Raw genomic sequence first — 67,131 nt, 5'->3', positions numbered from 1 at the left:
CCCGTCCCGCCGTGGCGCGGGTGGGCGACACGTCCGGGAGGCGTCCTCAGCCTGGAACTACAACTCCCAGAAGGCGCCGTCGGACGGCCGAGGCTGGACGGCCCCAGCCGGGTCCCACCCCTCACCGCACCACCCCCACCCCCCGCGCACCCGAGGTTGACCAGAGGCCCCGGCGCGCCCCGGGGCGGTGGGAAAGGGGTCGTGCATGGGTCTGGGGGCCTGGTCGGTGCTCCAGAGGCCCGCGGGGGCCTGCGGCTCAGCCCCGCTCCTGGGCGCCGGGATTTTTTTGGCCCGAAATCGTCGGTTTTTGCCACCAGAATATTGGTGGTTCCTGTCTCCGGGCGGGCCCCGCGCGTTGTTTACTGTTTGTGCTCCGGAGGTTTCTGTGTGCCCCGTCAGCGCGCGAGCAAGTTTGCTGTCTTATCGGTTTCATGCGGGCGCTTTTTCGCTGCCTTACAGGATGAGGTTGTGTTTGCCCACGCAAAGTCGCGCCACAGGAAAAGTAAGAAATGAGAGCGCTCCCTGCGAACGGCGGCTTTAAAAACTAACCAAAATGAGCTTCTTGAGTCTCAGCTCATTCGGCGCACGGCCCTGCGGGCCGCAAAAGTCTTCTTGAGGCCTCCCAGAACGCAGTTGACTCCACGGTGCGCTTGTGCCGTCCGCGCTACCAGACACGTCGATTATGATGTTTTCACACCCAGATGTCAGAAAAAGGGGCTGGTTGTCCCCTACCGAAAGGTGTTTTGGCCGCGTTTGGGCTCTGGGTTTATCAACTCTACTGCTGACTGGCGCGTCGCCCGCTCACCGCGCTGGGCGGGGACCGACTGTGGACTGAGCCTATGTCTCACGGCAAACCCCAAAAGCGCCATCGGGTGCGGGTCCATGTTTCCCGCATGGGTGCAGCAACTGTGGGGAAGCTGGCTTCCTGCAGCCGACGGGGTGCTCTGCGCGAAGCTGTGCTCCCTTAGCCCCAAACCTGGGGTGGGGTCACGAGAAAGCAGGTGTGCCCGGGGATCCTATATCCCGTCCCCCATGTCGTTGGTGCTGTGATGCTCGATTTTTTTCTGAGACCGCCTTTTACGTGCTCTGGGGAGCTGTGCCCTTGTTCGCAAAATCCCGTGTGCTTTGTGGTGGTGCTCCCGGTGCGTTCCTGCGCGCCACTGCTCCTGGAATTGACCCAGCAATAATGTGCGGGCGTAGGTAGGGCTGTTTTCTGGGGGTTGCTCGCACCCCCTTGAGTGTGGTGGCTACGGAAGCGCTGAGGTTTTGGGTGTTGTCTTAACCTTGCGCATGGAACAGTGCAAACTTCAGGGGATCATCTCCCCAAGTACAGCGTGCCTGGCTGCTTCCCTGCCTTTTCTGACCCTGCAGCTAGCCCTGACGGTCCGTTTCTTTCCAGTACCTGCTTCTTGACTTAACATGTTGGTCTCCTGGGATACAGAGCCGGTAGTGCCCCTTGAGTGTGTCCCAAATATACTTGTCTGGAGCAGAGGTTGGACAGTAGGTGGTCACTTGACTTGCTGCTTGCCAAAGAAGTGAAGAACTTGTGTGGCTCTTTATGGTCCTACCACCTAGTGGTGGCCTGCTTTCCCCTTGGTGTGGGGCCCATAGGTGAGTTGGGCTTGTGCCCACTACCTGCTACCCCTGGGGCATTGGATACCCCTGGTTGTAGTTTGGGGGAGCCCAGAGTTGGGTCTTTGGGAACATTCCTTGAATGCTGTGTGAGTCACTTTGAATTGGAACTGGTGCCCCCCAGCACATGGGGCTGGCTCTCTAGCTTTTGGAACAAAAGTGCCACCTTTGGAGACCTCTATGTCTATGTGGTGGTGTGAGGGCAACACAAGAGATGGGTGCTCTATTGTAGGCCCTGTGGGGGCATGAAGCACTAGCAGGCCCTTGGGGGAGTGTCTTGTCACTGAGCTGTGCTCTGGCTACCCCCTGGACCTATGGTGGTACAGTATGGTGCTTGGCAGAGGTGGTTAAACCACAGGCCTGTGGTGGGGAGCCTGTGGTGTTGTCCTCTGGTCATCAAGGTGATGTGGGCTGAATTTAGTTGCTGGCAGTGTTGTCCCCATGATTGGGATTGTAGCTGGTGCTTTTGCAACTCTCTGGGGCTGGTTCTGGAGTGCTGCCCCCTGGGCTGGAACCTACAAATGGGTGGAGCTTTGTGGGATAAAGCAGGTCAGTCCCTCTGACTTATCCCTGGTGGGTACCTGGCTCATGTTGGCTGAGTGGGCCTTGCCACATTATGGAGGTGTGTAGCACTTGAGTGTTGGAAGGGCAGTGGTGGTGCTAGAGTTGGCCAAGGAAGTTTTGTCTGGGTGCAGCTGCCTCACCTTGCTGCAGGGGTCATTGGTTACTCCCCTCCTTAAGCAGTTGGGTCCCAGGTTGGGGTCTCCCACATAGCAGCCTGGGGGAGTACTGGTCAATGGTTGGCAGGGATGGGGCCCCTATAGCTTGGTCTCAACCCTGGGTGCTGTGGTTTTCTGGCCTGAAATGGGTCCTGTTTTTGTCATGGTTGTGGGTGCTGCTTCCTTAGTGGAGGTGTGGAGTACTCTGTAACCTTGTCTGCCCTCAGATGCTTCTGTGTGAGGGGCCTCTGCTCTCCAGGCTATGGAGCCCAGTTTCTGGAGCTGTGCGCCTTGGGCTGCTTGAGGCGGTGGTTGGGCTTCAGCTCAGCTATAATGTTGGGAGGGGGTGCCTGGTTGAAGCCCTCAGATGCTTCTGTGTGAGGGGCCTCTGCTCTCCAGGCTATGGAGCCCAGTTTCTGGAGCTGTGTGCCTTGGGCTGCTTGAGGCGGTGGTTGGGCTTCAGCTCAGCTATAATGTTGGGAGGGGGTGCCTGGTTGAAGGGGGCTCTCATAGTGCTGTGTCCTGTGTCTGGGGAAGTGTGTTCTTTCACCCTATGTGCCTTCTTGCCTCATTCATGAATGGTTTGTTCACCCCCTTGGGAGGCTCTCAAGCCAGGGGTTGTAACTCTGCTCAGTGCAAAAGACTTGAAGCTTGTTTTAGGGGTCAGATGCAGCTCCTGACAGAGCCCACCCCCGGTGCGGTGGTTGCTCGCTGTAAGTGCATCACCACAGCTCCATGGACCCCCTGGTGTAAGGGTGGCTTCCTCCTGCTGTAAGTCTTGGGGGTGTTGCAACCTCTGGGCTTTGGTACTGGGGTGTCGTGTGCACGGCCCTGCTATGGAGTGCAGGTTGCTCGGTCTGGGCTCCAGAATGGGTCGTGGGTCCCTCCTCTTCCTTCCCCCGCTGGAACCCAGCTGGGGGGGGGAGGAAGGGCCTCTTGCTGCTACGCCCTGCTGAGGTCGACCAGTTGGCCGGCCCAGCCCTACAGCCGGGTCGACCAGAGGGCCTGTTTTCGCCTGCCACCAGATGGCGCTGTGAAATGGCTGTGGACGGGGTCTGGGACGGGACAGGACTGGATACGGGAAGGAACGGGATACAGTATGGGATGGAGAGAGGGCGTGGGTCGGAGGGTGATGGAAACACAGCGCCCCCATTCAGATTTGTGTCCTTTCCCTGTAGATGCCTCTTCTTATTGGGGTGCACTCCCCAGAAGCGCCACGGGGAGAGAACCCCCCCATTTCAGACTTGCATGTTCATTTATCTGGCAAACCAGGAAAAGGCCTTGGAATCCTGGTCAAGCGACATGAAGGGACTCCGTTTCACCATTTATTTGGGGTTTTCTGGTGTGATCAGAAAAATACTCATTCTCGCAGGTTTTCCCATAACCTTCGTGGGGTCCCAGGACAGGGGTGGGCCAAAATAAGGGGCACACAGTGTAATAAGCTGAATTTGGAATTCTAGAAACAGAAAATCGGTCTAAAATGTCCACGAGACACACACACACACTGGTCGTGATGCAGGCAGGCCGCAGCCATGACTTCTGGAAAGCAGCTGAGAGGCCACAGTCCCTTCACAGAGCTGGGAATCAAGAAAATGACTTTTAGACTAGTCATTGCAAATTAGAAAGAGGACAGTGTGACATAAAAAACACTGGGCATCCAACTTCGACTACTGGATAATTTGTAGTAAGAGAACACAAAGGATTCAACCTAAATATTGACACGAGGAGTAGAAATTTTTTTCAAACCCAAGACCTAATAATGGGAAACAAATCCCAAAGTTGGAGGGAAATGGATATAAATCAATCCTGATGCTGTTTCTTTGGAAAAAGCAAGAATAAACAGGTCAAAAACGCTTACAAATGAACCAAAAGGGAAAGGGTAATGGTAAAATTAAGGCAATAATGGGAACAGCTGAGTGGGAGGATTTTCTAGCAACAAAATCCATCATCAGGATGAATAAAAAACTGCAATGGATACATGGGAGCCAACAGTTAGCCCTCCCTCTCTCCAGGATATGATCCCTCAACAGTGGCCTCTTTGCAATGTCAAGGTACAGATGCTTTACAAGCAGATAAAAGGGTGAGTTAGTCCTCAGCAGTGACACCAAACTTAACAGACATGAGACTCCTCCAGAAACTATCAAGACAGGGGCTCAGTATCTGGAGATGTATCCAACACTCCAAAAACACAGGTCAGGAAGCTACTAGCACTGTCCACCCACTGAGCTACCTCGGTCCACCTTCTGCGAGGTCAGGCTGCACCTTCAGTGGGGGGCACCCGCGAATCCCTGGCCCCCTCCCAGTGGGATCAGAAACGTTTGCATCGACGATGACTTCATTCAGGGCCACAGGTGCAAGGCCTCACCAAAAGGTTAAATGCAACAAATATCCCGATGGATGTTGGGAGGGCACTCGGTCAGCCTCAGTGGCCTCTCCTGCTGCTAGCCCAGTCACTTCCTGGCAGACATGCAGAACCCTCGGCGGCAGCAGCACGGTGGTCAGAGGAAAAGCATGGGCGGGCCTCCCCGGTGGTGCAGCGGTTGAGCACTGGGTTGCGAAGCTGCCCGCAGCCTCTGCAGCGCCAGTTTGATCCCCGGCTGCCGGGTGAGGGTCCCACATGGCCGCAGACCTCTCCTGCCGCCCACTGCTCCCCTCAGCAGTGTACTTCGGTCCTTCTGCCTGTTCTGCTCCCCGCTCTGGCTCTGGTGAATTCTCTCACCCTCCCGCGCTTCTGACTGTACCCAGTGCTTGTATAAATAAACAAACAAATAAATAAATAAATCTTTAAAAAAAAAAAAAAAAAAAAAAAGAAAAGCATGGGCATCCTGGTCAACACCAGGAACAGGAAGATGACCACCAGGATGATGGTGGTCTGCTGGTACACTCTGGGCCACTCCAGGAAACCTTGAGACAAAAGGGGGTGTGACAATGGCTGGGGGGGCACTTGCAGGAGGAGGGCTTTAGGCCCCGGGGATAGCTCGGCCTGGCACATGCTGAGCTGTTGTGATTTCAGCTGTAAGAGGACGCGACTGGGTGACAGGTAAAGTGACATCAGGCTCCGAGATTCTCTTTCCAGCTGCCTGAACCCGCGAAGAACCCACCCCCCCCCCGACAGCCACAAATCCCCCCCCATTTCTTGGAAGGGGGCTACCCACAGGGGGTGGCTGTACCATGGGCAGGTGGATGGAGCTGGTGACCAAACCTCACTGGGGGCCAGCACTGACTCTGCCGCACCCTCCTGTGCGGGGTGGGGTGTGCTGGGGCTGCTCATCCCTCAGAGCTCAGAGGTAATGGCTCTGGCCCTCTCCCTCCACCTCGTCCAGCCCTCGCTCCTCTCTCCTTGCTCCTTGCAGAGCCACCTCGGTCCCCATCTCCCCTGTGTCCTTCCCCCCACGTGCACAGGAAGCATTGGGGCCATGCAAGCAGCAGCCAGGACAACCCTCCTCACCTGGACCCCTGCGGCCCTCCTGCAGCAAAGGCCATCGTTTCAGCGCAAAGGAGACCCACACCCATCAGCCCCCCCACCCCCTCCTTCCTCCAGCCCATGGCACCCACACTTCCGCTTGCACTCCCCCACCCCGCCCCCCACCTGCTCTGGCCTCTCCGGGAGGCCCCAGAACAAGCCTATGGCCCGGAGCTGCCCCCCGGAGTCATCTCCTTCCGCACCCCCGGGGCCGGCCTTTCCTGCCCCCAAGTCTCTTTCTGACTTGAACCATCAGAGTCGGGTCGAGCAAGAGGCGGGGACACCTGCACTCGGTGAGCAGCCGCGGCCTCCAGGGCAGGGGGTGGACACGCGCCTGAGGGCAGCCCGTCCCCGCCTCACGCCCAGGGCTTGTGGCCCCAAGACAGTCTTGAGGATGTGCTTGGCGGCGCCTCACCGCAGTGAGCAAGGGTGCCCGGGTGAGTGGGTGAGCGGGCAGTGGGCGGGCTGAGAGCCCTTGAGTGGTGAAGGACAAACTGGATCCACACTTGGGGGGGGCACGCGGGAGCACGAGGTTGGGGCAAGGGGGCCGGGGGAGTGGACGGCCGGGTGGCGGTGATGGGCGAGGGACGGCCGGGTGCAGAGATGAGGGGCTACGGGGCGGGGGGCCGCTACTATGCCGTGGCCTCCTGGGCCAGCCCTGGGCAGACGGGGTGGGGTTCCCAGGGCGGGCGTCCGCGGAGAGGGGGGAGTCCCCTTACCTGGGAGTCCTCGGGACCGGGCCTGGCGCCTTCCTCCACGGAGCTCCGGGCCTGGGGGAACGCGGCGTCCAGAGCAGGCAGGTCTGGGGGCACAGAGAGAGGCCGTGAGTGACCAGGCGGCTGGCGGTGCTCGGCCCCGCCCTCCCTGATGCCCCCCTGCAAGTTTCAGGCTGGGAGGAGCGCGGGGGGCCTGGGTGTCCTCATGACTGCCCCTCACCTCCGGGACAGCCCCTCCCGGCGGCAGAAGGAGGCCTCCCGGCTCCCGGAGACGCCCCACAGCCAGAGCCTGTGACCCGGCAGGCCTGCGCAGGACGGGGTCGGGCCACCGGGACACCCCACACTCACGCCCCGCCTGATGGACCCCGCCGCCCCCACGGCTGATGGGCCCGGCGCGGCGCAAATGGCACTGGCCTCGTGGGGGGGCGGCGCCCCGCGAGCGTCTTGGCCAGCAGGTCCGTTAGGAGTTGGGTGGGGGGGGCCCTGCCTCTCGGGTCCACTTACCTGCCTCCTTCCGGAGCCGCCGAGCCGCGGCCAGTGAGGACGCCCGCGCTCCACCGCCCGCGTCCCACAGAGACAAGGACATCCCGCCTGCAAAAACAAACCCAAAAATCTCCCTAGAAGTCGCCCCAGTTCCGGGGTTCCCAGAGCGCAAATCACGACCTCGGGCGCCGCAGACCCCGTCCCTCCGCGCCCCACTCCCCGCCATTTCCCGGGGACCCCGCGGCGTCGGTGGCGGCCTGCACCTCGCTGCCAGCGGACACCCCACGGCCGGGCTCCCGCCCCGCCTCAGGGTTCGAGCGCACCTCGGCCCCGCCGGCCCGCCGCCCCGCCGGCCCTGCCCGCGAGGCAGCAGCGTCCGCGCAGCCCCGTGGGCCCAGTCAGGCCCGGCTGCGTTGAGGACGCGGGGCAGGGGCGCGCGGGCTTGGCGAGGGGGGCCGCTCCTGGCTGGAGCAGCCGGTGAGGTCGGCTCGGACCTGCCAGGGGTGCCGGGAACCCCGCCGTGCGCCCCGCGGCACGAGGGCCCGGGACCCATCCCACCATGGCCGGCAGACGCAGGAGCAGGGCGCTGCTTGAAGCCACTGGGTTTGGGGAGACTCCCTCCACAGCGAGGCCACCCGACACGGCCCCCACAATGTTCGCGCACTGGACCGTGGGGGGACGCCGCCATCTTCACTCCCCGCGGCCTCCTCACCTTTCTCAGCGCCTTCGTCGCCAGGACCGCTCCACGGCCCCCCAGTCCCGGGCGGGGCGTCCGATGGGCTGTGGCGTCTGGGCGCGCTCCGGCTCCAGCAGCGGGCGCGTCGGGCGCGTCGGGCGGGCCCGAGGCTCTGCAAGGCGGGCGGGCGCCCGGGCCGCCTCCCTGGCCCCAGGGCCGGTTCAGAACCTGAGGACGGAGCAACATTTACTCATTCGGCAAAGGCTCGCCGCGCCCCCGCGGCCGGCACCTCCCGATGCCAGAGACGCGGCCCCCTGCTCTTCTGGGGTCCCCTCCAGGGGCGGCCACAGACACCTAGGGGTGTCACGCGCTTGAGGCTCATCAGGCAGAGAGGGGAGGGAGGGGGCTCTGGGGTATTGCGGGCGGAGCACGAGCAGGGGCCACACGGGGGCTGTGCCCATCGAGGGACGCGGGTCACGTTGGCGGAGGGGGACACGGCCTCGTGGATCCGCGAGAAACAGCCGCTTTTGCTTGAAACGGCTTTTCTGGGCACATCGGTTGCGTCGACGAAATGGCCGAGAGCAGCTTGGAACAGTCTGCAGGGACCCCCCACCCGCACCCCCCAGCAGACAGCTTGTTCTCAGGCTGGGGGAAGCAGGGGTGATGCGGGGTGACAGAGAGGTATATGTGGGGTGGCAGGGAGATGTAATTGTCAGGCCCTGGCCTTTATGTTATGAGGTGGAGTAACAAGAAGGATATTACAGAAATGCATACAAATAGAGAATGGCTGTGTTATACACGAATTGGAATTATAAACACTTGAAAAAGTGAGCTGTGGGTGACATTTTTTTAAATGACAAGAAGCCATGCTTTTAAATATAATCTGCTGTGTACATCGTAAGCGATTTGCTGTTTTCAGTATCACTTTAGATAAGCCAGACACTTTTTATGCCCCTGGCATAAAACCCACCCGCTCTCGGGTTGTTGAATGAATGAGCAAGTTTGTTCTTCTCAAAGATCTGGTCACAACTGTCCCCATCGCTCAAGACACTTTCATAAAGAGCCCACTATGTGCTGGATATTGCAGGAGGCAGCCAGGATGGCTGAGCCTTCTCCAAGAGGATGATTTTCACATCCCACAGGGGAAGGACACTCTGAGGCTATGATTTGAGCTGCTGTGATCTGGCTCTTCCCTGGTTTTCTATGTTCTCATGGAGCTGTGGCCACTGGGCTTTGACATTCCGGCTCCTCAAGAGAAGCTTTTAGAATTTACACCCCATGGCAGGAAAGACCCTGTGTATCCAACTCGACCACGGGCTAGAACACATCTCAGCACATACCAGACATTTATGAATCCATTGTTGTTTTGAAGGGTTGAGTGGATGAAAGTGGTGTTTAATACAATCAACTATTCCATTGTCTTTTTTCTTAAAGATTTATTTATTTATACATACAAGAGCTGCGGTACAGGCCAGAGATGCGGGGGGTGAGAGGACCCACCAGAGACAGAGTAAGGAACAGAACAGGCAGGTTGACTGAAATGCACCACTGAAGGGAGCAGCAGGCAAGTCAGGAGAGGTCTGCAGCGCCTGTGGGTAGCTCCCTGGCCGGCCAGGGGATCGAACTTGGGCTGCGGAGGCTGCAGATTGCTTCATAGTGTGGTGCTTAACCTCTTGCACCACAGAGAGGCCCATCCATTGTCTTAATATTGACAGTCACATGGACATATCAGAAGCAGCACAAGTGACTGGACCATGCAGGATGCAGCCCCGACACGGAGTCTGCTGAGCAGGGCTCTGCCATGAGCCGCTCCCTGGGCCACAGCCTGCGGCCCCCAGCTCTGCTTCCCCTCCCCCCAGCTGTGGCCCAAAGGGCAGGGTTCTGTGACACAACCCGGGAATCCTGTCATTGAGGAGCATCCCACAAAGGAAGACTCGGTCCTTCCTGGGGGCACAGGGGTTAGTCTCTGCACTATGAAGCTGTCTGAGGCCACCGTGGCCTGCGTGCAATCCCCCACCAGGAAGCATCACTCCATCAAAAAAGACAAATGGTTAGAAAAGATGAATCCAGTAAGGTGACAGAACACAAATTCAGTATATACACAAAATTCAGTTGCGTGCCTACACCCTCATTATGACCCATCAGAAAGCATCAATTGGAAAGTTTTACAATTGCATCAAAAAGAATGAAATACCTGGGGAAATATTTAATGAAGAAGAAAAACCTGTACACTGAAAAACTAGAAAATGCCAGTAAAATAAATTAAAAGCAGAAATAAATGGAAAGATATTCTGTGCTTGGCGATGGGAATAGTTAATGGTATTGCAATGTGCAGACTTCCCAAAGCAAACCACAGGTTCAGCGCAGTCCTGATCACAATCCCCACAGCAGCTTCCACAGAAACTAACCCTCCTGAAGTGCGGGGGGCGAGGGCACAGGGGACCAGAAGCACCGACTCTCCAAAGGTGAAGCTGGAGGCGTCTTGCTCCCTGACTCAAACTGTGAACTAAACACAAAGTCTCAACTGGAGGTAATTTCGTAGATAATGAAAGTGAGAACTTGAGCCCAGGGAGCGGTCAGGGTTATTCTGGGCAAACGATGCCAAATCAACAAATCTGAATTCAGCGTCTCCGGAGAGAGAGTCGCTGACATTAAGGATGTGCTTGTCCTGGGGCAGGGGCTTCCATTCCAACCGGCCCAACCTAAGCAGACGCTGATGCAGGAGGATTTCATCTTCTTTCTGAAGGACGCCTGGAGAGATGCAAAGGCTGAGCCCCCCTCCTCACATCCTCTCTACCCGCCTCCAGAGCCACAGAGCAGGGAGAAGACGGGGGGGGGGGGGGGGGGGGGGGGGGGGGAGCTGCTCAGACCTGGCCTCTGGGCTGGCTTTGCCTCCTGCCGGCTAAATCCAGGCGGAAGGGGGGCGTCAGCCCCAGAAAACACTACATGCTCCCCAAACTCCATGATAAACCCGCTGTGATAGACACACCCAGGCCAGCGGCACAGAAGAGCCCGGGAGCCCCAGGTGCCATCGATGCAGCAGAGGCGCCCGGAGCAGGGGCGCAGGACACCGCTCTTCAGGCCCTGGGAGCGGACACGGAGGGTCACGCTCAGGAACGAGCCCGGACCCCTCTATTCCTCCACGCCCAGTACGAACCCCAAATACCCCCCAGTTCTCCACATCCAGCCCTCCCGCCCTGGGACCTCCCACTGCCCTCCGCGTTCAGCCGCCCTCAGGGAGATGTCCTCACCTTCCTCTCGCCTTCAGCTCACCAACTCCTCTGCCAGCCCGAGGGGACCCCAGATAAATGCACAGATGACTCCCAGATGCGTCTAGAAGAGACCAGGTCCCAGCAGCCCCAACCCCACCCAAGGTCGGGGAAGCCGGTGGGAACTAAGCAGCCGTCTGCACTGCGCGCATGCGTGGTCAGGGGGCGGCGCAGGTGCGGCAGGTGGGGCAGGCAGGTGGGGCGGCCACGCCCACTGCGCAGGCCAGCTGCAGCCGGACAAGTTGGAAAATCAGACTCAAACAGAGGCAAATAGCCCTGTCTTCTCCAAAAATACCCCAACGAAAACTCCAGGAAGCCACTAAAACAGCAAAACAGGTGTGCATGGATTTAAAAACTTGTTCAGGGCCTCCCTGGTGGCGCAAGGTTAAGACGCAAGCTATGAAGCTATCCGTAGCCTCTGCAGCTCGAGTTCGATGCCCGGCGGCCAGGGAGTGGCCCACATGGTGCAGCAGACCTCTCCTGTCTCCCTGCTGCTCCTCTCAGCAGTGTGTTTCAGTCAATCTGCCTATTCTGTTCCCCGCTCTGTCTCTGGTGAATCCTCTCACCGCCCCCAGAACTCTGACCTGTACCCCAGTTCTTGAAATAAATAAATCTTAAAAAAAAAAAAAAAACTTGCTCAGGATGATTTAGCAGTGATCACAGATGCCTCACCAAACCCGCCCCTCCTCCTGGGAGACAGAATAGGGTGGTCTCCTCAGCCCCTTCCAACAGTGCTACTATCAGTCTTGGGTGGAGCCAAAGCTCTTTGATCCTATTTCTGTCATCATAATTAACACGATTACTTTTCTGTTTAATGTAATAGAACTTTCCACTTGATTTTAGAGCCCAGGTGTACAGGGAAGTGCTTTTGTGGCTACACGTCACAGAAATACCTGACTTCAACCATTAGGAAAATTCTAGTTTACTTAGGAATTCTCGAGAAGGCTGGGACTGTTCCAATCCCAGGTTCTTTTTGGCCCTCTACTCTGCTATCACTGGCTCTCTGCCAAGGGAGCATCCTGGGAATGTGGAAGGACAGCTGCCCTAGTGGCAGGCATCATGGGACAGCCCAATAGTCACAACCAAAAAAAGGAAGAGAGAAGTTGGGCCTCCCTGGTGGCGCAGTGGTCGAGCGCTGGGCTGCGAAGCTGCCCGCAGCTTCTGCAGCGCCAGTTCAATCCCTGGCCACCAGGGAGGGTCCCACAGGGCGCGCAGACCTCTCCTGCCTGCTCGCTGCTCCCCTCAGCAGAGTGTTTCCTCAGTCTGCCAGTTCTGTTCCCCGCTCTGGCACTGGTGAATTCTCTCACCCTCCCGCGCTTCTGATTGTACCCAGTGCTTGTATAAATAAATAAATAAATCTTTTTTAAAAAGGAAGAGAGAAGCAAAAAGACTCTTCCTACACCTTTATTCCCTACCAGGAAGGAGACTATTTTCAAGTAGCATCCAGCAGAATTCCTCTTACACACACTGGCCAACACTGGGTCATATGTTTTCTCCTCGACCCATCTCTGGTAAGAGAATGGATTCATGCACTTTGAGCCAATTGTGAGATGTTCCCTAGAGTTAATGTATTATTCAACATAATTGGGGTTCCCTCAGGAAGGAAGAGGGGGAAACACCCGGGCAGTCTTCCATGTAGAGATGTATGATGTGTCCTCAAACAAGTGAAAGGCAGTGAAGGGTAGGAAGGAAGGAGAAGAGACAAGCAAGGAAGAGGAGGGAGGAAGAAAGGGAGGAAAGAAGGATGGAAAAAAGACTAACTTACTTTATAACTAAATCATATCTTTATGACTTACTACAGTGCAAGAGTTTTAAAACTTTTTGCAGCAATCAAAACTCTCATATCAAAAATATAAATACTGGTTTTTGTCATTCTGGGGGCTCAGTGTAAAACAAAGATAATCCATTTTCCATCTATTATAAAAGTAACAGACACCAGATATTTTTTGTCTTATTCCTGTTTTACTTCTTGGGGAAAAAATGTTCCTTGCTATTCTAGAGTGAAGACAAGCACTTTCTTTGGAGAGTTTCAGGGAAACTGGGCAAAACTAAATAATATGCTTCTGCAAACTTAATTTTTTCAAGGCAGTAATGTCTCCCAAACCATCTTTGTGGACTGCCTGTGGACGTGTTCTTTGGATGCTTAGGCATTGTTGGTAGACTCTCAGGAACCACATTCTGGAAGGCCCAGTTTGTGGAGGCTTCCTTCTGTGTGTCTGGATTCCAAGAAACCAAGACAGCAGATGCACATCAGAAACCAAGAGACAAAGGTGCAGAATTATACCCCTCCCCACGAAGTCTGAAAGTAGAGGTGCTCAGTTAAGCAGTGGGTAGCAAGGTGTGGACCTATTTTCACCACCTTGCTGCCACATAGATCCAGGTCAGTTTCAATGATTGTTTTTTTTTTAAGATTTATTTAGAGGTGCAGGAGGGTGAGAGGATTCACCAGAGACAGAGCAGGGAACAGAACAGGCAGATGGACTGAAAACACTGCTGAGGGGAGCAGCAGGCGAGGCAGGAGAGGTCTGCCATGCCATGCCGGCTGACCAGTAATCAAACCCATGCTGCAGAGGCTGCGGACAGCTTCACAGCACTGTGCTCAACCTGCTGCACCATGGGGGAGGCCCCAGTTTCAATGGTTTTGACAATGAAACTCACCTGGGTGTGTGTGGTTTGCTTTGTTCATCAGGTATAGATACTCCCCAAAGTTAAAATGAAACCCTTGAATTGGTGTCTTATAAAAAGGCTATACTGTAACATGTAATATACTGTAATGTGTGCTTCAATTTCATGTCAATTGAAACCAACCTCACAGCCCAAAAGGATCTATCTCCCCAATCACAGCTCTCCTGGAGCTAAGGACTGACTCAGAACAAAGGGCACCTTGACCCCCAAACAAACTCCATTCCCTTCAGACCCTTTCCCCTTAAACTTCTTTCTGATATACAGAGATGATTCTACAAATATTCAAATTCATACCCACATGAAATTATTATCAATATACACATATACACCATATACACACAGAAAGCTATAGCACACCTGCATGCACATATACACCCACATCTGTGTTTCCGTGTGTCCGTGTATATGGCTTTGAATCTTGCTCTTTACTTAGTAGTGATATGACTTGCAGAAGTTTCCATGTCAGCATATATCAATCTATCTCATTCTGTTAATAACCATAAAATATTCCATAATATGTATACACCTTAATTTATCTATCTCTTATTTATGGACATAGGAGTTTTACTTAGCTCTCCACCTCTTTTTCAGTCTTTTTTTGCCTTATAGAAGCAATGCTGCTATAAATATCCTTAGGCACAGAAATAGGTAAGATTAGATGGATGATACAAATATTGATACAGATAGATGATAGAGAGATAAATATAATGTACTTAAAAATATATCCATAAGGGTATTGGAACAAGAACAGACACACAGACCAATGGAATCGAATAGAAAATCCAGAAATAAACCCACAGATTTATGGTCAACTAATCTTTGACAAAGGAGCAAAGACTATGCACTGGAGCAAAGAAAGTTTGTTCAATAAATGGTGCTGGGAAAACTGGGTGGCTACATGCAAAAGAATGAAGCTTGACCACTACCTCACACCATACACAAAATCAACTCAAAATGGATTAAAGAACTAGACATAAGACCTGAAACCATGAAATACATAGAAGGAAATATATGCCAAACACTACATGATATGCACATCAAAGACATCTTTACAGACACATCACCCAAAGCAGTGATAGTGAAGGCAAAGATAAACAGCTGGGACTACATCAAATTAAAGAGCTTCTGCACAGCAAAGGAGACAATAACAAAAACAAAGAGAAACCCCACTGACTGGGAGAACATTTTTGCACACAACACTAATGATAAAGGACTGATCACAAAAATCTGCAAAGAGCTGATGAGACTCAACAAAAACAAAGAAAATAATCCAGTCAAAAAATGGGCAGAAGAGCTAAAAATAAACATCTCTGAAGAGGAAATGCAAATGGCCAACAGGCATATGAAAAAATGTTCAACATCACTTGTCATCAGGGAAATGCAAATCAAAACTATCATGAGATACCATCTTACACCAGTGAGAATGGCACATATTAAAAAAACTAGCAACAACAAATATTGGCGAGGGTGTGGAGAAAAAGGAACTCTCCTGCACTGTTGGTGGGAGTGCAAACTGGTCCAACCACTATGGAGAGCTGTGTGGAGATTTCTGGACCTACTAAACATAGAGCTTCCATATGATCCAGCAATTCCACTCCTAGGTATTTACCCAAAGGACACAGAAACATCAATTCCAAAGAGCACCTGACCCCTATGTTTATAGCAGCACTGTTTTACAATAGCTAAGCTTTGGAAACAACCCAAATGCCCAAAAACAGATGACTGGATCAAGAAGATGTGGTACATATACACCATGGAATATTACTCAGCATTCAAAAAAGATAAACACATGCAATTTGCAGCAACATGGATGGCGCTGGAAGGGATCATGCTCAGCGAAATAAGCCAGAAAGAAAAAGAAAAATACCAGATGGTCTCACTCATAGCAGGTATCTAGAAAACTTAAATAAGGGACCAGGAAAATGAATAACTGTAAGAAAGTGAAAATCAAAATCAACAAAAAACTATGAACCAGAGACACTCTATGGGGGGTGGGGGCGGGGAGGGGAGGGATTGGGGTCAAAATAAGGGGGTTGCAATTGTATGGGGAACATAAAAATAAAATTTATTTAAAAAAAATATATATATATATATATCCATAAGATAAAATTGACTGGCAAAGGAAATGCATTTTACATCTTGACAAGTATTGTGCACCAAAATGTTGTACAAATTTACCTTCCCACCAGAGCTCCAGGCAAACCTCACCAATATTAGACTTTGTCCATTTATTTGGTGTCAGTTACACAGATGATCATTTACACTGCACCATCATTTTGATTTGTATTTCTTTATGAATGTAACTGAGAAAGTGGTCCCATGTTTGATATCTATTTGCATTTTTATTATCATTTAACTGTTGATAATCTATTTTTCAATAGAATCATTTACCTCTTTCTTGCTGATATGGCGAGTTCTTTGTAAAATAAAGAGAAGCCCATGTTCGATCATATATGGGAGAAACTTTTCTTTTGTTTATGTTTTGACTTTACATATTTTTTGTAAAAGTTAAAATTGAGGGGGGGCAAAATTAGTAATATTTTCCTTCATTACTTCCTTCATCAAGATTACTTTTTAAGTCAACTATCTCTATCTTTTCTTAGAATTTAAGTTATAACTATTTTCAATTTATATCATTGCTTTCAAAAGGTGGTGGTTGTGAACTCATAAACTCAGTAATTCCTGGAATAATGTTTCTCTGAAACCTTTGACATTTGCAGATAGACCCTTTTCCTTTCTGTATATCAGATTTGATAAGGTCAAATCCCATACTGCTTCTCCTCCCCATTATATCGGTGTGTAAACGATGAGTATTTGAAGAAGTCAGTTAAATAATTATATTAACATTCATGGTAACAGCTGTCAAGTTTCCTAATTCTTTATTGTGAAAGATACTAAATGATGAAATTTTATCCACATGGTAAATGACAACTCTGGTGTCATTTACTTTTTATTTACTTAGGGGGATAGTCCTTTCACTGAAAACTTTGGATGCAGCATTGTGAAGGCTGTAAAGAAAATTACCACCAAAAAGGTTTAAAGATATTGGGGTTGAGGGGGAAATAGTTACACTACCGAGAGAAAATGTTGGTCAGACTTGACTTTTTTCAATCAGGGTTCTAAAAAAATTCCAGCATATGTTTCAATGAACTGAAAAGTATCAGGGATGCTTTCATGAATAAAAAGTTAAACAACAGGTATGTATATCCAGCAGCCAGGGCTGCCATAACAAAGCACCACCAACTGGGTGGCTCAAACAACAAAATTTATTCTCTCACAGATCTGGGGGGTGAAAGTTCAAGATCCAGGTACTAGCAGGGTTAGTTTCCTCTTAGTCCTCTCTCTTTGGCTTGTAGATGGCTGATGTCTTGTTGACTCTTTATGTGGCCTTTCTTCTCTGCCTGAACAGCCATGGTGTCCTGGTGTGCCCAAATTTTCTCTTCTTTTTTTTTAAGATTTATTTTATTTATGCATACAAGAGCTGGGGTATAGACCAGGGGTGTGGGGTGTGAGAGAATTCACCAGAGACAGAGTGGGGAGCAGAACAGGTGGATCTATTTAAATACACTGCTAAGGGAAGCAGCGGACGAGACACGTGAAAAAACTACGTTTGCCTTTTGGTCATGGACTAGGTGACACAGACACAAGTGAGACCAATGGGGAAGTGACAATAGCAACTTTTATTTTGATTTTGATTTTGCTCTTTTCCTCCCAGACTTGTCTGGTTGTTTCTGACCCTTTTCTGTGGAAGATGGAAGATGCTTTAGACTTGTGGAAGCTTTCACTGGAAGATGCTTTAGACTTGTGGCAGCTTTCAAGCCTTGCTCTGGACCAATCCTGCTTGAGTGGACTTTTACCACGAGGGGATGGGTAACTCTGGGTGCTTTGCTAGAAGCCAACTCCTGCAAAATGTTGTGTCATGGTCCCTGCAGGAAAAGACGGCATCAGCAAAAATGGAGGGATGAGGGGAAAAGGGAATGAGGAGACACAGACACTTGATCAGGGTGCAAGTATCTCCTGCTGAGGGTCTCAGCAGCTTTTTATTTATACATTTCAAGCAAGCCATGGGAGTAAATAAGTGTGCTTTCAAGTAAAAAAAACTAACAACTGTGGCATTTTTTTCAAAGCTGGCCTAGAGTCTGTGACCCCTTGCTGAGGTAATAATAGCCATTTCACTTTGTTCTAAGGGTAAATACAATTACCACACAAAATGTCCCCATAACAATCATTTATTTTCCACAACCCAGTAGTTATTCTGTTAATGTAAAAACCAGCAGATCAACAAAAAACATATGACTAAAACTTAACTTCCTTATAAGTGTTAAATTACTAATTAATCATCATTTATAACATTCCTAAATCTTAAACATAAAAGAACTTAAGTACCTTATATATTGGTAATCAAATCCAATTACTGCTAACATCAAAAACTTTTCATTCCTATAACTATTTAATCTATTCTAATTTAATAAAAGTAGTAAGGAATCAAAAAACCCAAAGAATCCCAGTGCCGCATAAGTTGCACTGACATTTTTCTAAGCCCAAGCTTTGAAAGAAAAAGGGAAACTCCTTTTCCTTTCTCAAGGCAACTAACTGCTATCTCTAACTTTAACTGCTATCTCTAACTTCAAAACTCCTCTCCAGATGGTCTCTGCCTTATTAAAGGATCACAAATCTATATCAAAGACTTGGCCGGAAATGTTTACAGCCTTTAGTTCCCAGAAGTTTTCAGGTGTAACATATCACTTGTTTTTGTAAGACCAAATGTTGAATCACTGCCTTTTGGCAGAGAATTACTAATCATTTTAAAATGTATTATTTGTATCACACAGTGCCATTGCTGGCAAATTGGTTATTCAGTAACTGATCACTCAACATTTGCAGTTCTGCTATTAAATGCGTATTTTAACAATTGCCATATGCGGTAGAAATCAGCCATAAACATGAGAAGAATGTAGCAGGAGTCAGCTATCGAGGTTCCTGATTTTTCAGGGATCTGCCTCATGCCCGGACAGAGGGAGAAGATGGCCACTAGGACAGAGGCAGAGATAGAACTGATGCGGCCATAAGCCAAGGAATCCTGGGGATCAAGGTCACCTCCAGAAGCAAGGAGAGAGAGATGGTGGCCTTGCCAACACCTTGGCATTGGACTTGTGACATCTAGAAGTGGGAGCTGATGAATTTCTATGGCTTAGTCTATCCAGTGTGTGATCACTTGCAACAGGGAACTTAGTTCGCTCTGTGTGTGTGTGTGTGTGTGTGTGTGATCACTTGCAACTTAGGACACAGATACAGACACCAAGGCTCACGAAGCAGAAAACCCGCTCAGTCAGGGTTCAGAGGGAGGTTTTCCTAGGCCACAGTCACTTTGCATACAGCAGGGATGGCATATCCTGCACATTGACTGGCCCACCAGACACACTGGAAGTGGGGAAGGAAGAGAGAGACCTTCAGGAGAGGTTCTTCCTTTTGTGAGCTGCAGTGGTGCAGGCAGGCAGGCTCAAAGCAAGACCACCACACATAGAAAAACCATAAGCCCATCATTTAGCTGAGAAATACACATCTTAGGAATACAAATCCAGCTAGGAAAGGCTTACTTTCTGCATTTAATTTTTGCCCTTTTAAAAAATTTGTACTGCAGGGCCTCCCCTGGTGGTGCAGCGGTTGAGCGCTGGGCTGCAAGGCTGCCCGCAGCCTCTGCAGCACCGGTTCATTCCCCAGCCGCCGGCGAGGGTCCCACCAAAAAAAAAAAAAAAACTTGTATTGGAGTAACCTTGACATAAGGTTATAAGGTTATAACTTATAACATTATAAGGTTTTAGGTGTACAACCTTCTAGTCTGGCATGTGTATAGGTTACCTTATTCTTAGGCACTCTGTGCTTTGCTGCAGTGAACTCTGTTAAGCCCACAGAGAATTCAAAATAAATTCACCAAAAACAAAACAACCTCCCAAAAAACAAACAAAAATCCCACCATGTACTGCTTTTCTGAAGTGAACTCAGATATAAACCCACAGTAGAAACTCAGGGTTTCCTCCTACCCTCTGATCAGTGAACATAAATATTGATCAGTGAACATCAATACTGCCCCATTCAAAAAACGACAAAAGAAGGAAAGGCAAAAGATGGTGGGAACTTCCTTTCTTCAGTAGATCTTCCTCTTTTCAGACATCACAGAGCAGAAAAGAAACTTATCGAGACCCATCGAGGAGTCTCCCACCCACACACATAAGGCTGAAAGGGTGGGTATGGTTAATCATTTCACAGAGAGACACCTCTCTGGGGAGGTCCAGGAGAGCCTTTACTTGGTTGAGATTCACAAAATAAAATCAGGCCAAGAGGGAAAGAGAACTACTGAGAGAATAGGCCTGGGAATGATTCTAGCAACCTGTGTCCTCAGACCCCAGGCCTTCTCTCCATGCCTCTGGACACCTGGATCCCTTGGGAATTTTATCTGGAATAATGATGGAAAAAAAGAAGGTTCTAGGAAGAACTGTTACAATTAAGCAGGTGCTTGCATTCCTGACCTGAAATATGTGAGGACCATACCATAAAATGGAACTTTCTACAACTGGAATTGATGCCTATTTGACTGCCCATTTCACTGTTGCCAGACACTTGCTTTTAGCCAAATCAGGTCCCCCACCTGCACCCAACCCCAGGAGGGTGCTCAAGTATGAAAACCAAGCCAAGCTTGCTTTCTAAAGCCCTGCATCCCTCTGCTCCACTCTTCAGTATACAGGAAACCCCTCAACTGCTGCCCATGCTGGACACCCCATATGCTGCCTCAGGCCATCTTCCCAGACACACGATTTCTATTTTGGCTTTCTTGGTAAGTCCTTTTCACCCCTTGGCCATTCCTACACCTCACCCACTCACTCAACCCCATCATGACTGCACTGCAGTCACACAGGGCTTCAGAGGAAAGCTCTTCACAACACAAAGGTATTGAAAATTCTGTCCCCTTGTTGCTTTTTCATCCTCTAAGGAACAAGTATAATAAATTAGGGTCCCTCCACACAATAAAGGAAGTATGCAGCCATTAAAAATCCTATGGTGGGGCCTCCCTGGTGGTGCAAGGGGTTAAGTCTCAGCACTATGAAGCTGTCCGCAGCCTCTGCAACATGAGTTTGATCCCCCCAACCAGAGAGCTACCCACATGGCAGAGCAGACTTCTCCTGCCTTGCCTGCTGCTCTCCTCAGCAGTGTATTTCAGTCACTCTGCCTGTTCTGCTCCCCACTCTGTCTCTGGTGAGTCTTCTCACCCCCATACCTCTGGCCTGTACCCCAGTTCTTGTATGCATAAATATATTGATTTTTTAAAAAATCAATATACAGGCATTTAAGAAGCAGTCTTGTTCTTCTGATTCCAGGATCCTAGAGTTTGTGGTCAACATAGAGACTCCATACTTAGGTAATGTAAATGGACAAGAATTTGATGCTCTGTTATAAAAAAAGTCACCTGTTCTTTCATCAAGTGCCTGTGAAGAATTCTTTTGGCAAACGTCAAATAAAATTCATGACCTCTATTACTACTATGAAGAGACATCAGGACTTTAGTATGCTGTAGTCTATGTCCTTGAGAAACTGCTGAAATTATTTGAAATTCAGGATGTTCCTCTGTCTGACTTTTATGCCAACAATGAAGGCCACAATGGTGATTTGGATCAATGTTTTGATTCAACCACAAACAACATATCCCTTTAGATTGTCTTCATACCTGTACAATACACTGTCCTAAACTAACCCAGAAAGTTAGACATAAAAAATCAATTTACTAGAGGAGGATCCCTTAGATGTTTGAGGTAGAAAAAAAAAAAAAAATGACTTCACAGATATATGAAGAGATAGCCATAGAAGGAAATGATTTAAGGTTGAATTACATTCATCCTGTCTCTTCATAATATCTTAAGCATGACTGATAAAAAAGGACATAGAAAATAACTATACCTGTCCCAAAGACATCATCTTGAACATTTACACTCTACTATTACATATTTAGCATTTTAATGTTGGTTTATGCTCTATAAATATATTCTGATTTGAAATAATGTCTCAGTTATTGACTTACTACTGTGCAGCAATGTTTTAATATGCATTTAGATGTGACTATAAATTACTCACATTTTTACCTCTTTAAACTTACTTTCCAAAATGAAAATCTGGTGTTTTCAAAATAACCATTAGGACAACCCACTCATCACTTTATATTATGGATTTTTCTCCTGATGTTCAGAATGATTTTACTTCCAGTTAAAGACACTGCCACATTCTTCAAAATTTTAACATTTCTCTCCAATACACATTCTGTGATGTTGAGTAAGACTTGACTTCTGATGAAAGGCTTTGCCACATTCTTTACATTTGTAAGTTTTCTCACCACTATGAATTCGGTCATGATGATTAAGAATTGACTTCTTGTTAATGGCTTTGGCACATACTTCACATGTGTAATCTTTCTCCCTGGAATGAATTACCAGAAGTTGAGGAAGATTTAACTGCTGGTTAAAGGCTTTTCCACATTCTTGACATTTGTAAGCTTTCTCCCCAGTATGAATTCTGTGATGATGACTAAGACTAGGCTGATGGTTAAAGGTTTTGCCAACATTCCTTACTTTTGTAAGGTTTCTCACCATTATGGGTTCCCCCATGTTGAGAAAGGTGACCCAAGTATAGAAAGGCTTTACCACAGTCTGGACACATCTAAGCCTTGTCTCCATTATGACTCCTGAGATGTCGAGTGAGCTGTGACTGCCAATAAAAGGCTTTACCACACTCCTCACATTTGTGCAGTCTCTCTCTCTGATGTTGAGTGAGTCTTGAGCACCATTTGATGGCTCTGCCACATTCTTTACAATTATGGGTTTTCTCATGAATTGTGTGATGTTGGATAAGTTTTGAGGACTCCTCAATAGGATCCCATGTAGATATTTTATCTTCCAAGTCACATCTGTGATGTTGAGAAGTATTTGATTGAAAGTTTAATTCTATCCCATATTCACAATGTATTGAATGATTATTTGCATTATGGACTAGGGGACTTCCCATATGCTCCAATGTTCCTCTCAAAGAATATGCATTGTTTAAAACTTGATATGGGACTTCTCTTACAGAAACATATTTATCTATACATGCAACAAACATAACATGGGATTTGATCTAAGCCATTTTACACGATCTCTTCTTTCAGGAAGAACTGTATTATGGGTAATTGTTCCAGCTTGGCTATCTTCATCTCAACAACTATTCTGGCCTTCACATGCCACTCGACATGTCTGGTCCTTCATTAATTGTCCATTCTCAAAGGTATAGACTCATCTCCTCCCAGTTGTACTGTTAGAAACAAAACTTCTGTGCCTGACTGTGGCATGGAGACCTGGATGTCATGAGAAGTCATGGCTGGAAACAGCAAGTGACTAATTACCTACTACAGCACTCAAGACAAAATATTTTAAATGCTTACTATGTAAAAATAATTCCATTGGGGGCCTCCCTGATGGTGCAGGGGGTTGAGTGCTGCACTGTGAAGCTGTCCGCAGCCTCTGCAGCACGGGTTTGATTCCCAGCCAGCCAGGGAGAAACCCACATGGTGTGGCAGACCTCTCCTATTTCGCCCACTGCTCCACTCAGCAGTGTATTTCAGTCAGTGGACCTGTTCTGCCACCCACTCTGTCTCTGGTGGATTCTCTCACCATCCACCACCCCCCCCCATCCTGACCTGTGCACATGTGCGTGCACACACACACACATCTCTGCCCTGCATCTCAGTTCTTGTGTGCATATATAAATAAATATTAAAAGGAAATCTTGATTCATAAAAATGTCCCCTGGCTCTTTATATACAGGAATAATTGATTGGAAACCATCTCAATGAAAACCCCAGGAAACAATCCACTCTCAGATATATCAAATTGTGACCGTGATCAGTCAAGAAATTGGAATATAAAATTCCCAAGATAGTGTTATTCCAGCATGGATAGAAAACAGGAATGAACTCACCTAGTGTGCATGTGGACAAGAATGGACTTGGCATCCAGTGGAACACGATACAGCAATGACAGCAGGAGGCTCTCACTGCAGCCAATCCTGGGGATCACCTTGCCCACATCTTGTTGAGTCTCCATAGAAAATGAACCAAAGAGGATTGATTACTATTTCACATACCAGACAAAATGAAAATCAGGTTTTCATGCTTCATTTCTTAATACACCATTATGTGAGAACGTGTCGTGCAAAGCATGGGGAATTGTTATTGTAAAGGTCTATTGGTGCGAACTCAGAGAAGATGATGACATGTGATAGTATGTTTCGTCCCCCAGTTCATAGGGATTCATGTTGTGATTCTGAAACTCTACATGGATACAAACTGCCCTTATTCACAGGTGTTCTAGATCACAAGTCAAAATAATGGAAATCACAGGGAAAAGAGTCAGCTAACTCATAAGAGTGTTTCTCTGTGGATGAAAGATCATCATCGGCCATAGGTCGTTTTATTTTCATCTATGGTTGAAATTTCCTAGAATGTACAAAGCTCTCTCTGAGGATCAGAACCAGTCAACTCTAGCTCATGAAAACTCACTGGTGCACTTATATTCCCAATCCTTGGCAGGGGAAAAGGAACCAGTCAAATTATTTTCAAAGTAAATCATTCTGTTGTGGTCATAGAAAAACTACTTTAAGGGTGAAACTGTGGCCTTCCTGCCAGTCAGGCAGGCTTGGGCAGAGCAGACTCAATTAGAGTGAATGTCAAGGTCACCTCATTGATATTAGTTTGGGTTTCTGGCCTAAACCTAGGCTCCTTCTCATTCATAAATCCAAAGAAACACATTTTGCCTTTTTTTTGTTTGTTTTTAAATTTAGAAATGTATGCTGCTTAACTCACAAGCTTTATATTGCTTTGATTAAAAAAGAGAGACAATAGGACACTCATTGACAGTCCAGACCCTTCAAGCTTTCCAATACAAGAGTTCTGAAAGCTGTACATACCTATGGAAGAAAAAAGGTCAAGTGACAAATGGCGCCATGATGTTTCATCAAACAAGATTTGAAATAACTAAATATCCTCTTTCTGCCTAGGTCATTGGCCTTACCAAAAAGCAAACCACAAAAAAGAATAGGACAGTATAGAATGAAATTCCTGTGTTTCAAATCAACTCACATTTACAGCCATCTCCAGGGTCTGGCCAATGGCACACTGTCATTTTCTGTCTCCTCCTGGAGCTCAGATCCTGATGATGGTAGCAGAGATTCCACAGTCAGTAAGACAGATGGTGGCAGAACATAGAGCGTTCCACTTTTGTGGAATTGCAGCCATGGATTGACTTCCGGGTAGGCTTGCCATCCCTACAAAGCCAAAGCATCGTCAATTATTTGGGTGCTAAGACTCCAACGAAGTAATGAGGAAGGAAAAACACCTCTGGGAATAACCAGAGTCAAGTCAAGGAGCCGGAAACACGCCAACATTAAGGTTCTCCACCACGGAGTAGGAGTAACATCTCTACAGTGTCATTAATGGTGATCACTCACTTCAGTCACGCGTGCACTGCAGTGCCTCAGGTCACCTCCAGCCGGTGCTTAGTAAACGCAATTCCTTTCTCCTTCCCTGAGGAGCCCAACTTCTCCTCATAACAGGGGATTAGGTAACAAAAGGTCAACACATTAGAATGGTTAAGAGGCAACATGGATTATCTACAAAATGCCTACTTCCCAGGTGAATGAGTCACTGTGGCTGATGCAGCCCCTGAAATAAGAGGAATCTTCTTGGCACCAGCTGTCTTAGAGAAAAGATCTCCAGAGCTCAGGAAAGGGCCCTTCAGTGTCTCAGATTCTCCCCAAAGAAGAACTTTGCACACCCCGTTGGTGACAGGGCCCGGCTGCACCTGCTGTGTTTCTCAGGTGGGCCCTTTAGTGACACAGAGAGGGTCACTGCTTTCACTACACTGAGTCAGTTAATAATAACCCATTTTAGAAAACCAGAGACGTGCAGCCAGAGTGCAGCAGCCGCGTGGCTCCTGCTCACTTGAGGCTCAGGAATGCCTGGATTCTATTCAAGGGAGAGTCTAAAGTCACCTCATGAGGCAGTTTCAGGTGTGAAACTCCCCTTTCAGGCCCTGAATGGCCATATCAGCTGGGCGACAGGGAAGTGACGCCTCTGCCCTCAGACATGGGCCCAGGCCCAGCAGGGGCAGCACCTCAGACCCCGTGAGAAAAGGAGAACCCCAGGCCCACGCAGCTCACTGGTCAGAGCCTGCACCCTGGGAGATTGGGATGTGGCTTGGCCTCCTGCCTGCTGCACCTGGGGTGGGAGGGTGATCGGACCCAGGAAAGTGGAAAACCCGTTCCCCAAAGTGCACTGTAAACCGCGGGGATGAAAATGCACAGGCCGGCGCGGGGATGGAGGGCCCAGGACCCGCCAGGGCGCCCTCGTGGGCCACAGTCGGGAGCAAACGTCTCGGGAAGCAGCGGGGCCACGTGCAAGGAGAGAACCGGACCCCTGCGTCCTGCCAGCCCCACAAGGAATCCCCAAAGCCCCAGTTCTCCAACCCAGCCCGCCGCGCTGGGGCCTCCCCGAGCCATTGCGCCTTCTCTCCCTCGGCCTCACCTGTCTGCTCCAATGCCCCCGCCTCCCCAGGTCAAGGGCAGTGGCGCCCCCAAGGGGTTCCTGAAGGACCAGGCTCACCCCAGCCGGAACCTCACCCCGAGTTGGGGGCCAGCAGGGCCAGGGGCCGGGCCTGGGCGAGGGCGCATGCGCGGTAGCTGCGCAGGTGCAGCCAGGTGTGCTGGGCCGGGCGGGGCGGGGCGGGGCGGGGCGGGGCGGGGCGGGCAGGGCCTCCCAGAGGCCACGCCCACCCAGCCGCAGGCGATGGCGGGACGGTCTGTAAATAAACTCTGAGATGCAGACAAAAGTCTCCTCCTCGCCCAAAATACTGTGACTCTAAATTATCCGCTAGTCATTAAAACGGCAAACAAGGTTGCTTGAATTTCTGGAAAAGATTAATTTTTTTCAAATTATTCTTAAAAATCCCCTTACCTGAAGCTGACTTAAAAGCATGACTAGGGACCACCCGGGTGGCGCAGGGGTTAAGCACAGCACTATGAAGCCATCAGCAGCCACTGCTCCAGGAGTTCGATCCCCAACCAGGAAAGTGACCCATAGGCCCCCCGCACACCTCTCCTTCTCCCGGCTGCTCCCCTCAGCAGTGGATTTCAGTCAGTCTACCTGTTCTGTTCCCCACTCTGTCTCTGGTGAATCCTCTTATCCCTACCCCCGCACTTCTGTTCTGCACCCCAGCTCTTGTATTCATAAGTAAATAAATCTGGAAAAAAATAAATAAAATAAAATAAAGCATGACTAAAACGTCATTTACCTACACATCCTGAAATGGATCCTATTGAAAATATTAAAAAGCAGCTGTTATTAAACTATATTATGAGAAAAATGAAGGCTCTCAGCTCCACATACAATGTTTCTCTTTGCAAATCATGGTGCAGTATAATACAGTGTGGCCCAGACTTTGACATCCCTGAATCTGTTCTGTGGTTGGTGGTTAGGGGGTGGAGTCAGGCCAAGCTGCAGAGACTGCGGTTGGGGTACTCTCCTGCTATCAGCAGTGATGAATGAATGAGTCAAGAAAAGAAAAAAGAGCACACCCCTGACAAACTGCAATTACAAACAGGTCTCAAATTTAGTTTCCTACCTTGGAAGAATTGATGGAGGACAAGAGTGAAAAACCTGGAATGGGGGTGCCCCAAGACCAGAACCTGACTCACACAAGGAGGTGGGGGTAGAGGGAAGTAACAGGACCATTAACCCAGCTGTAGAAATCAAGACCCTCAGGCACAGTGCCTTATCACAAGGCCTAAGGCCCAAGCAGGATCAGATTGTTCTAGGGAGTGGAGCTCAGGCCTGAGGGTAAAGACACGGAGATTGGGTCCATCCTGGAACCTGTGGCCCATTTCCAGTTTTGCCAAGTTATCCAACATCAGCAACAAACAGGCCACTCCACAAAGAAGTGACGCCTCCCAAAGAGAAAAGGACTATATCTGTGCAGGGACAGCAAGGGACAGCCGTCCCTCTGCCCACCCGCGACTATGCAGGTGCTTCCTGTCACCAACTCTCTCCCTCCTCAGGGCAGCAGCAGAAGTGCAAATTGCAGATTTACAAAGGAAACAATTTCATATACTAGAGGGTTGGTGTTTTTGTTAGTTTGTTTCTTTTGCTTTTTGTCTAGGACAAGGGAAGGAAATATCAATGAAGGTGCTTACCTAGGGAACAAAGTTACTTCTTTTAAGGGGAAGAAATAGTGGATAGTCTTTTTAAAAACAGATCTCTTTCATTTAGAATTTGGGCCACTATCTCTAATGTTTAGAGATAGTCATTTTACCAATATTACTGACAGCAATTATTAATTTACTTTTAAATATTCTTTTTGAACTAACTCCTTCAGATACGAAAACATTTTTCAAGTTATATTTGTAAGAATCCCTCTTAGAGTCTAAAGAAAGTGGGGTAGAAAATTCCCTATCACTTCTTACTGCCATCTTTTTTTTTTTTAATTCCTAGAAGAGGTTTTGGATGGGTGGACAGTTTCACCAAAACTATATTCCTTTTCAAGACAAAGACAAACTAATTCCTAAAACAACTTCACTTTTTCAAGTTCAGTGGATATATCCTTTTTTTTTTAAAGATTTATTTATTTGTTTGTTTATACAAGCACTGGATACAGTCAGAAGTGCAGGAGGGTGAGAGAATTCACCAGAGGCAGAGCGGAGAGCAGAGCAGGCAGGGGGACCGAAGTACACTGCTGAGGGGAGCAGCGGGGCGGCCCGAGAGGCCTGCGTGCCATGAAGGACCCTCGCCTGGCGACCTAGGATCGAGCCGGTGCTACAGAGGCTGCAGGCAGCTTCGCAACCCAGCGCTCAATCAGCTGCGCCACTGGGGAGGCCCGGATACAGGCATTTAAATTTGTTTTCTTGTTTGTATTTTTGTTGTTTGTTTTTGGTAATCAAAGAGGTTTCTAATATGAGATGGAAACTAAAGTCCTTACATGTTATAGTAAGTATCCCAATCAATCATTTTATTTTTTTTAAGATTTATTTCTTGGGCCTCCCCTGGTGGCGCAGCGGTTGAGCGCAGCGCTGTAAAGCTGTCCGCAGCCTCGGCAATGCCGGTTCGATCCCGGGCCGGCCTGAGAGAGTCCCACATGACACGCAGACCTCTCCTGCCGCCCGCTGCTCCCCTCAGCAGTGTATTTCGTTAGCCTGCCTGTTCTGTTCCCCGCTCTGTCTCTGGTAAATCCTCTCACCCTCACATACATCTGGCCTGTACCCCGGTTCTTATATAAGTAAATAAATAAATATTTAAAAAAAAAAACACAAATATTTCACCAATGTCTTATAGTTTCAGAGTCTTTCAAATGTTTCACCTCATTGATCAAATTTATTTCTAGGTATTTTATTTTTTCTGATGCAATTGTAAATGGATTATTTTCTTAATTTTTCTTTCTAATTGTTCATTATTAGTATCTAGGAACTCAACTCATTTTTGTATATCAATTTTTATGGTGCAACTCTACTGAATTTTTTAATTAATTCTAACATTTACTGACATCTTGTGGTCATATTTCCCATTGTTAAGCAACTTATTTCATTTTTTTCACCTTGGCATTTGTGAGGGGGGAGGAGGGCATATTGAAATAGCGTACTTTGTGGGCTGTAGAAGGAAGTCTCTGGCTTGTTAGTATCAAGTTAAACACCATTTAACTTAAAAAAAATAGTAAAATTTTTTCTAATGAAAATTTTTTGGCATTCTGTCACCTGTTGGTACTACTCTTATAAAAGTTTTGGGTAATATGGTTCTAGTCCCCCATGTACTGGCTGAACTATTAAAATCGATGGTTGTGACTATCAATTTTTAAAATTTTTAAAAATACTTATTAAAATAAACAATGCATAGAAAAGTACAGAAATGTACCTATCAGATACTTTACCCCCTAAAATGAGAAAAATCAGTATTTACTTTTTCTATGTTTTCTGCAGGTATCCCGTCCTCCTTCTCTCTCCTCTCTCTTTGCCTCTCTTTCTCCCAATATTATAGACAGAAGTAAAAGTGCAAACTTGTGCCTTCTTTTTGTGAAGTAACAAACATGTTTGGAATGTTCCACTGATCTCTCTTTAAATTTTAGACTCATATATCACAAAACAATATATTATATTGTGCTTGTATTTTGATATTGCTCATAGTGTCATATAGTGTGTACTTTACTCTGATTTTTTTGCATCCACATTTCATTTTTAAGAGTCATCTAAGAAAATACATATAGAACTACTTCACTTGTAACAGTACATTTTTTTACCACGTAAATAATCCACTATTCATTTTACTACTGAAATGATTATACTATCATTTGCAAGTGCAAATCAAGACCACAGTGAGGCCATTTGAGAATGAGACCAATAAGATAAAAAAAAAAATAATGAGAATGACCAATAAAAAAATAAATCAGAAACAACAAATTTTAGCCATGATATCAAGAAAAGGAACCTCTTACACTCTTGGTGGGAGTGTAGACTAGTATAGCTCCTCTAGAAAACAGTAAACAGGGGGTTTTCAAAACATTAAAAATAGATACACTACATGATCCAGAAATTCCACTCCTAAGTGCCTGACCAAATAATTTAAAATTGAAAATTCAGAGGGATGTATACACTCTTATGTTCACTGCAGCGGTAATTGCAACAGTCAAGTATGGAAGCCATCTAAAATCCTCAGGAAAGAGGACTGGATTAAGAAGATGTAGTGTATATACACAATGGAATACTACTGAGCTTGAAAAAAAAAATAAAGATAAACTCCTGCCATTTGAAGCAACATGCATGGAACTGGAGTGTATTAGGCTAATGAAATAAGTCAGAAAGAGAAAAACAAAAAATCCATGACTTCACACATATGTGAAATATAGAGAATAATAAAGGAACTGGCAAAACTAAATCAAATTAAACCATAGAAATCTGATGGCAGAATTGCCTCTGCTAGGGTGAGACAGACAGCAGGGGTTAAAAAACAAAGGAGGGATGGGAACCGCTGGCCCAGGGTAAAGAGCTAGTGGTGCTTTGGGTGCTGGGGATGAGTGGTGGCAAACATATGAGGACTGTGAACATATTCCCTTAACACACATGGTGCTGTAAACCAATGTTACCTCATTAAAGGAAAAAAATTAATTGTGGGGATCTACTTCTATGCACTCAGTATCATATAATTATTTTGGAATTCTTTTAATAATTCTTGTATTATCATTATTCTAATGCTGAAGAATCTTTACTGAACAATGTTTCTGTGAAAACCACAGGGGTGTATTTGAAGAATCCCTTATTCAACTTTATAGCCTTCCACATAGCATTACTCCTGAATAAGGAGCTTGTTTTAAATAAAGTCAAGAACAGCAGTGAGTGGAGGTGCTTGCTATGGGCAAAAGATTATGCAGTGGATGATGTAAGATGTAGTTGTATTTTTGTTTTGTTTTGTTTTTTTTTTAAATATTAAATTTTATTTTTATATTCCCCCATACAATTGCAAACGCCCCATTCTGACCCCAATCCTTCCCCTCCCGCCCCCCACCCCCCAAAAAGTGTCTCTGGTTCATAGTTTTTTGTTGATTTTGATTTTCACTTTCTTATATTCATTTTCCTGGTCCCTTATTTAAGTTTTCTAGATTCCTGCTATGAGTGAGACCATCCGGTATTTTTCTTTTTCTTTTTGGCTTATTTCGCTGAGCATGATCCCTTCCAGTGCCATCCATGTTGCTGCAAATTGCATGTGTTTATCTTTTTTGAATGCTGAGTAATATTCCATGGTATATATGTACCACATCTTCTTGATCCAGTCATCTATTTTTGGGCATTTGGGTTGTTTCCAAAGCTTAGCTATTGTAAACAGTGCTGCTATAAACATAGGAGTGCAGGTGCTCTTTGGAATTGATGTTTCTGTGTCCTTTGGGTAAATACCTAGGAGTGGAATTGCTGGATCATATGGAAGCTCTATGTTTAGTAGGTCCAGAAATCTCCACACAGCTCTCCATAGTGGTTGGACCAGTTTGCACTCCCACCAACAGTGCACAAGAGTTCCTTTTTCTCCACATCCTCGCCAACATTTGTTGTTGCTAGTTTTTTTAATATGTGCCATTCTCACTGGTGTGAGATGGTATCTCATGGTAGTTTTGATTTGCATTTCCCTGATTACAAGTGATGTTGAACATTTTTTCATATGTCTGTTGGCCATTTGCATTTCCTCTTCAGAGAAGTTTCTTTTTAGCTCTTCTGCCCATTTTTTGACTGGATTATTTTCTTTGTTGTTGCTGAGTCTCATCAGCTCTTTGCAGATTTTTGTGATCAGTCCTTTATCATTAGTGTTGGGTGCAAAAATGTTCTCCCAGTTGGTGGGGTTTCTCTTTGTTTTTGTTATTGTCTCTTTTGCTGTGCAGAAGCTCTTTAATTTAATGTAGTCCCAGCTGTTTATCTTTCTCTTCACTATCACTGCTTTGGGTGATGTGTCTGTAAAGATGTCTTTGATGTGCAAATCCCGTAGTGTTTCGCCTATATTTCCTTCTATGTATTTTATGGTTTCAGGTCTTATGTCTAGTTCTTTAATCCATTTTGAGTTGATTTTTGTGTATGGTGTGAGGTAGTGGTCAAGCTTCATTCTTTTGCATGTAGCGACCCAGTTTTCCCAGCACCATTTATTGAACAAACTTTCTTTGCTCCAATGCATAGTCTTTGCTCCTTTGTCGAAGATTAGTTGACCATAAATCTGTGGGTTTATTTCTGGATTTTCTATTCAATTCCATTGGTCTGTATGTCTGTTCTTGTTCCAATACCATGCAGTTTTGATGATTATGGCTTTGTAGTATAGTTTGAAGTCTGGGAGTGTGATGCCTCCATTTCCTTCTTTTTTTTTTTCAGTAGAGCTTTGGCTATTCGGGGTTTTTGGTGATTCCATATGAATTTCATCAATAATTGTTCTATTTCTTTGAAGAATGCCATTGATATTTTGATTGGAATAGCATTGAATCTGTATATTGCTTTTGGTAGGATGGCCATTTTAATAATGTTTATTCTTCCAATCCATGAGCAGGGGATGTCTTTCCATTTCTTTGTGTCTTCTTCTATTTCTTTTAACAGTGTTTTATAGTTTTCTTTGTATAGGTCCTTTACCTCTTTTGTTAGATTTATTCCCAAATATTTGATTTTTTTTGTTTCGATAATAAAAGGGTGGTTTTTTTGATTTCTTCTTCTTCAGATTTATTGTTTGTGTATAGGAAGGCTACTGACTTTTGCGTGTTGATTTTGTATCCTGCCACTTTACTGAATTGATTGATGAGTTGAATTAGTTTTTCTGTGGAGATTTTGGGGTTCTCTATGTATATTATCATATCATCTGCAAATAGTGATAGTTTGACTTCTTCTTTTCCTATTTGGATTCCTTGGATGTCTTTCTCTTGTCTTATTGCTCTGGCTAGGACTTCCAGTATTATATTAAAAAGCAGTGGTGAGAGTGGACATCCTTGTCTTGTTCCAGATCTTAATGGAATTGCTTTCAGCTTTTCACCATTGAGAATGATACTGGCTGTTGGCTTGTCATAGATGGCCTTTATGATGTTGAGGTATGTTCCTTGTATCCCAAGAATTTCAAGGGCTTTTATCATGAATGGGTGTTGCACTTTGTCGAAAGCTTTCTCAGCATCTATTGATATTATCATATGGTTTTTATATTTCTTTTTGTTGATGTGTTGGATAACGTTGATTGATTTTCGGATGTTAAACCATCCTTGTGCCCCTGGAATGAATCCAACTTGGTCGTGGTGAATTATCTTATGGATACATTGTTGGATTCTGATAGCTAAAATTTTATTGAGGATTTTTGCATCAGTGTTCATTAGGGAGATTGGCCTATAGTTTTCCTTTTTTGTGTTGTCCTTATTCGGTTTTGGTATTAGTGTAATATTGGCTTCATAGAACGTGTTTGGTATTGACCCTTCCTTCTCAATTTTTTGGAAGAGTTTGTGAAGGATAGGCACTAATTCGTCTCTGAATGTTTGGTAGAATTCATTTGTAAATCCATCAGGTCCTGGGCTTTTGTTTTTGGGGAGGTTTTTAATTACCATTTCAATTTCGCTGCTTGTAATTGGTCTGTTTAGGTGTTCTATTTCTTCTTTATCTAGCTTTGGGTGATTGTAGAGTTGTAGGAATTTGTCCATCTCCTCTAGATTGTTGAACTTGTTTCCATATAACTGTTCATAGTAGTTACTGATTATTCTTTTGATTTCTGCTGTGTCCGTTGTGATTTCTCCTCTTTCATTTATGATTCTGTGTATTTGTGCTTTCTCCCTTTTTTCCTTTGTGAGCCTGGCTAGGGGTTTGTCTATTTTATTTATTTTTTCAAAGAACCAGCTCTTGGTTTCATTGATCTTTTGGATTGTTTTTTTAGTTTCAATTTCATTTATTTCTGCTTTGGTTTTTATTATTTCTTTTCTTCTACTGGTTCTGGGGTTTTTTTGTTGTTCTTTTTCTAGATCTTTGAGCTTTGAGATTAGGTTGTTTCTTTGAATTCTTTCTTGTTTTTTGATGTGAGCTTCTATTGCTATATATTTTCCTCTTATTACTGCTTTTGCTGCATCCCATACATTTAGGATATTGGTGTCCTCCTTGTCATTCAATTCAAAGAATTTTTAATTTCTTCTTTGATCTCCTCGTTAGTCCAGTGGTCTTCCAGTAGTGTGGCTTTTTTTTTTTTTTTTTTTTTTTTTTTTTTTAAAGAGGCATGTATATTTTTTTTTTTTTATTTATTTGTTTGTTTGTTTGTACATGCACTGGGTACAGTCAGAAGCGCGGGAGGGTGAGAGAATTCACCAGAGCCAGAGCAGGGAGCAGAGCAGGCAGAAGGACCGAAGTACACTGCTGAGGGGAGCAGCGGGCGGCAGGAGAGGTCTGCGCGCCATGTGGGACCCTCCTCCGGTGGCTGGGGAGCAGTCGGGGATCGAACCGGCGCCGCTGAGGCTGCGGGCAGCTTCGCAACCCAGCGCTCAACCGCTGCGCCACCAGGGAGGCCCATAGTAGTGTGGCTTTTAATCTCCATGAGGTAGGATAGTTCCTTGCCTTCTTTTTATGATTTATTTCTAGTTTGATGCCTTCGTGGTCAGAAAAGATGGTTGGTATGATTTCAATCTTGGTGTATCTGTTGATGTTTGTCTTGTGCCCCAGTATGTGATCGATCCTGGAGAATGATCCGTGTGTGCTTGAGAAAAATGTGTACTCCGTTTTTTTTGGGTTTAGTGTTCTATAGATGTCTGTTAAGCCCAAATGCTCTAGGTCCTTATTTAGAGCTTTAGTTTCTTTACTTATTTTTTGTCTTGTTGATCTATCCATTGTTGATAGTGGTGTGTTGAAGTCTCCCACTACATATGTGTTTTCTCTGATGTCTGTTTTCAGAGAGGACAACAGTTTTCTGATATATTTTGGTGCTCTTTCGTTTGGTGAGTATATGTTAATGAGTGTTATTTCTTCTTGAAGTATTGTCCCCTTAATCATAATGTAGTGACCATTGGGGTCTCTTTTTATTTTTTTGAGTTTGAAGTCTGTTTTATCTGATATAAGTATAGCTGTTCCTGCTTTCTTTTTTGGCCCATTTGCTTGTAGGATTGTTTTCCATCCTTTGACTTTGAGCCTATTTTTATCTTTTGTAGCTAAATGTGTTTCCTGGAGACAGCAAAAGGTTGGGTTTTGTTTCTTAATCCAGGCTGCAACTCTGTGTCTTTTTATTGAAGAGTTTAGTCCATTTACATTTAGAGTTAATATTGATATGTTAGCATCTGTATTTGCCATTATGTTTGTCTTTCCTTTGATTTTATTTATTTATTCTTTTAATAACTTTTTTTTTTTTTTTGGTCTTCTTTCGTTGTTATTCGTCCCTCTGAGGTTCTGGCTTTAGGATTCCTTGTAGTATTTTTTGGAGTGGGGGTTTAGTCGCAATGAAATTCCGGAGTTTCTCTTTGTCTGGGAAGGTCCATATTCTTTCTTCATGGAGGAAAGAGAGCTTTGCGGGATAGAGTATTCTTGGTTGGCATCTGTTTTCTTGGAGTCTGTTGACTATGTCCCTCCACTCTCTCCTTGCCCGTAGTGTTTCTTCAGAGAAGTCTGATGTCAGCCTGATTGGTTTTCCTTTGAATGTTATCTGTTTCTTCCCTCTTGCCAGCTTCATTATTTTTTCCTTGTCCTGGATTCTTGGGAGCTTTACTATTATGTGTCTTGCTGTGTTTTTCCTTTCGTCGTGGAAGTTTGGTGTTCTTCTTGCTTCTTGTATATCAATTTTCAGCTCCTTCTTCGCATTTGGGAAGTTCTCTTCAATTATATCCATGAATATTTTCTCTGTTCCTACATCTCTCTCCTCTCCTTCTGGAATTCCTATAACTCTTATATTTCCTTTCCTCATGGAGTCAGATAGTTCCCGAAGTCTTTCTTCATTCTTTTTCCTTCGTACTTCTCTTTCCTTTTCTGTTTTGGTTCTTTTTATTTCTGTGTCTTCAAGATTACTTATTCGTTCTTCCATTTCATCTATTCTGCTTTCATTGCTTTTCCCAGAGTTCTTTAGTTCCTCCATTAATTCTTTGATCTCCTGCATTTCTCTTACTTCCCTCTTTAGGGACTCAATTTCCTTCTTCTGATCTATCACTTTTTTAATCATGGCAATTTTAAATTCTCTTTCTGGAAGGCTCAGAAGTTCTTCCAAGTTGCTGTCGTTGCAATCTGGGGAGTGGTTTTCTTTTTGTGGTGTGCTTCTTTCCTGAGGAGTTTTTAGGTTGCGTGTGGTTCTTCTACTCCCTACTGTCTGTTTTCTAATTTGTCGTATGCGTTGGGACACTGTGTTGCTCGGACTGACTGACATCTTGGGTGAACTTCTCCGCTCCCCTCTGGCTCTTCCAGGAGCCATCTCTGTCTTCTGGGGGAGCTTTCTGCTGGTTTTAGGCAGTTTTTACTGAAGAAATGTCCCTGTTCTCAAATGGCGAAGCGGGATGCAGACCCTGCGCCTCCGGTTTCAGGCACACTCTTCTGCGCACCCGGTCTGCCCCGGACGTGGGTGCCTGCTCCCTCTGTGGGCTCAGACTGCTGGTCGGAAGGGGCCTGGCGTGGAATAACTTCCCGGCTGGCCACTGGGTCCTCCAGAAACCTTCTGCCCTTTTCAAGCAGTCTTAAGAAATGTCCTGTTTTATAGGGTTTTAGTGACTTTTTTTTCCTGGTCGCTAGGTGGCGCCAGAGATCTCTCCTATTGTCCTTGGGGGGCTGTTTTTCACCTCCCCCCACCCCGTGGGACAGAGAACAGAGCGGGAATGGTAGGGTACACCTCAACAGCTTTGGGGTGCTGTGTCTGCCTTGTGCCCCACCGTCGTGGAGAACCCACGCCCCGAATTTTCGTGCCCCGGGTCTCAGTTCAAAGCCCTCAGTTCCAGGACGCGGGCTGTAGCCCAGTTCAGTGGCGCGGGAATGGCGCCTTTTGCACCGCTCCCGTGCCTGGGCGCCTGGTTCCTGCTCACTCAGGGAGGGACCTTCACCTCAGTGAGGACCTCCGCGCGTCTCCCCGCAAGCCTAGGTCGTCTCCCCGCAAGCCTAGGTCGCAGGCGCGGGGACCTGGGCAGCCGCGATCCAGGTCTGCACTTGCTTTTCAAGCTCCCCTAGCGCGCCGCGTTTCCGCGCCAGCTTACCGGCAGCCCGGGCTGTGTGCGCGTCTCCCGGGGTCTTTGTTCTTCTCTAATGGCGCCCGGAGCCGTTCGCTCACCGCCGCGGCGGATCCTGCAGGGTTCGCCTCAGCTCCCGTTCACGGGGTGTGCTGGCTGCAATAGTTCCTTTCCACTCACAGTCCCGCTTGCTGCCTTGTTTGTTTTTGTTGGCCGTTTTGGTTTGTTGTTTCCCTCCTCTCTGCCGGTCGGAGAGTGCCGCCTCTGTGTGCGGGGGAGGGGAGCAGGGTTCTTGTAGTTGTATTTTTGAGAACAATCACAGGACCATTTGGAGAAATAGTTACAAAATTGTATTTTTGAGAACAATCACAGGACCATTTGGAGAAATAGTTACAAAATTACTTTTTATATTGAATCAATCAATCAATACAAATATAGTAACCACTTTTACTCTTATTTCAATTTGCAGATATGCAGTAGCTTGATATATGCTATAAAAGTTAATCATATTAATCATTTTAGTTAATCATAAAGATAACACAATGGCTAAACTGCAGGATATGAATGGCAGATACTGAATCAGCAATAAAAACTAAGAACTTAGCTCAAATATGGATCAATGAACTTCACCCTCTTTTGGGGGAGGGATAACTTGCTTTTGTCAAGGCACTGTTCTAAATTTGTAGTGTCTCAACTTAATTTTCTGGAAATTTATTTCCTAGAAGTTGATTTCTTATATTTTGGGTCAGTTAACCTACAAAGAGATTTAGTGCAAGATCTCTTGCATGTAGCAGGATACAAGTGATACCCACTTCTCCTGAAGGTACCAACCCCATGAGATTGAGGATGTGAGAGTAGAGTTTAGTTCGCTTTTCTCAGTTCTAGTGGTCCTCATGGATTCTAGTATGAAAACAAACAGATGAATTGGTCCATTCTTTTATCTGCATCCAGTTTTCCTTACAAATGTTAATCTAACTGATTTATAGCAAATTCAGGATCTATAGCCAATGCAAACACAATAGCTTAGCAATAGATTCCTCTACCAGCTGCAGCAATGGCATGAAGTTGAATCCTTGTAATTAATCTCTTATTGTACATCCCACATGGTGGTTCTGCTTCTCTGATTACATCTAATCTAATTGACACAAAGTCTAAGAGGAAAGGGCTAAGGAAATGATTGTCATGATGATTCCAGATGATTAGCCCAGCTTGTGGTGTGAGCATCTTTAAGTGCAGCTGCCACTAGAAATGAGTATGGGGCAGTTTCCCAGTATTAGGCAACTACACACATGTTCCATATGATTGCTATTAAGTGAAAAATTCAGGACTGGAAATTTATTAGAAGAAAGTTACCTGGACACCAGTTTCCAAACACAAAGAAGGAGGTTTTACTCAGAAGTTACTCCCTGATCCACCACAAAAGAAACAACCAGAGTTATTGCCACCATCTATCTGGGATGTGCAGGTGCCTGTGTTTTTTTTTGTTGTTGTTGTTTTTGTTTTTTGTTGCTTGGCTCCTGAACAGGGCTCTCTCTCTTATTCACCTCTGGGGTTTTTGTTCAGCTTTTCCTATCACTTCGAACACAGTGCTTTCCCAGAGAGCACAGAGATACTTTCCTGAATCTTCCAGTCGTAAGTGTACAATGTTGAGGTAGATGGATTTGTCTGCTTTCTGGAAGTTTATAGAATAGCAATCCTTTACTGCATTGCTGTCAGAAGAATGCTGAGATATAAGGAGAGTGATCTTTCCATCAGGAAGCTGCTTGTACCAATAAAGATAGTAGTAGCTTAAACTTGTTTCATATTGGCACTTCAGGGTGACTACTACTGACCCCTCTTGTGTGGCTATATCTGGCTGGTCTTGAATAACTCTCTGGGCCACACTAGAGCCTGTGGGGAGAATCAGAAAACACAGCCGATGCAGTGACTAAAATGTTGTAAGAATTAAATTAATTTTTTGCCCAGATATAAATAATACATATTGAAATCATGACATGCTGCTTTCCCCAGGCCTCCTTCCCCCTCATCCATGCAAGCACCTTGTGCCCGGTACTGTCCTCCCATCCTCCCACCCCCGCTTGGCCCCGGGCCTACCAGAGCAGGTGAAGGCCACCAGGGCCCACAGCAGGCTGGAGGGCGCCATGGGGCATATGTGCCCTGACATGCGTGTGCAGTTGTGCCTCCAGCTGAGAGTTCAGTGTCTCTGAGAACCTGGAAAAGCGTTTATGTAGTTCCTGGGGGCGATGTTGCTCCCCACACAGGAAAAGTGTTTCTCATGTTGCATTGTCCACCCAGGCACAGATGAGAAAAGAGTCTGTTGGATGCTGAACAGATAACCCCCACTGAAATACACACTTGAATATGGATTTGCGCTCTGTGTCTGAAATACTTTTCCAGAACCACAGAGATAGATTTGCAGAATTCCTTATTCAGTTTCATAGCATTCCTCCTGAATAAGGAGCTTGTTTTCTATACAAGTCAGGTATATCAGTGAGTGGAGGTGCTTCTATGTGCATTAGATAATACTATGCGTTATGGAAAAAGGAGTTATAAAGACCAGATAAATCACATGACCATATGCAAAAATAGTCAGAAAACTCAATTTTTACATAAATTTATTTATATGTATAATTTTTCCTCACTTTTCCATTCTGTCTATAAACAATTTTTTAAGATTTGCTAATTAAAATTAATCATATTTGTTAATTATTTCCCTTAATCATGAAGTCAACACAGTGTTAAACTACAGATGTCAGTGGGAGACGGTGACTGAGCATGAAGAGCAAAGAACTTTACCAACAGATGGATGAACTTCATACTTTTTGTTTTTCACAGGGCACTGTGATAACTTTGTCTTAACTTTCTGGGGATATAGTTCCAGGAATTTGCTTTCTTGTATTTTTTTTTTTTTCAGGTTAGACTTGTGCAAGATCTGGAGCAGCCATGTTTTGTCTTCTGCAGGCTGGTGCAGGCTCCAGGCATGGTGGCAACTCACACATGTTGCTCCTGCTCTGCCCCTCATCTTATTGCTGACTCACAGCACCTCCCTCACCAGGTCTCCTCTCTCAGCTTCTCTCTGTCTTGGGCCAGGTCTGCATATAGCAGGATGCGAGTGATACCCACTTTCCCTGAAAGTGCCCAGCCCATGAGACTGAAGAGGTGAGAGAGACAAGCTGTAGTTTGACTGTCTGGAACAGCTCAGTTTGTCCACGCTTTTGTCCACATCCCAGTTTCCTTGCAAATGTTAAACCAACTGATTTATCACAAATTCAAACACTGTAGCCAATGCAGACACAACAGCTTTGCACAGATTCCTCTACCTTTTCCAACAATGGCATGAGGTCGAATCCTTGTAATTAATCTTTTATTGTACATCACTCACACTGGAACTTCTCTGACTATATATTACGCCACACAAAGTCTAAGAGGAAAGAGCTGTAGAAATGATATTCATGATGGTCCAGATGACTGGAGCCAGCTTGCGATTTTAGCATCTTTAAGTGCAGCTGCCATTTGAAATGAGTATGTGGCAAGATTTTCAATATTTGGCAACTGTGCAGATACTCTGTATTGTTGACTTTAAGTGAAAAAGTCAGGACTGAGAATGTATTAGAAGAAAGTTACTCTGGACACCTGTTTCCAAATAAAAATAAAAGGAAGTTTTACTCAGAGGTCGCCCCCAGTCCAGACCACAAAAGAAGTGACAACAGTCTCCGCCATGGCCTGTCTGGGAAGAGTAGGGGTGATTTCAGCTCAGCTCTGGCAGGGCCCTCCCCCTCTTGAGATCTGGGTTTTTGTTCAGCTTTTACTATCACCTCAAACACAGTGGGGTCCAGGAGAGCACAGAAGTACTTGGCTATATCATCCAGTTGTAAGGATTTAATTGTGAGAGAGATGGATTTGTCTGCTTTCTGGAAGTTTATAGAATAGCGACCTTGTTCTGCATTGGTGGCAGAAGAATGCTGATAAATAAGGAAAGTGATCTTCCCATCAGAAAGCTGCTTGTACCAATAAAGATTGTAGCCACTCAGGCTTGTTTCATACCGGTACCTCAACGTGACTACTGACCCCTCTCTGGTGGATACACTTTCCTGGTCTTGAGTAACTTTCTGGGCCACACTGGATCCTGTGGGGAGAATCAAAAAAACACAGCTGATGCAGTGAATAAAATATTGTAAGAATTAGACTAATGTTGTGCCCAAAGATAAAGCACATTGAAATCATCACATGCCTGCTTTTTCCCAGTGCTCCCTTCCCCCTCATCCACACCAAGCACCATGTGCCTGGACCATGTGTCTGGTGCTGTCCTTCCATCCTCCCCACCCCACACCTGGCCCCGGGCCTACCAGAGCAGGTGAAGGCCACCAGGGCCCACAGCAGGCTGGAGGGCACCATGGGGCGTGTGTGCCCTGACACGTGTGTGCAGTTGTGCCTTCAGCAGGGAGCTCAGTGTCTCCGAGAAACTGGAAGGGTGTTTATGTAGTTCCTGGGAGGTGATGCTGCTCCCCACACAGGAAATAGGGTTTCTCATGTTGCATTGCCCTCCTGGTTATGCACAGATGAGAAAAGAGTCTAGTTCACCCCCAATTTTCACTTTGTCCACTTGTCTGTTCCCAGTAGTTAAGTGAAGCAGTAGATTAAAGGAGACCTAGAAAAAGCAATTATTATATTATTAATAAAAACAATAATAATAATAATGAGAAGCAATTATTAAGGTTTGATGAAAGGAAACTAAGATGGAATCTGTTGACATATAATGATAATATTCAGTGGAATAATTTTTTTATCCTTTTTGTATCTAGTTAATGGTCATTGGTTTTACTTACACTATTTCTCCAAGCAGTATTTAATGAAAATATTTTTTAAAATTCACAATTTATGACTTTCTCAGTGAAGGCTATCCTAATCAAAACAGTATCACATCTCTTTATTCATCCATACTGGGTTCTAGGGCTCTGCTTAAGTTTTACAATAAAGGAAGCTACTTCAAAACGAAATCAATTGAGGGCCTCCTTGGTGGCTCAAGGGGTTAAGCAGAGCACTGTGAAGCTGTCTGCAGCCTCTGCAGCATGAGTTCAATCCCCCACCGGAGAGCACCCCACATGGCGCAGCAGACTTCTCCTGTCTCACCCGCTGCTCTCCTCAGCAGTGTATTTCAGTCAATCTGCCTGTTCTGTTCCCCACTCTGTCTCTGGTGAATCCTTTCACCCCTCCCCCGACACCTCTGGTCTGTGCCCCAGCTCTTGTGTGCATAAATGAATGGATCTTTAAAAAAAAAAAAAACACAAAATCACTTGATAAATGAGCAGTCCTTTTAATCCTCAAAAGCTTTTTGTTTATGTGCTTATGAAATTTTACCAAGAATAAAATATTATCCCTGAATTCTGACCCTGAGTTTTATTTATTAGACTCTGAGGAGGGTCCCGGTCTCAGTGCTGTTACCACACAAACAGATTGCCCTGGTAGGTCAGGTGTCCTGGAATGGCCCTGTTGTCATATTTTTTATCCAATTGATCCAAAGTGTTATTCTCTCTTATTAAATTCAGTGCCTGTTTGTCTTTTTACTTTCTAAAGGTAAATCCAGGCAAGGATACTGATCTCTGTGGTAGGTACCACTTATACTCCACTCCTACAGAATGTGAGTTACACACACTCAGTACATGTCAATTGTACAGAAATTGTAGCTGAAGTTTTGATAAGTTGGCTGATCACCTGCTATGTAGCTGTCCATCTTCCATTTGATTTCTTTGTTCAGTGGATGAATTAATGTAAAAGGAGCAAAAGGCAAACCGACAGCTGGAAAAACGAAGATCAGACAGGATCTCTGAAATGTGAAGATTCCCTGCACAGGCCCCAGTAACTCACAGCTGGGTGGTGCAGGGAGAGAGTTCCAGTCAGCTGAGAAATTGACTCTGCTCCACTTCTCCTCTGAGAGCAACAGGCAGCTGATGCCCTGGTTTGAAATTTTTGTAACTAACCTGAGGAGATCATCAATGCCCACAGCATATGGCACCTTTTCCTCCTGTGCCCAGCCCTGTGCTCTTGATAGCACATGCACAGGGTCCCCAGCGCAGTCAGTGCAGCCTCTGAAGTCTGGTTTCTGGGAGGGTCACGTTTGAGTTTACGACATCCAATTGGGTGATTTGGACTTTCTTAAACGCCGCTTTGCCTTTCTTTGTGATTGAATGATAAGTGATTTTATTTGCTAAAGTACAGTCATAAAGCTTGATATTTAAAATATGTCAAAAGGAGATTGATTACTTAAAATTTTCAAGTTTAGTAAATTAATCTGTGAGAAGAACTGAGGGCATCCCTGAAACAAATGTATGGCTATGATGGCAAATATTCATCCAAGTTTTGGTTTTTCTCATGCCTCCAAACTGATTCTAAAGTGTAATGTGCCCAGTGGCTCTTGGTTTCCACGTAAGACACAAACCAGAAGTCACCACCTCCCTTCCTTCCCGCTTAGCCACCAAACCATGGGAACTGGTAACTTGACAACAGCAAACATCGCTGAAACAAGTGAAATCAAAATATTCTTCTGCAGTCTGTCCAGTGGTATATTGTAATAATGAATACTAACACCAGTGAAATCATATTTATTGATGATGTAAATCTCTGCTTAATTTAGAAGTTTTCAGAACAGTCTCTGTAATTACTCTGAATTTGACTCTACAACTCTTACTGTAGTTATCATGAAGTTAAAACTTTGTGAAGTTTAAACAATGAAAATATTTAAAAGTTTTAATAGTATAAATACTTGTAATTTCTGGGTTTTTACTAGTGTGCATTCCAACAAGTGTGAGGTGATAGCTCATTGTGGTTTTGATAGGCATTTCCGTGATGGGTGGTGATGGTGAATATTTTACACATACCTTTGACTTTGTATATTCTTTGGAAATTTTTTTTGTATTTTGCCCTTTTTTAACTAGATTATCTTTTTCTGTTGCATTGTATGTGTCATTTACATATTTTGGATATTTTACCCTTAGCAAATTTATGATTTGCAAATATTTTTGCCATTCTGTTTTTTGCCTTTTCATTTTATAATGTTTCTTTTGTTGTACAAAAACTTTTTTGTTTGACGCAGTCCCACTTTTTACCTTTGCTTTTGTTGCTGTGCTACTGACATCAAACCCAAACCACATCATTGCCAACACCAGTATTGAGGGAAACCACCTCAACTACCCTCAGGGGTCATTTTCTCATGACTGCATTAACACACTCAGGGTACTAAAAGGACAATTTGGAAAAAATTGTCCAAATTTTTCTGGAGTGGGGTTTATTTTCATTTCTGTAAAGACAATATGATGAAGTGCTTTTTCCCTAATTTTATTAGTTATGAGATATCACATTTCTGTAATGGTTTTATTGTGTTTTTGAGAATAATCACATGACCATTGGCCGAAATACTTACAAAATTACCTTTTACATTAAATCAATATATTGGAGAGATTGACTCAGCAAGAAGAGCTAAGAACTTGCTCAAATATGAATAAATGAAATTCACCCTCTTTGGAATGAAGGATGAACTTGTTTTTGATAGGGCACTATGGTAAATTTGTATTGTCTCAACGTAACTTTCTGAAAATATTCTCAGAATTTGCTTTCTTGTATTGTTTTAGGTTAGGGTTGGCACGCAGATTAGTGTAAGATCTGGAGAGCAACTGTGACGCAGCAGCCATGATTTGTCTTCTGCAGGCTGGCGCAGGCTTCAGGCACAGTGATAACTCATACGTGCTGCTCCTGCTCTGCCTCTCTTCTTATTGCTGACCCACAGCCCCGCCTCCACCTGGTCTCCTCTCTCAGCCTCTCTGTCTTGGGCCAGGTCTGCATGTAGCAGGATCCAAGGATACCCACTTTCCCAGAAAGTGCCCAGCCATGCTATTGAGAAGTTGAGAGTAGACAGTTGTAGTTTGTCTTTCTGGGTTCCAATTGTCCTCATGGGTCCTAGCATGCTTTTCTCTATATCTAAGTTTCCTTACAAATTAATCCAACTGATGAATTATAGCAAATGCAGGCTGTGTAGCCAATGTGAACACAGAAACTTTTTTTAACCATTTTTTAAAAAGATTTATTTATTTATGCATACAAGAACTGGGGTACAGGCCAGAGGTGTGGGGGTGAGAGGATTCACCAGAGACAGACTGGGGAACAGAACAGGCAGACTGACTGAGATACACTGCTGAGGGGAGCAGCAGGAGAGGTAGGGGAGGTCCGCTGTGCCATGTGAGTAGCTCCCTGGCCGGGAATCGAACTCCTGCTGCAGTGGCTGCGAATAGCTTCGTAGGTTGCATCTTAACTCCTTGTGCCACCAGGTATGCCCGATCTTAACCATTTTCAAGAGTATATTCAGCGGCAGTTGAGTACATTCACATTGGGGGGGGGCACCATCACCACCCCAGATCCCCAGAGCTCTTTCCATCCAAAGACAGAACTTCCAAGCACAGAAACTTTGCACAGATTCACTACCAGTTCCATTAATGGTGTGAGATCTAAATCTTTCATTGATCTCTTATCTTATCTAAACCTTTCATTGATCTCTTATCTCTTATCTCTTAACTCACTATTGTTCTGCTCCTCTGATCGTATCTTTATTGACACAAACAAAGCCTAAGAGGGAAGGAATAAAGATGATTTTCATGATGGTCCAGATGACTGGAACCTGTTTTTGATGTGAGAATCTTCAAGTGCAGCTGCACTAGAAATGAGTATGGGAAAGTTTCCCAATATTAAGCAACATTACACAAGTTCTGTATGATTGACATTAAGTTAAAAAGTCAAGACTGAGAATGTATAAGAAGAAAATTATCTGGACACCTGTTTCCTGATGACATAGAAGGAGGTTTTACGCAGAAGTGTCCCCCACCTGATCCAGACCACAGAAGAAGCAACCACGGTCACTGCCATCGCCTGTCTGGGATGTGCAGGTGTCATTTCAGCTTGGCTCCTGAGAGGTCTTACCCTTCTTCAGCTCTGGGGTTTTTGTCCAGCTTTTACTGTTGCCTTAAACACAGTGGGCTCTCGAAGAGCACAGAAATACTTGGCTGAATCTTCCAGTTGCAAGGGTGAAATGGTGAGGGAGATGGATTTGAATGGTTTTTGAAAGTTTATAGAATAGCGACCTTTTACTGCATTGTTGTCATAAGAATACTGATAAATAAGGAAAGTCATCTTTCCATCAGGAAGCTGCTTGTACCAATAAAGATAGAAGCTACTGAGAGTTGTTTGATACTGACACTTCAGGGTGACTTCCAACCCCTCTCGTTTGGCTATAGCTGGGTGGTCTTGAATAACTTTCTGGGAAACAATGGTTCCTGTGGGGAAAATCAGAAAATATAAGTGATGCAGTGAGTAAGTTATTTTAAGAATTAGACTAATTTTATGCCCAAACATAAAGCATATTGAAATCATCATATACTTGCTTTTCCCCAGGCCTCCTTCCCCCTCATCCATGCAAGCACCCTGTGCCCGGTGCTGTCCTTCCATCCTCCCAGCCCCGCCTGGCCCCGGGCCTACCAGAGCAGGTGAAGGCCACCAGGGCCCACAGCAGGCTGGAGGGCGCCATGGGGTGTGCGTGCCCTGACACGTGTGTGTGCAGTTGTGCCTCCAGCTGAGAGCTCAGTGTCTCTGAGAGCCTAGAAGCATGCTTATGTAGTTCCTGGGGGTTTCCCACACAGGAAATAGGGTTTCTCATGTTGCATTGCCCACCTGGTTATGCAAAGATTGGAAAAGAGTCAGGTTTACCCCATTTGGGTGATTTGGAATTTCTTAGCCAATGTTTTGCTTTTCTTTATGATTGAATGATAAATTATTATTTATGGTAAAGTACAGGTATAAAGCTTGATGTTAAAGGAAATATGAAAAGGAGATTGATTACTTAAAATTTCCAAATTTAGTATGTTAATATGAGAGAAGATATGAGGGCATATCTGAAACAAATTTCTCTGTGATGATAAATATTCATCCATGTTTTGATCATTCTTTTGCTTCCAAGCTGATTCTAAGGTGAAATATGCTCACTGATTCTTTGCCTCCACATAAAAGACAAACCAGAAGTCACCTCCTCCCTTTCTTTCCTACTTAGCCACTAGACCATGGGAACTGGTAACTACAATTGCAAGCAATGCTCAACAAAGGAAATCTAAATATTCTTCTGTAATCTCCAGTGATGTATTGGAATACTGATTGTTAATACCAGTAAAGTTATAATCATATAAAGTTATATTCATGATGAAACTCTATGATTAATTTATTAGAAGTTTTCAGAACAAAGTCACTATAATTACTCTGAAATCAAATATTCAACCATGTTGTTGCCATGATAAATAGTGTGTGGTTTGATTCTACAACTCTTATTGTAATTATCATGAAAACAAAACTTTGTGCTGTTTGAATGATGAAAATATTTAAAATTTCTTACAGTATAAATACTTATAATTTCTGGTTTTAATATGCATTAAAAGTGTGAGGTGATAGCTCATTGTGGTTTTGATAGGCATTTCCTTGGGGGTTGGTGATGGTGAATCTTTTGCACATACCTATCAGCCTTACTGTCTTCCTTGGAAAATTGTTTTGCTTTCTGCCCATTTAATTGGATTATCTTTTTCTATTGAATTGTGTGTGACCTTTATGTATATTGAATATTTTACCCTTAACAAATATATGATTTGCAAATATTTGGGTCACTCTTTTGTTTGCCTTTTCATTTTGTAATGTTTCTTTTGTTATACAAAAGCTTTTTAGTTTAACTTAATCTCACTTTTTACCTTTGCTTTTGTTGCTGTGCTATTGGCATCAAACCCAAACCACATCATTGCCAACACCAATATTGAGGGAAACCACCTCAACTACCCTCAGGGGTCATTTTCTCATGACTGCGTTAACACACTCAGGGTACTGAGAGGACGAAGATGGCACTCTGAAGTGGGCTTTTATTTTCATTTCTATAAAGACAATATGATGAAATGCTTTTTTCCTATTTTTATTTGTTATATCACATTTCTTTAATGATTGTTCAAGATTTAACCATTTTCATTCTTGCCTTTTCTTATTAATTTAAATGATCATTTTACATATTCTTATGAGTCCTTTTCTGGAATTATGCACTATAAGTTTAGTTTTAACAGTCTGTGCGTGGACTTTGCACATTCTTAGCAGTGAATTTCGAATTTTAACAAAAAATAAAAATGAAAGTTTTACTTTCATGTTAATGGGGAGCTAGTTTGAAATTTTGATTGCTTTATTTGAGCACCTTAAAAATAATTTTCCCTGGTGATGGTTTCCCTTTCTGTTACTTCCAATGAAAAGTCAGGTGTCAATTTTTATTATTTTTCCTAAAACACAGTGTATCAATTTTCTTTGGATATTGAAATGCTTACCCCCACTTAAATACACACTTGAAGATGCATTTGCCATCATACCTGTTATTTTATCACAACCACGTGGGTGGAGTTATTCCTTATTCAGTTTTATAGCATTCCACGTAGCATTGCCCCTGAATAAGGAATCTTTTTATATAAAAGTCGGGCATAGCAGTGAGTGGTGTTTCTATGGGCATTAGATTATACTACAGGTTATGGAAGAGGGAGTTATAAAAGACAGACTCACCACATGACAATTTTCAGAAATAGTTAGGAAACTCTTTTTTATATATAAATATACTTATATGTGTATTAATGATTTTCCTCCCATTTTCCATGTGCAAATAGCAGTATCTCAAATTTGCTAATGAAATTATTATATTTGTTAATTTTTTGGTTAATCATAAAGTCAACACAATGTTAAACTACAGGCATCAATAGGAGAATGTCACTCAGCAAGAAGAGCTATGAAATTTGCCCAAAGATGGATAAATGTACTTCATCCTCTATTGGGGGAAGGGTTACCTTGTTTATGTAGGGCACTATAGTACCTTTGCATTGTCTCAACTTGATTTTCTGGCAATTCATTTCCCAGAATTTGCTCCCTAGTACTATGTTCAGTTAGGGTTGGCCACACAGAGATTTGTGCAAGATCTGGAAGGCAGTTGTGACGCAACCGCCACGTTTTTGTTTTCTGCAGGTTGGTGCAGGCTCCAGGCATGGTGGCAACTCACATGAGTTGCTCCTGCTCTGCCACTCATCTTATTGCTGACCCACAGCCCCTCCCCACCCAGGTCTCCTCTCTCAGCATCTCTCTGTCTTGGGTCAGGTCTGCATGTAGCGGGATGCAAGTGATACCCACTTCCCCCGTGGGTGCCCATGAGATTGAGGAGGTGAGAGTAAGTAACTTGTAGTTTGACTTTCTGCGTTCCAATTGTCCTCATGGGTACTAATATATACAGGTAAATTTGTCCATGCTTTTGATGATATCCAACTTTCCATAAATGTTACTCTAACTAATTCATAGTGAATTCAGTCTCTAAAGACAATACAAACACAACATTTTTGTTCAGATGCCTCACCAGTTCCTTCAATTGCATGAGGTCTAATACATGTGTTTCATCTCTTATTCTACAGCACTCATGGTGGAGTGTTCTCTGATTATACCTCCATTGACTCAAAGCATAAGAGGACAGGGCTCATAAAATGATTTTCATGATGACTCCAGATGACCACACCCAGTTTGTGATGTGAACATCTCCAAATGCAGATGACACTTGAAATAATTACCGGGTAAGTTTTTTCTACGTTAAGCAGCCATGGATATGTTATGAATAACTGACTTTATGTCAAAATCCATGACTGAAGATATATTAAAGGAAAGTTAACTCTGGGCACCTATTTCCTAATGAAATAGAAGGAGGTTTTACATAGAATTCAATCCTTTGATCCAGAACACAGAAGCAGCAGCCACAGTCTCTGCCACTGCTGTCTGAGACATGCAGGTGTGATTTCAGCTTTGCTCCTGAGCACGGTTCTTGCTCTTATTGAGCTCTGGGGTTTTTGTTCAGCTTTTCCTATCACTTCAAACACAGTGCATCACTGAGAGCACAGAAATACGTTGCTGAATCTTCCAGTTGTAAGGGTGAAATGGTGAGGGAGATGGATTTGTCTGCTTTCACGAAGTTTATGAAATAGCGACCCTTTACTGCATTTTTATCAGAAGAATACTGATGAATAATGTAAGTGATCTTTCCGTCAGGAAGCTGCTTGTACCAGAAAAGATAGTAGTTAATCCAAGTTGTTTCATACTGACAGTTGAAGGTGGCTGCCGACTCTTCTTGTGCTGATATATCTGGCTGGTCTTGAGTAACTTTCTGGGCCACACTGGATCCTGTGGGGGAAAGTCAGAAACCCGAGCTGATGTGCTGAATTAAGTATTATAAGAATGAACTAATTCTTAATTGTTAATAATTAACCACATTGAAATCATCCCATGCTGGCTTTTCCCCAGTCCTCCCTCCCCCTCATCCACGCAAACACCCTGTGCCCGGTGCTGTCCTTCCATCCTCCACACCCCCGCCTGGCCCCGGGCCTACCAGAGCAAGTGAAGGCCACCAGGGCCCACAGCAGGCTGGAGAGCGCCATGGGGCATGTGTGCCCTGACTCGTGTGTGCAGTTGTGCCTCCAGCAGGGAACTCAGTGTCTCTGAGAGCCTGGAAGAACGTTTATGCAGTTCCTGGGCCTGATGCTGCTCCCCACACAGGAAATAGGGTTTCTCATGCTGCATTGCCCACCCAATTATGCACAGATGATAAAAGAGTCTGGTTACCCCAAACTTTGCTTTTCTACTTGTCTTTTCCTGGTAATTGAGTGAGGGAAGTTGAAAAGTGGCACAAAAATATCAATTTATATTATAGATATGAACTGAAGGAGGAATTAAGATTGAGTCAATGGGCAATATTGAACATTGTGCAAATGGAAGGCATTATGGCTTTCCCCCTTTGTATGTACCTAAAGATTATTCATTTACCTTGCAACTATTTTTGTCCATCCAGAATCTAATATTTTTTTTTTAAATCATAGAGTGTGACTTTCTCAGTAAAGGGTATACTATCAATGCTTAAAACAATTAGTGCATCTCTTCTTCCTTATTTGGTTCTAAAGCTCTGCTTGGTTCTATAGCAGCTTCAAATTCAAAAATCAAATGATGGAAGATTAGTTTTCTGACTTTCCAAACCTATTTACGTGTTTATAAAATTATAACAGAAATAACACATATTTTGAAATCTGACAGTGAGTTTTATTTATTAGACTCTGACAAGAGTCTGTGTACTCCGTACTGTTGCCTACACAAGTAGATTGCATTTATATATATCTTTGATTATAGCTGTTCTCTTAGGCCTATCATGCAGTCTAACATGGGCAGTATTCTATTTTAACACTGTATATTGCACCCTGAAGAAAGCAACTGCAGTTTTATACACACACACACACACACACACTTTCAAATTTCTTACATATACATAATTTTAAAGTTCTCAGAACTCACTATGTTATACATTACATCCCAGGATTTATAACTGGAAGTTTTTACCTTTTGATCACCCTCACCCTTTTTACCTATACTCAAAGACCCCCTGCCCACCTCTAGCAACCACATTTTTTTTTCTTTGTGTCCCTGATTATGAACACCATATATGTGAGAACATACAGCGTTTGTCTTTCTTCTCTGGCTTATTTTACTTAACTCAATGCCTTCAAGTCAAATCATATCACAAATGGTAGGATTTCTTTTTATGGCTGAATAATATTCTATGTGTGTGTGTGTGTGTGTGTGTGTGTGTAGGTGTATCTCCTATCTCACTTGTCACTTGTCCATTAATAGACACTCAGGTTGTTTCCATGTCTAAAACAGGGTAAATAAAGCTTCAGTGACATGGAGGTGCATAATTCTTTTTGAAATACTAGCTTTGTTTAATTCAGATATATACCCAGAGTGTAATTGATGAATCACATGGCAGTTTTTTATTTGATTTTGCTGCGGGAACTCCACACTGATTCCATAGTGGCTCACTATTATATCCCAAACACCAAGCACAATGGTTGCCGTTTCTGCACATCCTCACCAACAATTGTAATTGCTGAGTTTTTGATAATAGCATTCCAATGGATGTGATGTGGTAGCCCATTGTCATTTGATATGCATTTCCCTGACAATGGTTCATGATGTTGAGTAATTTTTCATGAAGCTACTGGACTTTGTATGTCTTCTTTGGAAAAGTGTTCTGACCTACTGCCCATTTTCAATTGGTTTATTTATTTGTTTTTTTAATCTATTGAGTTGTATGAGTCCTTTATGTATCTCGGATATTAGCCCCTTACTAGGTATATGATTCCAAATATTTTTTGCCATTCTGTGGCTTGCCTTTTCCTTTTGTTGATGGCTTTTTTCATTGTACAGAAGTTTCTAAATTTGACTTACTCCACTTTTTAATTTTGATTTTGTTGCTTTTAGTGTTAAATCAAAAAAAAAAAAAAAAAACATTGCCTAGACCAGTGTTAAAAGAGCTTACCCACTATATTTTCTTCAGGAGTATGGATTCAGTCTTACATCCAAGTTTTATGTTCAGTTATCAATCTTATATTTCAGTTGTGGGCAAGTCTTTACTTCATTCCAACAAGATTTTTGTGTATTAAGTAAGATGGCATTCTGGTTTCTTATGCACTTATTAAGGAGGCTAACTCCCCACTCTATATTCTTGACTCCCCACTCATATGACATAAATTAATTGACCATATTTGTGTGGGTTTATTTCTGAGCTATTATATTCCAGTTACCTATCTGTTTGTCTCATGAAAATATGTTTTGACACATATAGGTTTGTAATGTAGTTTGATATCAAGGAAGTGTGATGACTAAAACTTTCCTCTTTGTTCTTGGGATTCTTTGACTATGGGGTGTTCTTTTATGTCCATACAAATTGCATGATTGTATAGTCTATTTCTGTGAATATTGCCTTTGGAATTTTGATAGGGAGTTCATTGGATCTGTTATTACATTGAGTAGTATGGACATTTTAACAATATTAATTCTTCTAGTCCACGAACTGGAATAGCTTCTGTGTTTTCTTCATGTCTTTCATCAATGTCTTTTAGTTCTCAGGGTCATTCATTTAATTTCTTTGTTTTAATTTATTTCTAAGTATTTTATTCTTTGGATGCAATTGTAAAGGGAATTTTTTTTCCCTTAATTTTTCTTTCTATTTTCTTTCATTAGTAATACCTAGGAATACAACTCAGTTTTGTTTTGTTTTTAATTTTTTTTAAGATTTATTTATTTATTTATACAAGCACTGGGTACAGTCAGAAGCGTGGGAGGGTGAGAGAATTCACCAGAGCCAGAGCAGGGAGCAGAACAGACAGACTGACGAAATACACTGCTGAGGGGAGCAGCGGGAGGCAGGAGAGGTCTGTGCACCATGTGGGACCCTCGCCTGCTGGCCAGGGATCGAACCAGTGCTGCAGAGGCTGTGGGCAGCTTCACAACACAGCGCTCAACCGCTGCGCCACCAGGGAGGCCCCTACAACTCAGTTTTGTATATCAACTTAGCAAGATTTCACTGAATTTGTTTACTAGTGCTGACGTGTACTGACATCTTGCAATCATATTTCCCATTGCTAGGTAATTCCCCCCCCCCCCGACTGGGTGTGTGTGTGTGTGTGTTGTGCTCATATTGAAAATGTGTACTTTGTGAGCTGGAAGAGGAAGTCCATGGTTTGTTTATTTCTAGTTGAGCACCTTTCAACTTATAAACAGTAAAATTTTTTCTAATGAAAATTATATTGACATTCATGTGATAGATGGGTAATATACCTGTAAAGATCATATGTAATGAGGGTTCCATGTACTGACTGAGCAAGTAAGGACTGTGGTGGTTACTATCTATTCTTAAAAAGCTTTTTAAAAATATTTATTGGATAAATCATACATGGAAAAGTTAGAAATTTTCCAACAGGTACTTTTATACCCCCACAATGAGCAAATATTTTATTTTTCTGTTTTCTACAGATATCTCTCTACCCTCCCTCCCTCCTCTTCTCTCTTTCTCCCAACATTATATGAAGAACTGGAAGAGCAACCCTTGTCCGTTCCTCTGTTTCTAAAGTAGGAATCAATTTGGAAAGATTCCATTAATGTCTTTTAAAATATTAGCCTCATTGGTATATATCATGAAACATATTATGTTTGTATTTTGAGGTTACTCATAAATAGTGCCACATTTTATTTTTGATTCATCCAAGAAAATAAGTATAGAATTACTTCTTTGCTTGTAATAGCTAATTGTTTTTCCACTATATTGTATATAATCTGCTATTTATTAATTTCATTATTGATTGGTTTACTTATAAACAGTGCAGTATCATATCCTTATAAATGCTTCCTTGTTGAAAAGTTTAAATATTTTATGTTGATATCAGGAATTGGAATTGTTGGAATTTTAGAGATATGTATATACTAATCTAGGCAAATTGTTCTCCTAAGTAGTTGAATAAATCATTCTATGTGTGCTTGCTTTTCTCCATCTGATAATCTTTAATAGCCTCACACCCCTATATTCTTGTTAACAGTTACTGTTACTAGACTTCTTCATTTTTGTTGACCTGGTAGAAATGAAATCATTTTCTTTTCATTATACTCCTCTATTTAGTTAAGAAGTTAATGTCATTTATATTGACAGACCATCCTGTTTTTGCTTTGAATTCCCTTCTATAGCCTTATATTGTTATTTGGGACATACTTCATATTTATTTCTAGAAGTTCTTTTATCTTGCATTTATTTCTAATTTTTTTAGCTGTATGGTGAGCAAATTCATCCTTCTGCATGCATTATTTCTAATTTTGGTGTGGGCCACACATGCAGATGAAGAATTTCTCTTCTATTACTCTAATACTACTACTATCCAGGAGCTTTTATTTCCAGTTGTCAGATCCTTCCAGGTTGTTGCAAGTATCAAGTCCATTCCTTTTTATTACTAAGTAGTAATGTGTTGCATGGATGTCCTGGGATACATTTATCCAACAAAGAAACTTGGTGGTGTCCAGTGGCCAACACAGATGTAGCTGCCAGGAAGATTTATACACAGGTTTTTGTGTGAACATGACTTTCTCATTTCTGTAGCATAAGTAACCAGGAGCTTGCTAGGTTGTATGGGAAGTGAATATTCAACTTTTTGTGGAAATGACAAGCTGTTTTACAGAGTGACTATACCAATCACCCACCAGCAATTATGAATATCCAGCTTCTAGCTTCCATGCAGGAACTTGATATAGTCTTGTCATTTTAACCATACTAATACATGTGGAAATGTATCCCCTTGTGGCTTTAGTTTGCATTTTCCAAGTGGCTAATAATGTTGCACATCTGTTCATATGCTTATTTATATGTTTATTTATCTACCACATACCCTCTTCATTGTAGCCTCTCTGTAAACCTTTTGTTTATTTTTATATTGGATTTTTTGTTTTCTTCTTGTGGAGTTTAGGAATTCTTTATATTCTGCATACCAATGCTTTAAGGGAAATATATTTGCAGGTATTTCCTGCCAATCTGTGGTTTGTCTTTTTCATTCTCTTAGTAGTATCTTTCACACACTTAATTCACATGCTTAATTTTGGCAAAAATCAAATTTTTTATTTTTTGTGACTACTGCTTTGGGGTCATATGAAAAATCTCTTTGCCTAATCCAAGGTAATGAAAGCTTAGCTCTGATTTTTCATTTAAAATATTTATAGTTTAACATGTTACACGCAGATGAATGATCCAATTTAAAACTGTCCTCAAATTTTTGTATAAAGTGTGACCTTAGATGAATGAATATTCATTGTCCCAACACCAGTTGTTGATAAGACTAATTCTCCTCAATGGTATTGTTTTTGTACATTTGTCAAAAAAAATCTTTTTTTACCACCTATCATTGGGAAAGTGAAAATAAAAGCCATAAATAGATATTACTTCACTCTGATGAGAATAACCAATATAAAAAAAAATCAGAAACATCAAATATTGCCAATGATACACTTACAATGTTGGTGGGGATGTAGACTAGTCCATTTCCTATTAAAAATAATAATAATGTTTTTCAATGTATTAAAATAGATATACTGCATTATCCAGCAATTCCACAGTGTCTCCCCAAACATTTCAAAATCATGAACTCAGACTGATATATTCACTCCTTTGTTCACTGCAGCACTAATTACAATAGTCAAATTATGAAAAAACCCAAATGTCCACTGAGGGAAGAGTGGATTAAGAAAATGTGGTATATCTGCATAATGCGCTACTACTCAGCTTAAAAAAAACAAAAACAAAAAAACAGCTCTTGCCATTTGCAACAACTGAGTGGAACCATAAATGACTATGCTAATGAAATAAGTTAGAAGATAAAAAACATTACTGCATGATTTTACCTAAATATGAAATATAGTGAAAACAAACAAACATAATATTAAGGTACTGATAAAACTAAACCAAAATAAATGCTAGAAATATGATTGCAGAATTTGTCTCAAGGGGGCGGCAGGATAGGGAGAGATGGGGACCACTGGTCCAGAATAGGACTACTGGTTCTTGGTGGTGGGACTGGAGTAGTGACAAACATATGAGGAGGTATGACCATCTTCCCGTGTCATACAGGGTGTTGTAAACCATTGTTAATTTAAAAAAAAATGTTGTCTCTTCTTGTGTGGATCTACTTCTGTGCACTGTCTCAGTGTCCTAACATTGTTATGGAATTCTTTTAATAATTCTTTTATTATCATTATTCTCATTTTGTAGAATCTGTAGTGAACAATGTTTCTGTGAAAACTACATGGGTGGGCTTGTAGAATTCCTTATTCAACTTTATAGCCTTCCACCTATCATAGTTCCTAAATAAGGAGCTTGTTTTAAATAAAAGTTGGGTAAAGCAATGAGTGGAGGTGCTTGCTTTGCACAAATTATTGAACAGGTAATGGTAGAGGTAGTTATAGTTGCCAACTATAAACCCATGTAACTATTCGCAGAAATACAAATTCATTTTTATTTTGATATATACTATATATTAACCATTTTTATACCCCTTTTCCTTTGCTTGTATACCTCAGCTTAAGATGTGTTAATTAAAGTTAATCATAATGGTTAATCATAAATTTAACACAGTGGTTAAACTACAGAAAATAAATGGTACAGGGTGACTCAACAAGAAGAACTAAGAACTTTGTCCAATTGGATAAATGAACTTCATGGTATTTAGGAGAAAAGTTACCTTGTTTTAGGCAGGACACTGTGGTAACTTTGTATTGTCTCAGCTTTGTATTGTCACATTGTCATTTCTGAAAATGTGTTCCCCAAAACTTGCTTCCTGTGTTGTGTTGGGTTAGGGCTAGTCACAAAAAGAATCTGTGCAAAATCTGGAGGGCAGGACCTCCCTCGTGTGGCAAGGGGTTAAGCACAGCACTGTGAAGCTATCCTCAGCCTCTGCAGCAGGAGTTCCATCCCAGGTGGGCCAGGAGCTACACACATGGTGCAGCAGACCTCTCCTGTCTTGCCTACTGCTCCCCTCAGCAGTATATTTCTGTCAGTGTGCCTGTTCTGTTCCCCGCTCTGTCTCTGGTGAATCCTCTCACCCCCACATCTCTGGCCTGTACCCCAGTTCTTGAATGCATAAATAAATAAATATTAAAAAAAAAAAGATCTGGAAACCAGCTGTGATGCAACAGCCATGTTTTGTCTTCTGCAGGCTGGTGCAGGCTCCAGGCACGGTGGCAACTCAAACGTGCTGCTTCTGCTCTGCCCCTCATCTTATTGCTGACCCCCAGCCACAACCCCCACCACCAGGTCTCCTCTCTCAGCTTCTCTTTGTCTTGGGCCAGGCCTGCATGTAGCAAGATGCAAATGATACCCATTTCTACTGAAGGAAACACCCCATGAGTTTGAGGAGATGAAAGCAAACAAATTGTAGTTTATCTGAGTCCTGATTGCCCTCTGTGTTCTAGTATATCCCTCCCAGGTCAGTTTATCCTTGCTTTCCACCTGAAACGTGTGCTGACTTATAGCAAAATCACGTTCTACATAGCCCAATCAAACACAACAGTTTTATGTAGATTCTCTTACCAATTTCAGGATTTGCATGATGTCTAATCCTTGTGTTTCATATCTTACTCTACATTATTCAAAATGGTTTGCCTCTCTAATTATTCCTTAGCTGACACGAAGCCCAAGAGGACAGAGCTCAAGAAATGATTTTCATGATTCCAGATGACCAGACTCAGTTTGTGATGTGAACATCTCCAAGTGCAGATGACACTTGAAATGATTATGAGGCAAGTTTTTTCAACATTAGGCAACTATTAATGTGTTATATATGATTGATTAAGTCAAAATTCTTGACTGTGGATATATTGGAAGAAAGTTACTCTGACACCTGTTTCCAAATGACATAGGAAGATTTTCTCAGAATTCATTCCTCTGCTCCAGACCACAGAAGAAGCACCCACAGTCACTGCCATCACCTGTCTGGGATGTGCACGTGTGATTTCAACTTGACTCCTGGGTTCTGGCTGCCCTTGAGTCCTGGGGTTTTTGTTCAACTTTTACTATCACTTCAAACACTGTGCTTTTCCAGACAGCACAGAAATACTTTGCTGCATCATCCAGTTGCAAGGGTGAAATGGTGAGGATGATGCCTCTGTCTTTTTTCATGAAGGTTGCAAAATAACGACCCTCTGTTGCTTTTTGAACAGAAGAAGAGTGATGAATAATGTAAGTCATGTTTCCATCAGGAAGCTGCTTGTACCAATAAAAGTAGTATGTACTCCTCCCACTTGTTTCGTACTGACACTTCAGGTCGACTGATGACCCCTCTTGCTTGAACATATCTGGCTGGTTTTGAATAACTTTCTGGGCCACACTGGATCCTGTAGGGAGAATCAGAAAACACAGATGATGCAGTGAATAAAATATTATAGAATTAGACTAATCTGATACAAAAACAAACCACATTGAAATCATCCCATGCTGACTTTGTCCCAGTTCTCCGTTCCCCCTCATCCATGCCAAGCACCCTGTGCCCGGTGCTGTCCTCCCATCCTCCCCTTCCCTGCCTGGCCCCGGGCCTACCAGAGCAGGTGAAGGCCACCAGGGCCCACAGCAGGCTGGAGGGCACCATGAGGCATGTGTGCCCTGACACGTGCGTGCAGTTGTGCCTCCAGCGGGGAGCTCAGTGTCTCTGAGAGCCTGGAAGAGCCTTTATGTATTTCCTGGGGCTTGATGCTGCTCCCCACACAGGAAATAGTGTTTCTCATGTTGCATTGCCCACCTGGTTATGCACAGATGAGAAAAGAATCTGGCTTATCCCAAACATTGACTTTTCTACTTGTCTTTTCCTGGTAATTGAGTGAGGCAGTAGGTGAAAAGGGGCAAAAAAAGCAATTAGTATTACAGGTTGAGCTGAAGGGAAAATAAAGATTGAATTAATTGACAATATTGATAATTTTCAGTGGCCTAACATTGAAAATAGAATGCAATATGGATTTTCGCCCTGTTAACACTATTATTTAATGGTCATTCATTTACCTTGCAATCATTTTCTCCATCAGAATCTAATGAATTTTTTAATTTTCTTTTTATTTATATCTTTTTTACATCATTGTTCATTTTTAAATAATACTTTCTTCCCCCCACCCCCCATGTGTAGTCCCCATAGAATTTCCTTCCCCAAGGCACACGTGCACCATCACCACAGTCCCCTGTGCTCCTCCCTCCCTCTGATCCCTCCCCCTCCTCCTTCCCTGCAGGAATGTCTCTGGTTTATAATTGGCTGTTTTGTTGTGTTGTGTTGTGTTTTCTATTGTTATTAATTTCCCCCTGATGTCTTAGTTGGTTCCCCTACATTCCACCTATAAGTGAAACCATCTGATATTTTTCTTTCTCCTTCTGAAAAACTCACAGTTCCGTGGCCGTCTCAGCCAGGGTTATCTGATTATGAGGTGATTTTTTTCGCTATTAGGTAACTATGCACATGGTCTGCATGATTGACTTTAAGACAAAAATTCATGACTAAGAATTCATTAGAAGAAAATTACTCTGGACACCTGTTTCCTTATGACATAGAAGGAGGTTTTACTCAGAAGTCCTCCCTGATCCAGACCACAGACGAAGCAACCAGTCACTGCCATCGCCTGTCTGGCATGTGGAGGTGTGATTTCAGCTTGGCTCCTGCGCAGGGCTCTTTTATGGAGCTCTGGGGTTTTTGTTCAGCTTTTCCTTTCATTTCAAACACAGTGCATCAGTGAAAGTGCAGAGATACTTAGCTGAATCTTCCAGTTGCACGGGTGAAATGATGAGGGAGATGGTTTTGTCTGCTTTCTGGAAGTTTATAGAATAGCGACCCCTTTCTGTATTGTTGGCAAAAGAAAGCTGAGGAATAAGGAAATCGATCTCTCCATTGGGAAGTTGCTTGTACCACAAAAATGGCATATGTATTCAGGCTTGTTTCATACCGACAATTCACGGTGACTGCTTCTTCCACTTGCGTGGCTATAGCTGGCTGGTCTTGAATAATTTTCTGGGCCACACTGGATCCTGTGGTAGAATCAGAAAACAGATCTGATGCAGTTAATTATTATGAGAGTAGATTGAGTCTTAATTGCTAATAATTAGCCACATTGAAATCATCACATGCCTGCTTTCCCCAGGCAGCCTTCCCTCCTCATCCATGCCAAGCAGCCACGTGCCCAGTGCTGTCCTCCCATCCTCCCCACCCCCAACTGGCCCCAGGCCTACCAGAGCAGGTGAAGGCCACCAGGGCCCACAGCAGGCTGGAGGGCGCCTTGGGGAGTGTGTGCCCTGACACGTGTGTGCAGTTGTGCCTCCAGCTGAGAGCTCAGTGTCTCTGAGAGCCTGGCAGGGCATTTATGTAGTTCCTGGGGTCTAATGCTGCTTCCCACACAGGAAATAGGGTTTCTTTTGCTACATTGACAGCCTGGTTATGCAAAGATTAGAGAAGATTCTGGCTTACCCAAGTCTTTTTATTGTCTATTTGTCTGCTTCTGGAGAGGAAGTATCTGTGTTATTTATTTCAGGTTAAACTCCTGAAATAAACTAAATAATAAACTAAATAATTTAGTTAATTAATTAACTCCTTTATTTTAATTTTAAAATATTTTGCTAGTGAAATTTTTATTGGCATTATATCACATATTGGGAATACACTTGTTAAAGTAATAGGTAGTAAGGGTTCCAATCTCTGTGTGCTAGGTAAACTAGTAAAAACTTTGTTTGATATTATCCATTTTTTAAACTTTTTATATTTACTAAATAATTTTTACACATAAAAGTACAGAAAATTATCTAACAGATAACTGCACCCCCAAAATGAAAGTAAAGATATTGAATTTTGCTGTTTTCCAAATATATCTGTTACCATTCATTAATGAGACTATCTCTGCTTCAATGAATGGCTTTTACAACTTTTGTCAAGAAATCAGGGCCTCCCCTGGTGGCGCAGGCAGTTGAGAGCAGCGCTGTGTGAAGCTGTCTGCAGCCTCTGCAGCACTGGTTCGATCTTGGCAGGCAAGCGAGGGTCCAACATGGCACGGCAGACCTCTCCTATCTCACCCACTGCTCCCCTCACCAGTGTATTTCGTCAGTCTCCCTGTTCTGTTCCCCGCTCTGTCTCTGGTGAATCCTCTCACCCCCCGCGCATCTGGCCTGTGCCCAGGATCTTGTATAAATAAATAAATAAATCTTTAAAAAAAAAAAAAGAAAAAAAAAAAGAAATCAGTTGTCTTCATTTATCATCAGGGAAATGCAAATCAAAACCACAATGAGATATCATTTTATTCTAATGAGAATGGCCCATATCAGGAAAATGAGAAACCACAAATTTTGGCATGATGTGAAGAAATAGAAATCCCTTACACTGTTGTGGTAATGTAGACTGGTCCAGCAACTGTGGAAAACTTTATGGAAGTTCCTCAGATTTGCAAAAATAGATTTTCCATATGATCCAGCAATTCCACCCCTATACATCTATCCAAAGAATATAAAATCACAAATTCAAAGGCATATGTGCACTCCTATGTACATTGCAGAACTATTTAGAATAGGCAAGTTATGGAAACAGCCTCAATACCCATCAACAGAGGAGTGGGTTAAGATGAATGGTATATATGCACAATGGAATACTACTGAGCTATAAAAAAAGATGAACTCTTGGCCATTTGCAACAACGTGGATGTAACTGGAGGGGATTATGCTAATGAACTAAGTCTGAAGGAAAAAAATAAATCCTGGATCATTTCACTCATATGTGGAATATAGAGAAAACAAACAAAAGAAAAACTGACAAACTGAACCAAATTAAACCCCAGAAATCTGACTACAGAATTGTGGCTATGGAGAATAGGGGAGGGGGAGGTAGAAGCAGAGAGGGGAAGGGAAATAATCTTTAGGGTAAAGGACTATCTCTGCTTATATGGTGGATATAGTGTGGTGAGATAGATTACAGGAGGTGTGAACATATTCCTTAAATCATACATAGTGTTTTAAACCAATGTGCCCTCAATAAAGAAAAAAAAAATTAGTTGCCTACTTGTGTAGGTCTACTCTATGTGCTGACTGAGTGGCATAAAATTGCTTTGGAATTCTTTTAATATCTCTGTATTTAGCATTGTTTTAATGTTGCAGGATCTGTAGTGAACAATATTTCTGTGAAAACCACATGGGTGGACTGGCAGAAATTTTTATTCAGTTTGATACCTTCCACATAGCATTGATCCTGAATAAGGAGCTTGTTTTAAACAACAACAACAAAAAAAAATCAGACATAGCAGAGATTGGAGGTGTTTGCTATGGACAAAAGATTATGGAATGAGTAATGGAAGAAGGAATTATAGGGGCCTCCCCGGCGGCAAAAGGGGTTAAGATGCAACCTATGAAGCTATCCGCAGCCTCTGCAGCACGAGTTCAATCCCCAGCCCAGGAGGTGACCCACATGGCGCAGCAGACCTCTCCTGACTCTCCTGCTGCTCCCCTCAGCAGTGTATTTCGATCGATCTGCCTGTTCTGTTCCCCACTGTGTCATCTCTGGTGAATCATCTCACCCCCCACACCTGGGGGGCCTGTACCCCGGTTCTTGTATACATAAACAAATAAATCTTTTTAAAAAAAGGAGTTATAATTATCAGCTACAATTACATGACAATTAGCAGATGGTTATGAAATTCTTTTTTAATTGGATATAAATACATGCATAGTAGCCTTTTTTACACACTTTTTCCATTTGCCTAAATGCAATAGCATAAGATGCGCTGATTAAAGTTATTCATTGGTTAAACTATAGGATATCGCCAGGACAGTATAGCTCAGCAAGAAGAGCTAAGAACTTTACTCAAAGATGGATAAATGAAATTCACCCTCTTTGGGGGTGGAGAGAATAAGCTTTGTTTGGAAGGGCACGGTGATAACTCTGTATTGTCTTAACTTTCTGAAAATACATTTTCCAGAATTTGCTTCCTTATATTATGTTAGGTTAGAGTTGGGCTCCAAGAGGTTTGTTCAAGATCTGGATGGCAGCTGTGACCCAGCAACCATGTTTTGTTTTCTGCAGGCTGGTTCAGGCTCCAGGCATGGTGACAACTCACATGTACTACTCCTGCTCTGCCCCTCACCTTATTGCTAACCCACAGCCCGGCCCCCACCAGGTCTCCTCCCTCAGCTTCTATCTGTCTTGGGCCAGGTCTGCATGTAGCAGGATGCAAGTGATACCCACTTCTCTGAAGGTGCCCAGCTCATGAGATTGTGGAGGTGAAAATAGAGAGTTGTAGTTGGTCTTTCTGGATTCTAATTGTCTTAGTGGGTTCTGGTCTGAAAACAAACAGATCAGTTTGTCCATGCTTTTCTCTACACCCAAGTTTCCTTACAAATACTAATCCAAATGATTTATAGCAAATTCAATCTGTGTAGCCAATGCTAACACAACAGCTTAGCATAGCTTCCTCTACCAGCTCCAGCAATGACATGAAGTCAAATCCTTGTAATTAATCTCTTATTGTATATCACGCATGGTGGTTCTGCTTCTCTGATTGTACCTTGGTTGACACAAAGCCTAAGAGGAAAAACTCCGGAAATGATTTTTATGATTTCATGATGATTCCAGATGACTAGACTCAGCTTGTGATATGAAAATCTTTAAGTGTAGCTGGTACTTGAAATGATTATGGATCAAAATTTTTCAAGGTTTGGCAACAATACACTGTATTATTGCTCCAAGTCAAAAAGTCAAGACTGAGAATGTATTAGAAGAAAGTTACTCTGGACACCTGTTTCCTAATGACATAGAAGGAGCTTTTACTCAGAAGTCACCCCCGATCCAGACCACAGAAGAAGCAGCCACATCACTGCCATCGCCTGTCTGGGTGTGCAGGTGTGACTTCAGCTTGGCTCCTGAGCAGAGATCGCACCCTTCTCGAGCTCAGGGTTTTTGTTCAGGTTTTACTATCACTTCAAACACAGTGCATCTCTGAGAGCACAGAAATACTTGGCTGAATCTTCCAGTTGCAAAGGTGAAATGATGAGGGAGATGGTTTTTTCTGTTTTCTGGAGGTTTGTAGTATAGCGACGGTCTACAGCATTCTTTTGAGAAGAAGAAGACTGATAAGCAAGGAAAGTCATCTTTCCATCGGGAAGTTGCTTGTACCAATAAAGGACGTAGCCAGTCTGGCTTGTTTGATACTGACACCTCAGAGTGACTTCCAACCCCTCTCTTTTGGCTATAGCTGGCTGGTCTTGAATAACTTTCTGGGAAACAACGGTTCCTTTGGGGAAAATCAGAAAACACAAGTGATGCAGTGAATAAGGTATTTTAAGAATTAGACTAATTTTATGCCCAAACATAAAGCACATTGAAATCAACATATACTTGCTTTTCCCTAGGCCTCCTTCCCCCTCATCCATGCAAGCACCCTGTGCCTGGTGCTGTCCTCCCATCCTCCCACCCCCACCTGGCCCCGGGCCTACCAGAGCAGGTGAAGGCCACCAGGGCCCACAGCAGGCTGGAGGGCGCCATGGGGCATGTGTGCCCTGACACGTGTGTGCAGTTGTGCCTCCAGCTGAGAGCTCAGTGTCTGAGAGCCTAGAAGAGTGTTTATGTAGTTCCTGAGGGTGATGTGCTCCCCACACAGGAAACAGGGTTTCTCATATTGCATTGCCCACCTGCAAAGATGAGAGAAGAGTGGCTCATCCCAAATTTTGACTTTGTCTATTTGTCTGTTCCTGATAATTAGATGAAGCAATAGGTAAAGTCGAGCATGAAAAAAACCATTCCTATTTCAGGTAAGATCAAGGGGGAAATGAAGACTGAATTATTTATTTGACATTCATTAATAATTTTCAGTGGAAAATTTTTGAGGTTGATTTACAATGGGATGTTATAGATTTTGCCCCTCCATGTATTTAATGGTTGGTTGTTTAACTTGTGCTTATTTTTCTCCATCCAGAATCTAATGAAATCTAAAAAAATTCAGTTAGTGGCTTTCTCAGTGAAGGTTACTAGTACCTCTCTTTCTTCCTACTTACTAGGCCTAGGACTCTGCTTAAGTTTTATAATAAATGAACATATTTCAAAACCAAATGATATAAATTCAGTATTTCTGATTTTCAAAACTATTCAGTTGGTTATGTGTTTATGAAATTATAACAGGAATAACACATTATCTCTTGAAATCTGACATTGAGTTTACTTAATAGATTCTGAAAAGGGTTGGGGTGCTCACTACTATTTTTGCACAGTCAATTGCAGTGATTAGGTCATATGCCCCTGACCGGTCCTCATGTCATATTTTTTATCCCATTGGGCAGAATTTCTCAGACTCAGTAGTTAAATTCTGTGGCTGAGTTCTTTTTTTTTTTTAATTTGTACTGTTACAGTAGAATTCCAGCAGGGAAGCAAGCAGCATTCAGAGAGGAGGAAAGTTTTTGTTTACGCAGGGGTTACACCGTGGGGCCCAAAATCTGAACCCCAAGCAACTAGGTTACAGAATATTTATTGACTAAGGCAAGTGGTACAGTCATCTGGGATTGGATGAATGAGGGAGCATGAAGCCTTGAGGGTGCTTATCAGCTGTTTCCTGAAACTTTCAGTCTACAGGCTATGTCCCAATTTCAGCTAATCAACAGGTCAGCCTGACATTTTCCATTTCAGTATAATCATATCAGATAAACTTGCTAGATTTCTCCGTGGCACAGTGCTATCTATACTCCACACCGATAGAATGTAGTATCTAAAAGTTGCACACGCTTAGTACATGTCAGTCCCACCCACGTTGCAGCTAAACTTGCATACTTTTGCATGATCACCAGCTATGCAGCTGTCAATCTTCATTTTTTCAGTGGATGGATTAATGTCAAAGATCCAAAAGGCAAATAGACAACTGGAAAAGAAAGTAGAGACAGGGTCTCTGAAACTGTGACCATTCTTTGGTACAGGTCCCAATAAGTCGTGGCTGGGTGTGCAAGGAGAGAGTACTAGTTAGTTGAGACACCCACTCTGGCCCACTTCACCTTGAGTGCAACAGACAGCTGATGCCCTGGATTGCAAATTTTGTAACTAAGATACTTAATTTTGCTATGTTTTCCACAAATATATCCTTCCTTGCCTCCCTCAATCCTACTTTCCCTCATTCTCTGATAGTATTATAGAGAGGAAAAAAAAACCAACAACAATGATTGTTAACTTCTGTTTTTAAAGTAGTAACCATTTCTGGAATGATTCTATTAATGTGTTTTAAAATTTAAGCCTTCTAGATCTGTATCACAAAGCAGAATATTATATTGTGTTTGTACAAAATTTTGAGAT

General features: G+C 43.6%; 1 long non-coding RNA gene, 1 pseudogene and 6 gene segments (V, D, J or C); all 8 read right to left on the bottom strand.

The window, feature by feature from the left end:
* Positions 1–5,208: 5,208 nt before the first annotated feature.
* LOC129144851 (uncharacterized) lies at positions 5,209–7,076 on the bottom strand. The gene is made up of 3 exons (XR_008549573.1): positions 7,035–7,076; positions 6,534–6,616; positions 5,209–5,255 (listed from the first exon to the last, which is right to left on the bottom strand). It is a non-coding gene; the product is annotated as an uncharacterized LOC129144851 (long non-coding RNA).
* Positions 7,077–38,906: 31,830 nt separating this feature from the next.
* On the bottom strand, positions 38,907–39,509 carry LOC119238039 (T cell receptor delta variable 1-like). The segment is given in 2 exon segments: positions 38,907–39,256; positions 39,461–39,509. Coding segments are annotated over 2 exon segments (399 nt in total).
* Positions 39,510–41,028: 1,519 nt separating this feature from the next.
* Positions 41,029–41,761, bottom strand: LOC119238038 (T cell receptor delta variable 1-like). The segment is given in 2 exon segments: positions 41,029–41,492; positions 41,713–41,761. Coding segments are annotated over 2 exon segments (513 nt in total).
* A 4,575-nt stretch (positions 41,762–46,336) lies between these two features.
* LOC119238037 (T cell receptor delta variable 1-like) lies at positions 46,337–46,934 on the bottom strand. The segment is given in 2 exon segments: positions 46,337–46,683; positions 46,886–46,934. Coding segments are annotated over 2 exon segments (396 nt in total).
* Positions 46,935–50,309: 3,375 nt separating this feature from the next.
* LOC119238036 (T cell receptor delta variable 1-like) lies at positions 50,310–50,877 on the bottom strand. The segment is given in 2 exon segments: positions 50,310–50,623; positions 50,829–50,877. Coding segments are annotated over 2 exon segments (363 nt in total).
* A 7,934-nt stretch (positions 50,878–58,811) lies between these two features.
* On the bottom strand, positions 58,812–60,451 carry LOC119238035 (T cell receptor delta variable 1-like). The segment is given in 2 exon segments: positions 58,812–59,191; positions 60,400–60,451. Coding segments are annotated over 2 exon segments (432 nt in total).
* Positions 60,452–60,542: 91 nt separating this feature from the next.
* On the bottom strand, positions 60,543–64,682 carry LOC119238034 (T cell receptor delta variable 1-like; annotated as a pseudogene).
* A 93-nt stretch (positions 64,683–64,775) lies between these two features.
* On the bottom strand, positions 64,776–65,343 carry LOC119238033 (T cell receptor delta variable 1-like). The segment is given in 2 exon segments: positions 64,776–65,092; positions 65,295–65,343. Coding segments are annotated over 2 exon segments (366 nt in total).
* Between the last annotated feature and the right edge of the window lie 1,788 nt (positions 65,344–67,131).

The sequence above is a fragment of the Talpa occidentalis genome, unplaced genomic scaffold (assembly GCF_014898055.3).
Source record: "Talpa occidentalis isolate TD23 unplaced genomic scaffold, MPIMG_talOcc4v2.1 talOcc4.11, whole genome shotgun sequence".
NCBI lineage: Eukaryota > Metazoa > Chordata > Mammalia > Eulipotyphla > Talpidae > Talpa > Talpa occidentalis.
Note: the sequence above shows the minus strand (reverse complement) of the source record. Positions and strands in the feature narration are given on the sequence as shown.